This window comes from Mchenga conophoros, linkage group LG22 (assembly GCF_057382185.1).
Source record: "Mchenga conophoros isolate Kocher_MC1m ecotype Shallow Benthic linkage group LG22, M_conophoros_male_GT1.1, whole genome shotgun sequence".
Classification (NCBI taxonomy): Eukaryota; Metazoa; Chordata; class Actinopteri; order Cichliformes; family Cichlidae; genus Mchenga; species Mchenga conophoros.
The window spans coordinates 31,856,826-31,928,914 of NC_140546.1; the positions used below are offsets into that span (position 1 = coordinate 31,856,826).

At 40.6% G+C, this 72,089-nt stretch overlaps 1 long non-coding RNA gene across 2 annotated transcripts; it reads left to right on the forward strand.

Annotated features, from left to right (window-relative positions):
- The first annotated feature begins 7,541 nt into the window (after positions 1-7,541).
- On the forward strand, positions 7,542-25,075 carry LOC146549746 (uncharacterized). 2 transcript variants are annotated; one of them, XR_014890533.1, is made up of 3 exons: positions 7,542-9,974; positions 10,064-10,142; positions 24,267-25,075. It is a non-coding gene; the product is annotated as an uncharacterized LOC146549746 (long non-coding RNA). The 2 variants fall into 2 exon arrangements; XR_014890534.1 differs by having other exon boundaries at positions 24,272-25,075.
- The last annotated feature ends 47,014 nt before the right edge of the window (positions 25,076-72,089 follow it).

Sequence of the window (72,089 nt, forward strand, 5' to 3'; positions counted from 1 at the left end):
AAAAAAAATGATGGGCATTGTAACATAGCAACCTGTGGAATGTTACACACTTTTTCAAGTGGCTAATCCAGAAACTGCATTTGTGCGTTAGCTTCATGTTCAAATTAAGGGTTGCTACTTCAATCTATACACAATGTTTTATGATCAGTATATCTGAATGTTATGCAGCACTGCCTGAGACAAATTAAATTTTTGGATGGATAATTTAGAAAACATTGTGTTTTCTGTTTATTTTTATTTTTTTGCTAAACTGTGCTGATGTTTTCAGGGACACGTGCCTGCACTCTCTGTATTTGAAAACTCAGAAAGATGACATTGAGAAACAGGTAAGCACATCTCAGAAGAACAATTTTTTTTCAGCAGAGTGATGCTAGTGTGTGTCGGGTGTATTGCTGCCTACATGAGACAGAAGCAATATTTTGACATTTTGGAAAGCACTGGCTAAGAATTTGCTAAAGTCTTTACTATCTTTATAACTGATACACAGGTAAATGCTCTCACAGAAAGGTTTTGTTGTCATCAGCTACATTTGCACGCTGTCACAGAGCAGAAGGCTGTCAACACAGATCAGACCTTGTTAGAGCGCATTTGCAGACTGTCAAATGACAACAGATTGTACACAATCTATCACGGCCTACTGTCTAACATCTATAAACTGTTTTGGATTGATATTTGATCCTTTGCATGTAGAAATATTTTGCTGACCAAAAACAGAAACCTAGAATTGCAACTCACAGTTTAAGCCACATGGACAAAAGCATGATTGCTGCTGTGTTGCATCACCTCTTCTTTTAATAACATTATGCAGGTACTTGGAAAAGAGAAAACCAATTGGTGTAATTGGAAGGGAAGGGTTTTTTTCATTCTTCCCCAACGGTGGATTTCAGCTGTTACGATATTGTCTGTCTTAGAATGAACCAAATGCAGGAGACTGATTTATATGTTGCTTCAAAACTTGTAATTATCATTTAACATTAATGGTGCCTTTGCAGATGTGCAAGTGAAACCTCAGTCACACAGGCCTAGAGACTTCCGCTTGTTAGAGAAAAATGTGTTTCCCCGACCATTTGGCAGGTGGTTGCTACTTGTTGCTAGGTGAAATTGGTCACAAAGGGGGTACTGCACTAAAAACCTCCTTGTGATTGCTTTGTTTCCTAGCTGATTGCTGCAGTTGCCCGTTGATTGGTTGGACAATGGTTATCTGCAGACACTTGATACCTAACCACTGAGCAGCAGAGATGGGCAGTACTGTAATCTGATTACTTTTTTCAGGTAATGAGTAAAGTAAGGGATTACTATTGCAAAAACGGTAATTAGATTACCGTTACTTTCCCTTAGGAATGCTGCGTTACTGCGTTACTAAAACCGTGATTTTTTTGCGAGAATGTCTCATGACAGTGACGTAAGCGAGTCCGACGTGTGTGACAACAGCTGTGTGCAGATCAACAATGGATCATATATCGATTGTGGGCGAGAGTATGAGCGTGCAGCGTTTAAAGCGTGGAAGTACTGACCTTACTTTAAGTTTGATTCCATAAAAAGTCACAAAAACATTAGTGTCCGTTGTGCGTGGGAAGAAAACTTCTTTTTACAGCGAAAAAAAACCCCTAAACAAGCACTGAGTGCGCAACGACGTAATGGGAAATTCACAGAGAAACTTGCGGATTCTTCAACTGACCGTGGCACACCTGCACCAGGGTAAACCTCCGTCTACCGCAGTCCTGCTTTACAGGTGAAAATAGAGCAACAGGACCGCTAGTCTTTGACTTTATTTATTTTCTGCTGTGTTTTATTTGCATCTATTTGAAAGACTGAGTGTAAACACACAAAAATAAATGTTGGAATGTGCAGAAAACAAGTTTAAATGTTAAAAAAAATTCTTCCAGTCGGAGAATGTTGCATATAATTAAATTTAAATTTTAAAGTTAAAAGATTAAAACTGATAAAACAAGTTTAAAAAAGAGACTTTTCCATTTGATTACATTTTATATGATGGATTATGCAGAAAAAGTAGAATTGGGTTGAAAGGTCTATCGCTTTATTCAGGTTGTAAATTGTGTTTTTAAAAAGTAACTAAGTAACTAAGTAATTAATTACTTTTGAAAATAAGTAATCAGTAAAGTAACGGGATTACTTTTTTGGGGAAGTAATCGGTAATTAGTTACTGATTACTTTTTTCAAGTAACTTGACCAACACTGCTGAGCAGTAGTTAAGCATGAAAAGGTGTGACTCAAATATATATGCAGGTGGCTGTGGCTATGAAGGTAGAGCAGCTTATCTATTAATCAGAATCTTGGTGTTATCATCAAGAGATGAAGGCCACTCATGATCTCACAATAATGTTATACATCATACAACCAAGACAAATGCACAACTTCTGGAAAACTGCCGCAATTTTTGTAATTTTCAGTTTGTGAAAAAAGAAACATCAAAGTTTAAGTGATATTATGAATATTGTCTTAGATTACAGAATTTAAACTGGAATTGGAGTGGCCAAACGAAATTATTGGATTAACAGTACCTAACCGTAACCTTAGTTTCAAGACTTCAAATGTATTTTGAACGTACACTCAAAAGCTGTTTCATGGACCAGTGTGGGGTTTTGTTACTTCCTCATAGTTCAGGTTGATACAGTATTTTAACAAGTGGGGCATTAAAAATGTTAAAGGCATTGAAAACGGTCTTTCTTAGGCTGCAATTATTTTTTTTAAATAAATCCACCAGAGAGACTGGAGGGACATTAGAAGTAACAGAACAAACAGTTTGGTACAGTTTGGAAAAAAAATGCAATCACCAGCTGGACATCCACAGAAGAAAAAAGGGGTGGAATAATCACAGGATCCTTTACAAACAAAACCAAAGTCTATAATCAGCCTCAAAAACAGAAAGGCCAGATTTGTAGTTGAATGACTTTAAATGTAATCTTTACAATAGTTAATTTTATTATTTGCAGAATGAGAAGCCACCCCTCTCAGAACATCTAGATATACCTCAGATGTATATGAATGAAAGATGTGCAAGGGCCATCTTAATTACAAAAGCTGGTCAGGGTGTAAAAGATTGCTTTCATCACGACAGAGCTTGGATCAATAGTACTCTTGTGAAGTGAGGGGTTAGCCAGCAGACCTCAGTATGATAAACTGTAGAAATATATGAAATCACAGAAACTCTTATTGGAAAAAAAGATTAATATTGAAGGGGTGTAATTTAACTGGTTTTGTTATATTCAAAGGTGTTATTTTTAAAAGTTATTGATAGCCTGAGAACATTTCATTCTGGGTACATCCTCGAAATTTGCACTTAACGTTTAAATTTGAGTGTTATTTCAGCAGTAGTGTTATTTCAGGAAGTTTTAACGGTAGATCCCAGTGCATGTGTGTCAGGGACAAATCTTTTGACAGAGCAAGAGCTGAAGATGATGACAGGGAGGGGGGTCTCAGCACTTAGGGTAAATTTAGGATGCTTAACAAGAAGCTGCCTTCCTGCTTTCTCTTATTCTCTGCTTCTATTTCTGTCTTTTTTCTCCCTCTTCTTTCTTCTTCTCTTTCACGCACTTCATATCTCCATCACACCAGGTCCCCTTCTGTCTCCTTCAGAGTCGGTTGCTTCTCAGCGGGGTGGGAGTAAAGTGTTGATTGGTACCATGCTGGCAAATGGCGGGAGATTGGAGGTAGCCCGCTGATGCGAGCTCATGTTGAGCCCACACCCCCTTTCGGCCTGGTCTGGCAGGAAAAAAAAAAGAGATGAAGCGATGGCAGGGGGCTGGCGGACCAAAATAAAAACAAAATGAAATAGCACTGAGTGAGAGAGGCACTTTCAGGGCTTCTTTACTGATGCTACAGCTACAAATAGGCATGACTTTACATGTCAGTGCTTTCCCAAGACTATAGGCTGTTATTTTGTTGCCAGTTGTTATTTTGTTACTTTTGACTAATGCACTGGATTGCATTTAGAGTTTTTTTTTTTTTTTTTACCTTAGTCTTGTATTTGGGGATGCTTCAGCAGTGATGAATTATGACCAGTGTTGGGTAAGTTACTTTAAATTAGTAACTTAGTTACATTACTAGTTACTTCTATCAAAAGTAACTCAGTTACTTCAAGTTACTTGTTACTTTCAGAGTAACTAGTTATTAGGGAAAGTAACTTTGGTTTTACTCAGAATTCTCTTGTTAATGTGTTGCTTCCGTAACTGGATACCCAGCAAGATTGCCAGTCTTCTAGCTTGCTTACTTGCCACAAGTGCACTGTGCCACCTACCAATAGAAAGGAAAAAATAATGTATTTCCACGAGAGAAATCCCACACCTGAATCTATCCTAGCCTGCTTTTTACATCCAACACAAAAACTGCAGTCGTGGTGCTTTCGATTGTACTCAGAACTCGGAAATTCTGCCTTCTGAATAGGAAGATGTAGGTAACACCAGACTGAAGATGAGCTGCATACAGAGCTGGACTGGGACAAAAAAATCGTCCTGGGCATTTTGACTAGAGACCGGCCCACCATTATAGGAAAAATCATAAAGCCTTTGAATGAAAATAAACACTGTTGTGACAGTGATGTACACTGTTTTGATGGTATATATGTATCAATCTATCAATTGTTTGTTGCAAGACTCAGATAATTATTTTTTTAAAAGTGAGACATTTTAAATTAGAATAAGAAAGTATTTCCTTGTGCCCCCCTTTCCCTTTTAATGCCCTACGTGGACCCCTGGCAACACTTTGCTAGACCCGCTCCTGCACAGTTACCAGCTGTCAGCTACTTAGAAAAGGATCCTGGTGTTATTTGTCTCTCAGAAACAGTTCATAACTTCCCTTCAACTCATTCATGTTAACTAAAAGTTAAACCTGTTTCTCCATCACAGCTCTGATGATTCAGTAAGGACATCTCCTGGTTTTATCTTCATGTTTCCCTCTCACCAGATAACCAAACCGATATCATGACCAGCAGGTTTACAGCTGTGGCTCCGGCAAACATCAGCTGATACTAGAGATTAATATTAAATAAATTCTAACAACAGCTGATCAAGCTTAAACGTGCTGCTGTTGTTTACCGTGACATCCGCTGGTTTCCTCTTTCTGGCGCAAAGTGGACGATAAAAAAACAAGAGAGAAAAGCCGATCAGCTGATCATTGATCAGTTTCATGATTGAAGTAGAAACAGGAGAGGGAGGGTGAGAGGATGAGAGAAGAAGAGGCAGCTGTGCAGCGTAAACACAGAATAACTCCAGCTTTGTGTCTTTTTCATTCTAGCTGATGTCCGGGACAAACTGTGTTCCTTTTCACCTCAATACGAAACGCATGATATTTTCTCTGAATACGAGACGATTCCGTTTTTTACAGGATGGTTGGCAACTCTAATAATTAACCTTATGAACAAAATAAAGTTCAACATCAGTAACATAGCACCCACCCAGCTGTATGGAAACTCCGTCATGCTAGCTAGCACGCAGTACGAAAAAGTCAGCATAACGAAAATAAACTCCACCTAAACTTGGTTCATATCTGACCCAGATGGACTGCAGGTTATAACTTCTTACCTGAAGTTCAGTTCACCTGACACTCTCGGACCAGCGGCTGCTTCGGGTCTCTCCTCTTGCCTCCCTTTTCCTTCATCCACCTGCTGGCCTCCACCACTTGCTAATGTTATAAGATAAGATAAGATAAGATAAGATAACCTTTATTAGTCCCACACGTGGGAAATTTGTTTTGTCACAGCAGGAAGTGGACAGTGCAAAAGTTATGAGGCAAAAATTAGAATACAATAAGAATAAATACAGTACACAACTGTACAGAATAGAATAAAATAAAATACTATATACAGTAGAATAAAATAAAATAAATATACAATAAGATAAAAATAGAATACAAATACAAATACTATATACAACTGAGTAAAAATACAACGATGACAGAAAGGATTATTGCACTTAGTATTATTGTATGGATGTGTGTGCTTGATCAGTTAAAGTCTTTATTATGGAGTCTGACAGCAGTGGGGAGGAAAGACCTGCGAAATCTCTCCGTCCCACACCGTGGGATATTGAATCTGTGGAAGCTCCGCGATAGCCACCACACGAAGTAACGAATAACAAGCCTATCGAAAATCCCAGTAACGAGTAACGCGTTCCCGGTTTTGGCATAATAACTAGTTACCGTGCTCGTTACCACAATAATAACGTAGTTACTGTAACGCGTTATTTAATAACGCGCTAGTCCCAACCAGTGTTGGTCAAGTTACTTGAAAAAAGTAATCAGTAACTAATTACTGATTACTTCCCCAAAAAAGTAATCCCGTTACTTTACTGATTACTTATTTTCAAAAGTAATTAATTACTTAGTTACTTAGTTACTTTTTAAAAACACGATTTACAACCTGAATAGGTGGTAAAGCGATAGATCTTTCAGCCCAATTCTACTTTTTCTGCATAATCCATCATACAAAATGTAATCAAATGGAAAAGTCTCTTTTTAAAACTTGTTTTATTAGTTTTAATCTTTTAACTTTATGCATCAAGCAAAAATGTAATTATATGCAACATTCACTGACTGGAAGAAATTTGTTTAATATTTAAAACTATTTTCTGCACATTCCAGCACATAAATTTTTTTTTTTTTGTGTTTACACTCAGTCTTTCAAATAGATGCAAATAAATCACAGCAGAAAATAAATAAAGTCAAAGACTAGCGGTCCTGTTGCTCTATTTTCACCTGTAAAGCAGGAGCAGGGTAGGCGGAGGTTTACCCTGGTGCAGGTGTGCCGCAGTGGTCAGTGGAAGGATATGGCAGTTTCTCTGTGAATTTCCCATTACGTGGTAGCGCACTCGGTGCTTGCTTGGAAGTTTAGGGGTTTTTTTTCGCTGTAAAAAGAAGTTTTCTTCCCATGCACAACGGACACTAATGTTTTTGTCACTTTTTATGGAATCAAACTTAAAGTAAGGTCAATACTTAAACGCTGCACGCTCATACTCTCTCCAGTACTCGATATATGATCCACTGTTGATCTGCACACAGCTGTTGTCACAAACGTCGCACTTGCTTACGTCACTGTCATGAGACATTCTCGCAAAAAAATCACGGTTTTAGTAACGCAGTAACGCAGCGTTCCTACGGGAAAGTAACGGTAATCTAATTACTGTTTTTGCAATAGTAATACCTTACTTTACTCGTTACTCGAAAAAAGTAATCGGATTACAGTTACTGCCCATCTCTGGTCCCAACACTGATTATGACTGACTAGTTTGAGTCCCACAGTGCTTCAAAAACATGCAAAAACACATACACCAGAAAGCATCCAATGGGTGAACATCTTGTGGAGACATCTTTTTATCGGACCAACAGAGTTCGAGAGTTCAGACATGGTTAGAGAGTTGGTTTGGCCAGTAAGTAATCTTATCATTTGCAAACGTTTGCACATTTAAAACAGCTGAGTTAAAGAAGAATTAGCTGAGATTAGTAGCCAATGGTGTTTGAAAGAGGCATAAACAGCAACTGGTTATACCTAGTTTCTGAAGTCCTATTTTGAAGGCCAAAAATCAGGGGTTTCTGCTGTCGCCATCTTGGTTGGAAAATCCAAGATGTGACGAGGAATGGTGAGTCCTCTACAGAGTTGTGGTTGAGAAGTTGTTAGCCAATATTCAAACCACTCATAACCCTCAATTTTGAAACCGTGTGCTATTTTTGACCGTTTTCATAGTAATAATGATAATAATCAATCATTTCATTTCATAATCTGTTTCACGAGGCTTCACTGTAGAGTCACTGATTACCTGAGGTTCACGTTACATCCAATGATTAACTAGCTCATCTGAATTTTTAACATCACATTTATGAATACAAGTTAAATTAATTTATATAGCCCAGAGTCCCAAGTCAAATTTGTTTCAAATTTTATAACTGGCCATTGGTTCGAGATAATTTAAATGGCCTGTATTTATATAGCGCTTTACTAGTCCCTAAGGACCCCAAAGCGCTTTACATATCCAGTCATCCACCCATTCACGCACACATCCACACACTGGTGATGGCAGCTACATTGTAGCCACAGCCACCCTGGGGCACACTGACAGAGGCGAGGCTGCCGGACACTGGCGCCACCGGGCCCTCTGACCACCACCAGTAGGCAACAGGTGAAGTGTCTTTCCCAAGGACACAACGACCGAGACTGTCCAAGCCGGGGCTCGAACTGGCAACCTTCCGATTACAAGGCGAACTCCCAACTCTTGAGCCACGATCGCCCAATTTACTGCAATAACAGGTAAGGAGGGAGGAAAGATGAAAGAACTAGAGCACAAGGGGGGATGAAAGAGAAGGTCAAACACAGACTGAAGGTGGGCAGATGACAGAAAGGGTTACATCATGGAAATCAGGAACTGAGATCTAGCAGCATTTACTGTATTTACTGCATAAAAGCAGTCTGTTTGTACATGTACATCGACTTGAGTGCCTCATTAAAACACCACAATGTAGAAACTAATGTGTTTCAGTTGGAAGTACACTGTCTAAAAGTCAGTCTACACAGTTGGAAAAATAGGACTGATGTTCTTCGCGAAACACACCAGAACTTTTAAAAATGTTACAAATTAATTCATCAAAATTTAACACACTCACATTTACTCCTCCCCACTTCCTTTAAGTAGATAAAGGAATTTATATTATGAATGTGGGACAGAAAAGGAAAAGAAAATTAGTGGATACCAATTCACCAAAGTGCGGGAAATATGCGTGATGCTCAAAAAATCCACGGGGAAGTAATCCCAGAAACCTCATTGCTCGTACAGCAATACTGATCAGAGGGACATATTGATTTTGTTCTTGATATGATTTATAAGAACTTTATTTAACATTTACTTCTGTTTTCGACCTTTTTTTGAACAAACTCCATGCATCTGTTTCGGTATATCGTGCCAGAAATCATCTTCTCACGGGATTTTGCTTTGAATGAAGTTTCTAATCATAGTCTACATCCGGGGTGTTTTGCTCCAGGTGGATTGCAGAAGAAGTGCAAATCCTACCTCCCAGCAACTTCTCTGTTTGATTCTTGACTTCTCATTTCGCCCGAGATGCCACATTAGCAGCAAAACCGGAGAGCTATGCGCTTTGAACCAACTAGGAGTGAAAAACCTTTAACCGACGAGTCTGTTTGTAAATGTGCCAGGTGGTGGTGGGAATGAGAACACAGCGCACACCACCTCTGCCCCACGCCAGAGGCAGAAACATGAGGCTTCGCTAAATGTCAACCATGACTTTTTTCCTTCATTTTTTAAAAAACAAAACACCAACTGACTAGGCAGCGTATGTTGTGGGGGACGTTTTTCTTGTGAGGAAAAAAAAATTCAGACTATAGGATGGAGGAGACAGCGCTAAGGAGGACAAGTAAGCTTGTTGAACTCATTGCCAGCTTCCCTCCCTTTTTCACTTTCTCCCCCGTGCTCGTTGAAGAAAGATTAGCTGGTGCGCTGTAAAGGTCACAATAGTGAAGTCCGTTTTGGCAATGTCAGCCATGGGATTGGATTGGCCGGCCTTCAAAGGGAGGGATTACCATAGAGCCACGAGCTGAAAGTAACCCAGCGCTGACGGGCCAGATCGCAGCCAAATGACAAATTACAGCTGGTCTGGTTAGGTCTGTGGGCCAAGAGAAATAGTGCGTGCGTGCGTGTCTTGGTGCTGCAGCAGACAGATGAAAGCTCCTAGAAGCTGGCTGAGCTCTCGCTCCATTATACAGACGAGTGCCTCTATTCTCTCCCTGTCTCCACACGCACACACTCCCAGAGTTGAAGTCCGCATGACTCCGCTGCCCTCTGTCTCCTCACGCCTCCAGGACAAAGACATCAACGCACACACACACTTCTAATCTCTCACACGCAAGCAGGCGTGCCCTTCAAAGCCAAAGGAACTGGAGCAGACGAGACAAAGATGGACACGGTGGCTGTAAAGACACGAGCGGGCGTGCGAGTGTCTCCTGTGGCTGCAAGGTAACCCAACCTGTCCCTGTTTATTCCTATTCATCGCACTCCTGTCAGCAACACAGCTTGACCTTGGCTTTGTATTATGTACCTCGCAGAGAAAGTCATTAGGAGCTTTGAAGATGAATGTACAGCATCATCGGCGAGGGACTTGTGTGGCTCCGCGAGGACACAAAGGTGAGCTGAGGTAGCTTCTGCTAATTGTCACAGCTAATTTACACTAATTGTATTTATTTGCCGGCTGCCTGACCGTGGCTCATTGACTGCCGGCTTTACGGTTCAGCAGCGTTGCGATCGGGTTCAGTTGTTGGTCAGAGCTGGCTTCCACTTCCAGGTCTTTGGGGTCTCCCTTGTCAGTGTCTATCTAAGGGACACCAGAGTGAGTAGCACTGTTAAAAAGTACTAAAAAGGGATCATACAGTTAGAAGCACTCACTACTGTTGCTTGACAGGACGGTCTATGTAATCGTTAGTTACTGTTACTGTCCTTTGCTCAATCCACAACCAGTCGCAGCAGATGGCCCCGCCCCTCCCTAAGCCTTTTCTGCAGGAGGTTTCTTCCTGTTAAAAGGGAGTTTTTCCTTCCCACTGTCGCCAACTGCTTGCTCACGGGGCTCGTCTGTGCTATTGCCGGGTCTTTATGCCTTAAAAAAGGCAATAAATAATTCAATTGTATTTTTCATTGTCCTAAATATACTAACAGGGTTCACTGTGGAGAAAATGGATAAATCGCAAAAAAATGCACTCATTGTTAGCTAAGAACAAAGTGCTTACATGCTTTTTTGCATGCAAAAAAAAAAGAGATAATGGGCAAAAAAAAAGTGCGACAATTAGGAAGAATGGCAGTCAAGATGCTACACTTTGTCTTCTAAATGCACAAACTGTCTGGCTTAATTAGGATACGTAGGACAATCTCAAAGTAACACTCCCAGTAAAACACCCCCAACGGGAAAGCATACAAGGTAATCCACAATAATACTCAAATTATCTCATTACAGTTCATTCATGTGGGATGTGCAGAATGCATTAGCTTACAAATAAAATGATTTGAACATTATTCTGGCTTTCCTGCTTCCCTGTAGGGAGTGTTTATTCTATAAAAATAAATTGTGCTTACACTTGTCAGCAGATATGCATGCTGAGTGGAGACTTACGCACGACTATGCAGAAAGGGAGAGGTCTGGATAAAGGTCTTGCTAAGCATGAGATTCGTGTCTGTTGCATGCAGTGCACATCAATCTACACACATTAGACAAAAGATAAACTAAAGAAAAATCTACCTGCCTCTGAGAAGTCTGAGCCTTGCAAAAAACACTGGATATTCTAATAGCCTAGGGTTTAAGCTGAAGGTTAAAGAGCAGTAACCCTAACCCTAACTCTAACTTTACAGGGTTAAAGACAAGTATCTATGTTAAAATCTTAATTATTTCAGTCCAGTCAGCCAGCTCCCTAATTAGTTCAGTGTTGATATGTGGTTCTAGGCTGTGAGCTTGTCACTCCTAACAAAGAGACACCAAGCTCAGCAAAACAGGGATGACAGGGAATGGTGGTGGTGGTGGGTGGTGGGCACACTAATGAACTTCAGTCAGAGAACTCAAGTTAGAAAACATTCATTATACCAGCAGAGTATAGTTAGAGTTTGCAATCTAGGCTCTGAGCTCATCATACTCTACAAAATATGTTCTTTATAAACTGGGGAGTGATTTGTCAAGGCGGATGCTGAGGAGCAGTGATGCAGGGTTGGTACGGACATGTCATAGGTTTGGGTGGGACGTCATGAAGCTCACATGGGCGAATTTGTAGGATGTGTTGTGTATAATATATGAGAATAAAGCAGTAGGCAGATCGATCCAATTATAGCGCAATAGGATCAATACTTAGATTTGTTTCTAGCCACTTAAGTTAAGTACAAAAATAGGTCAAAAATATACACTATGAAAATGTCTGAAGCTTTTTGTGTTGACTGTCACCTTGTTTTATTTACAGTGCTCCCTCACTATATTGCAGTTCACCTTTTGCGGCCTTGCTGTTTCGTGGATTTTTTTTGTGCAGTTTTGCATGCTTTTTTTCCCCCACAGCGCATTGTGTTCTGCATCCTGATTGGCTATAGACCATTGTCAATCAATCTTCTGTTGCGTCGAGCTTGTCAAATTTACTTAAATCTTCGATCGCTACCAGTGTGACTCTGAAGTGCTGTACTGGATGATGTAGAAGTCTCAAAAACTGTCTGAAATATTATTATATTACATTTGGCCTTGCCCTGTTTTTAGGAAAAAAAATGCTTCTGATGTGTTTCAGTTCATAAGAGGTGATTTTGTGGTTTTTCCTTGTGCAGTGCTTCAAGTGCACATCCACTTGTTTCTTTAAAGCCCTGCTCTGGTCACTTGTATATCCACGTTGGATTCTTTCCACTGTCTGAAAATGATAACCGTCTATCATGACTTTGATTTCTCGGGACAAGGATGAAGTTAAGTGCAAGTGATAGAGTGCATCAAGTAAGTTTGAACTCAGAGGCTGTTTTCATCCTCGGGTCTGATGCTGAGGAGGGATTCAAGCACTATAACCAGAGAATAAAGTGGAAAGTGGAACAATCTGGAATGGTATTCTGGCATTTTCATTTAATGAGCACTTTAATCTGATAGGCAGGTTAATGCATAACACTGAATGAGTGAACATGTCAGGTGCCGCAGCCTGGTGTTGCTTCCAGTGGGGGCATGGAGACACTTTCTCAGTAATAAGAAAATAATGATGTCCCGCGGTACGTTTACACCTTTAACACATCCCTTTCTCCTCATCCCTTCGGGGCGTTCATGGTGCAGATGTAAATAAAGTTGCAGTCCCACTAGCACTGCAGAAGGGGATTTAACATGACCAGAGTAAGTTTTTTGTTTTTATTTTTAAGTGGCATGTAATTTGAAATGCAGCTTGATAAATATCAAACACACAAGCTGTCTCTGCACAGTTTGTATATCCAGTTAATGTGAAATGTAAAGAAAACTCTTAATGTGTAATGAGAGATTAGGAAATGACTGCTACAAAAAGCTAAGTACGTTAGCCAAATGAAATTTTATAAAATGGAAACTTAAATCTGACATGTAGTGGGAGAGTTTTAAAATCAGATATTGGATCATTACCTGATGGAATCCAACGTTTTTGTGACTTAAACTCCGTCATCTGAATCTACAGATTGCAGTGAATACTAGAGTAAAAGCACAGGTCAGCTGATCACAGCCTGTGCACAAAGAAAGATCTCTTGGAGCTCACAAAATACATTATTGTGTGACTCGAGTCTAAGACATTCTTTTCCCCAAGCTGCACTGCTGCACCCAATCTTAGGGTTTCCCCACCTCCTGAATCCTACTTTAACCCCTGACCGCAACCCTTTTGGATGTAGAGAGAAGCAACAAGCAGGCTTCTCCTTTTGCTCCTGACCTGAGCTCCACCTTTGTGATGAAACTGCTGTTTCATCACTGCGCTGCAGCCTGAGAATATCAGCGAGCCTCAGTGTGAAGGCTGGGTCAGTTTAAAGATGAAGTTGGTGTTTGCCAAAGCAGAACCTGAATGCATCTCACACATCAGCATATTCAACTTTTCTACTGATACTATATGTTTTGCACTCAGGAAAATATTAGCAGTGGAACAAGAAGACATCTACAGATATCGTGACCAGAATATCTGTATTTTCAATCACAAAAATAAAGTGGTAAATGTAAGAGAGTGGGATGGCGATGCAGTGGATTGCACTGTTGCAAGGTTTTGGATTTGAACATTCCAATTATGCATACAATTTCCCTTTTTGACAAAGTTTCTATTTAGGGCTGCTAATAGTTTCTTCCTGTTAGATGGGGAGTTTTTCCTTCCCACTGTCACCAAGTGCTTGCTCATAGGGGTCGTCTGATTGCTGGAGTTTTCTCTCTATTGGGGTCCTTTCCTTAGAGCATAGGTGTCGAACTCCAGGCCTCGAGTGCTGGTGTCCTGCAGGTTTTAGATGAATCCTTGATTCAGCACAGCTGAATGACTCAACATGTCTTGAAGTTCTCCAGAAGCCTCGTAATGAACTAATCATTTCATTCAGGTGTGTTGACCCACGGTGAGATCTAAAACCGAGCACTGGGATTGGGCACCCCTGCCTTAGAGAATAAAGCTCAAGGTGTTGTGATTTGGCGCTTTATAAATAAAATTGAATTGAATTGATGGAGCCCATGGACTGATGACCGGTGGTCAGTGTCAACTGGAATAGGCTTCAACCTCCCTACAGCCCTCGACGGATGAGACGTTAAAAACATGAATGGATGGGTATAATCAACGAACAACACAACAATATTCAGGCCTGTTTTTTTGCTGTACAAATTGGACAGAGCAGAGGAAGAATGATGGATTATTGTAGGTTTTACCATAGCAGTCAAATCTAGCCTTGAGCTCAGTGCACCAGAGTTTGCATAAAGCAACGCTATAGTTTGCCTGCTTACTTTTTCTAAAGCTTGGCATTTGTCTGGGCAACGCTGCACACAACTTTCCACTCTTTCTGAGCGGATGTTATGTTTATAAATGAGACCTCAGGAGGCTGCTGGATGGGGCAGGTGGTTTAGTTTCTGCAGAGGCATACAGGTGGGATGCTGCGGGCCACAGGTTATAGTCACTCTAGTTATTGCTGGTTGCTTGGCACGGCAACTCGCTGGAGAGCAGCAAAGCCAACAGAAATCAGTGACTCACCCTTCCTATCTCCCTCACACTCTCTCACTTTTTTTCCCATTCCATTTCATCCACAAAGGGGGCAGAAGGCCCTCTCTCTGAGCACGGTGATGCACAGAGACATGTATGCCCAAGCATTTACATTTAGTTTCTTGCTTTTGAAGATATAGTTCTACCCCTGCCACTCATTCCAGGTGGAAAAAAAGTGAAAAGAAGTAAGTTTGGTTGCCTTCTCAGCCTCGCTCTTTGTGGATCTACATTAGCCTCTGGAGAGCAAACAGTCTGGAACAATCTCTCCCCACCAGACCTCTTTCAGTCTTTCTTTCTTTGTTATGTTTTCGCCATCCGCTCATCTTCCCCTCTTGTCCTCGCCCCGTAATCCTCCAAGATATACTTTGCTCCCATTACACGTGTGTTCCCAGTCAAAACCGATGAATTATAAATGAACGTCCATGAAGCAGAATGCCAGAGGTCTCCTGTTGCTGTTACACACAAAAATACTGCCCAGAGGAGTGGAGGCATTATGATACGGTCATTTAACAGATGCTTTTATCTTAAGTGAACAGTAATACATGCTGTATTTTTAGCTTAGACCTCAAGGGCTTTAGCTGATTGCTGGGATTTAAGAAGCAACATACAGTTTGCTCTGCTGATGGCCAAGTCGCTGCCTTCACACTGTATTGTCTGTCCATATGTAGGGCACACGAACTGAACCTTTGGGAAAGACGTCCCATTCCATGTTATCATCTGCCAGAAAGTAAAGAACTGAGCTTGTCCGAAGCCTCGGAAGAATCTAGCGTATTTGCATAAGGCTTGTGTGAAAGAGAACAGTAAACCTGTCGTTGCGGCTCCCTCATTGCTTAGCCTCCTTTTTCTTTGTGGAGCTTCACCTTCTTCTTCTCTTTCTGTTTCTTTTATTAAACTGAATCAGTTTTTCTTGTCAGAGTCCTCCCTCGCTCCATCACTTTTTAATAACCCTCCTCGCTTTAATGAGTTCTGTTATGTACACAGGGGGCAGCGGCTAGGGGCCAATTTGTGATTTCACATCAGATCAGATCAGAGAAAGCTAAGGAAATAAAAGGGGGGGGAAACACACACACACACATACATCTTCCTGTGTGTCTCTTCTTCTTCTTCTTCTTTTTGTGCCCACAAGAGAGAACCTTGCATCTCATCTGGGCAGCCTGGGGAATTGCAGCACTCCCCGAGCCGCCATTTTGGAAGCATCCTGTGGAACAGCGAGTCACCGGAGAGAACTCCTTAGGGGGCGAAGGGGAGAGAGCAGCAGGAAGGGAGAGGGAAAAAAAGGCGAATGCTGGTGTGTACCCGCATGAGGTTAGTTAACTTTTTACATCTGGAAAAGCCTAATGAAGCTCTCCTGTTTGCTCTCGCCGGGTTCTGTAACTGGAGGAGTTGCAGAGAGGTGAGGGATTTAGTAATGGAATGCAAGCTGCAGAAATCCTCAACTTTCACATCGGGGCTTTGTTTATCTCTACTAGGCGAGGGAGCAGCAGCCGACAAAGCAGCTCCACCACACACGACTCAGACAGTGTCATAACCTCGCCCATTTTAGCTTGCCTGAGAGGTACTGCGTTGCCGAGCTGAGCTGGGTTTTATATGAGACCAAAGACTGTTGCAGAATCCCAAAAACGAGGATGATGATACGCTTCCTTGAGCTATTTTTCATGAGCTCTTTGTTTCCTTTAGCATTTATAATATGTGGTTGATGAAATAAACATGATATTTTCAAAAGAAAAATGCAGTAAGCTATATACACATATATATACAGTCCCCTCTCACCCTGCGGGCGGTCTCTCTTTCAAGCTTGGGTCCTCCACCAGTGGCTGGGGAGCTTAAGGATCCTGCACAGTACCTTAGCTCAGTGGTTCCCAAATTTTTTTCGCTGGGCCCCCCTTTGTTTTACAGGAAAAATGTTCACGCCGCCCTCACGCACGCGCACACGCACGCACTAACACATCCTCCAACCACACACACCCATATTTTGCTCAATTGTGGTTTATTTCACACCTCAAACATTTAGTAAACAATTAAGCAAATACAGGTAGTAAGAAAATAAACTACTAACTCTTTTACGCTACATCCGCACCTACACAGGTATTTTTGAAAACGCAGCTGTGTCATCCACACGTAAACAGCGTTTCGAATCACCGAAAATGGAGATTTTTTTAAAACTCCTTTTTTGCTTTTACGTGTGGACGAGGAATACAGAGTTCGTCACGCAACGTCAAAGGTATGTGCCTTTTTTCACGTCACGCTGTGCGCCACGTTATTGTTTACATGAGATGAATTGCAGAATGGCAGATAGTCAGATTAACAGTATTTTGTGTCTATCTTCAGGTTTTACACACTTACATATAAACACGCAGTTACTGTCCCTCTATTTAGAAAGGCAGAGGCGTCACGGTGTAATTATTTTACGTGTAGTTGTTTTTTTCTTGTGTAATAATATTCAACATTGCTATCAATACATTTTTCAAAAACTGCCTCTCTGTGCAAAATGGGTTTAAAAACATAAACAACTGTGGGATACTGTTTGTCTGTGATTTGGACGGGGGAACAAATCGTGGCAGGATCAGCCTGATGTTATTTGTATCCCGCTGTAACTTTACTGTATAAAGAGCTAACATCTCCAAAATGTCAGGAGTAGTTAGTCATTACAACAAGTGTTTGTGAACTAAAAATCAAGAATGTGTGATACTGTTTGTCCGTGATTTGAAGAGCCCAGCGCTGCTCCTGACGAAGGAAATACCAATTCTGCAGGGGAGACCTACCTTGGCACTTGTGCAGGTGAAACCAAAGGGAAGATATGCTTCACCATATTTTCTAGTCTTTGGCTTAGAATGAAGTTGGTTTGGAAACATATTCAGCTATGCTTCATCTCCTGCTTTGCGTTTGTGCGGGCGCCCCGTGCTAGCAGTGTCCAAGCGTCATTTATTTATTTTTTTTCCCTTTTCATACCGCGCCCCACTTGCAATGGCTCTGCCCCCCCCCACCCCACTAGGGGGCGGGCCCCACACTTTGGGAAGGTCTGCCTTAGCTGTTCCTAGCACTGCCCTCTTCTGGACAGAGATCTCAAGTGTTGTTCCTGGGATCTGCTGGAGCCACTTGCCAAGTTTGGGAGTCACTGCACCGAGGGCTCCAAGCTGGGTACAGCTGGATAGCATAATGGTAAGCCCACATCCATTTGGAACAGGAGTCATAGGTTTGACTCCCGGGGTGTCTGTATCCAGTACGGGTCTTAGGCTAGACACCTGATGCCAACCAACCTGACTCAGCTGGATTGAAGACACTTGCAGGAGAACCTGCAAATTCCACACTTCTCAAAATATTTTGACTTTGATAAACAGACAAAACATTTTGGCTCTTGTAATGCCAAAAGAAATCCAGTTAGTAACATATAAACACAAACAAAATTCTCCTCCATGCTGTATCCCCTGGAACAGTCTGTTATCCATGCCGGGATCCAGTGCCAGGTGAGTGGAGTCGTGGGTCAAGTCTGGACCACTGAGGGCCCTCGGCTGTGCTAGTAGGGCAGAGCTCTCCATCTGTTCCCACTCACTTTACCACGACTTCATCACAATCACACAGAGGTAGAGAACAGAAGATTGAATGAACCAATGCAATGCCAATATTTTATTCTGGAGGATACCCTCCTTTGGACAATCACTTTATGTATAACAGATCAGTGCTAAAAAACTGAAGCTCTTTAAAATGATATATAAACACACCTTATTTTCACCAGAAGCACCATCACATACAGGCAAAAGAGCAATAAGTACACTGCTATAACATCCTTCAAATTCTTGGAATTTGGCCTCCAGCTTCTTCCTGTATGCATCTGTACACCATCTCAATCATGCATTCAGTTCATGGTGTATCCTCTTCTTTTCATTCAGTACTGCTTTCAGGTAACTGGTGATCCAGGGTTTGTTGTTAGAAAAACTGCTGGAGTGTTGCCAAGTCTAGGATAGATTAAAAATCTTATAATTCTGCACTGGTTTTGCATGTGTGACAGCAAAAATTGGGATAGGAGAATTATTTTCTCTCATCATTAAGGTAATCTTTTAACTAACTTTGGCTTAACGTTTCTACAAACAGGAAAACTTTAATGAATTCACAAATTTGCCAGCTACCCATGGTGTCACTTGCTGGAGCCATTTTAAGCCATTTTTGAGCAGGAAAAAACAAACAAATCTGTATGGAAAGCACATTTGAGGCTTATGATGAAGCTGCCACAGGGTGGCTATAGCTCAGGAGTTACAGCAGGTCATCTACTAATCGGAGGGATGGTGGTTTTATGTGTGGATGCCTAAGTGTCCTCGGGTAAGATACTGATCTCCAAAATGCAATTATTAAAATTATATAACTAAAAAAAAGTTTACTTTAAATTTTAGTTTACTAAAATTAGTTTAATTTATTACCAGTGCAACAAAATAATTGAGAAATGGATGAAAAATGTATTGGTATGTGTAGGCCTAGTTGAAAACAGAGTCGCTATAAAGCTATGCCGGCCAGTGCTGATACTGAGGGTGAAGTTGGCTACGCTACGTGTCCAACAGACAATGCCGACAGTGGATTCTGGTGTTCCTAAAAGGCAATCAGTGTTACTCATTATTGAATGAACGCAAACAAATACAAACTGCCAAAAGAGAAGTTAGCTAACAGTAACTGCAAAGTATGAGAGCAACAAACTCACACATAACTGACAAATGAACAACAGAAAGACTGTGGTTTAGTCGTGACCTCTGTAGCTGCTGTCATATCAGAGGAGGGAGTAAATGCCCCTAAAGTCTCACTTAGCAGCGGTCATGTCAGCTGACGAGACAGATGGCCTAGTCCAAAATATTCTAGTAATGCCCCTGAGAAGATAACACTTTAGATTATTAATATTTTTACATAAAAGCTGGGATGATATTACAAAACTAGGATCGAGGTCTCTTCAAGGCCTATTTATTAATGAAACAGCAATGCAGCTGTAGCAAAATACAGATTTGATTAAATCAATCAAATACGTCCAGAATGTTCCAGTATTATTGGGAAAAGTACAATGTAAAATAGCAAAAAGCAAATAATTTGCATTAAATTACAGAATTGCCACTTATACCTTTATCTTTTGCATCCAAGGACACAGACATTGTAAAATTTTAAAAGTGATTTTGAGCAATATTTTTCCAGGCCTACTTTAGATTTTTCAAAGATTTTTGGGGGTTTGTTGAGCCTGATCTATGGATGAGTCAAGCATAAAAAAGACACCTAACTCAAAGGATGAACCAGTGTTTTATATACAAATAACAGACAATTTAGCAAACAACCAGTTTTAAAATGTGTCTTTAGGCACTTATGAACGGAGAAAAGTACCAGATTTTGATCCATCATTGAGTGTCATCTCAAAAGCATCTAATTAGCAACAACTACATTTTTCACCATGACAATGATCCTAAACACACTGCCGATGCAGTGAAAGCAAACCTGAATCGAAAAACACAATATGGAACACTATCGGTCATGGACCAGAGTATTATTATTCCCAATACATAGCATACAGACTATTTGTCATGCCTCTAGGCGTTGCATAGTAGTGCAAAAGGTACTCTTCCACATCCTAATAAGACACTCGCAGCCACTCGCAGCAGTAGGACACTCTTAGAGCAGAGGCTCCAGCTGTCCATTCCAGCCCTAATTCTAACCTTAACCATAACCTTAACCCTATGACGTAGTGTTTTCCAAAGTGATTCAGGATCCAAAAGTGAAGAGATTTAACATACATAATGCTTTGTTAGGTTGATTTTCATGTCACACATGAAAACACATTTATAGATTCATTCCAACCCGCTCTCATGCCTCCGAATGTGTAACATACCGATGGTTTGTCACAGTCGTCAGTATGTTACGCGTTGGGATGAGAACGTGTTGCATGGATTGGCCTCCCCAGAGCCAGAACTCAAGACTATTGAAGCAGTGTGTGATTATCTTGACAAGAACGTAGTGTTTTCCAAAGTGATCTTGACAAGAACAGAACAAAAGGCAGAAACATCCAAAGAAGAACTTTGAATGTCTTTCAAGAAGCCTGGAGAACTATTCCTGAAGACTGCTTAAAGGAATAGGACCTTAGAGAGCTCGGGCTTGTATAGAAGAATTATTATTGATCATTATAATTGTACAAACTCTTTTTTTGGCCATATATGTGTGTGTGTATATATATATATATATATATATATATATATATATATATAGAGAGAGAGAGAGAGAGAGAGAGAGAGAGAGAGAGACTGTATTTCAATCTGTGTTTGTATGAGTTATGTATGTTTTATTAAACCACTGCATCCATTTCTCATTTTCAGACTTTGCCACAGTACTCTATGGTTGAGTCAGTTTAAACGAGTCATGTTATGTCACAATAAATGAATCAGAAGACATTATGTTGCAACCTTTTTCAGGAAAAAGTCAGATTCATCCAGTCAGGTTTAACAAACACAACCTTATCCTGTGTTCTTTTTCCATCTTAAATTTTCTTTTCTTTTAGCCATCAATCCTATATTTGTTTACTGGGTTCAAACAAATAAGTTGGACATGGAAATTTATTGGAGCTGCCAACACTGGCAAGCAACAACTGCATCATTTTTATGCCTGGAGATGAATCTAAATATAGAATTATTCTCTTAAATTAGACTAAAATACCAGTTCTTCCCACTTTGGGTGATACAGTTACATAAAGTTTCTATCTCAGGAAAAGTTTTATAGTAGCAGCATACAGAGTGGGTTTGTGGTGTAAGATCCAAATTGCAATAGCAGAATGGGTGATTAATTGTCTTTTGTCGCAGTAGCTCCATTGCAAATGCAACAAAAGCAAAAGCAAAGGTATGCAGACATGAGCTAAACAAGCAGAAATTAATGCACTGAAGAGCTGCGCCAAAGATTCTGTCCAAAAAGCAGAGAGCTGCAGAAATACTGTGGACAATCAATGCGGTGTAATAACTACCAGCAAAAGTGAGTTGATTTAAGCACTTCGGCTTCTCAGAGGTACTTTGTCACTAGATTTACCGATTTAGCTATTTTATGGCTTTTGTACTTTGGGTAGACAATTTATGCTACTACTAACCAGAGTCTTTAAGGAGCCATAGAGCTCATAAGCAGTCTGTGTCTTGTCAAAGACTCTCGAGTGAGGCTGTTGTTTGCTGTCACATTAGGTCTGAACTTGTGCAGTCTGATTAAAGCACAATGTCAGTTGGCTACTTCTTAAGTTATGAGAGACTTGAGCTTTGGTTTCTGCCCTTCATGTGTGCAACATGAGGGATTGTTATCTCACTCTGAATGAAAAAAAAGAATATTACATTTAAATAAAGATTCTCAAAATTAATACAAGGATCTACATTTCATGGAAGGGGAGTAAACATACTAAATGTATGCTTAGTATCTGTACTTCCACTCACTGGTCCCTTCTGTCTGAAGCAAAATCTGTGTCAAACTAGCCAGCAGAGACAGAGCTATACAACGCCTAAGAATGAAATAACCAGCAGCAGATTATAATAAATTCCTTCATTTATCATTCTTTCCCAGGGCTCAGTTGAAAAGAGTTTTAAAACCTTAACATCTTAGTGTGGCGCCTTTGGCAATGTAAGCACTTTATCTATGGCTAAAGGTAAACAGGGAGATTTGCTAAATCTCTTTTGATCTAAAATTCCATCAACCAAATTGTTTCATTTCTTTTTCTTTTTTTTCGGCCCAGATTAATAATGATTAAGTAATACTTTGTTGATCCCGGGGGAAATTCCCTTTCCTCTCACCTCTTGGAGATTAGAGGTCAGGGGCTGTAATGGAAGATCATCCCTGGGGCGCACAGGGATTCTTTGAATTGAGGAGTAAAATTATGTGGTTTGGAAACATTTTCCAGCTCAAGGGTGTTCTCCGGTGTTATTACAGGAAGAAGCAAAAAGGATTAGATTTTCCCACAATTTACTCACATGATATATATTTTTCGCTTGACATGAAAATAGTACAGTTGTCACCACGTGTCGAGCTCTTAAATTTTGTCATGTTATATTAATTACAAGAGATCCACTCACTTTAATGTGGAATGGTGGAAACAACAAAACACGTTCAAATCCGAAGACGCTTCCAACAACTTTCTGTTTATCTCGTGCATAAGTTTAATTGTTATACTCTGATATTACCTGAACTATTTTTCCTGCAGTTTTCTGCTTCCCCCCCTTTTTTATATGGGCTTGACTGAACCCCAAAATATGTCGAAACAACGAACACGTAATTTTATATTCGTCACAAGCTGTTCGAGTTCTGTGGCCGGCTTTGGTGTTTGAGCTTTCCTCCATGATGCTTGCATGTCACAAACTAAAAAGAGCAAAGTCACGTGACCACAAACTGGCTAGTTTCTTTTAAAGAGGACAGTGCACACTGGGGTAACACGAAAATAACCAAAATGGGCATGATTATGTCAATTAGAGAGTCTGAATGTCAGTTTTGATTCATTTTTGATTAATTGCTCAGTCCTAATGGGGACATTGTGGTCATAAAGGGATGGACATGCTCAGCAACAATACTTGTGTAAGCTTTAGCATTTAAATGATGTTCAGCTGGTGCTAATGGGCTCAAAGAGTGCCAAGAAAATAACTCCCACACCAATTACTCCTCCAACAGCAGCCTGAGCTGTTGATAGAAGGATGGATCCATGCTTTCTTGCTATTTACGTCAGATTCTTATCCCACCATCCACATGTTGAGGTGAAAATCAGGACTCATCAAACCAGGAAATGTTTCTTTAAATTTGTTATTTCCCACAGCCCCACCAGGTTTACCGCATTTCAGTATTGGCTTCAGTTTCCCACCTGAAGACTGCACTGTTTAAAATTATTAATGTTATTATTATTTTATTTCCATGCTTTCTATATGGATCTGTGCCTCCTCTGCTCTTGACTTAAATTATTATGGGTTCATTTATTCTACCATGTTAGTCATTTATGAGTTCTGGGTGTGCACATCGTGCTCTGTTTTTTCTTTTTGTGGGTCATATTTTTATAAATATTGTAGCTCTCTTCTCTCAGTTAGCAGTGATCCTTCCAAGATGACCGAGTATTTACAGTGGTGACAGATTGCTCACTGGCCAAGCTCTCTCCTGAACTAAGGTGCTAAGTGAGGCACTGAGGGACCCAGCACGAATGTCTAACAGCCTGGTGTAAAACTGACTGAACTGAGAGGAATGGAGGAGTGATGGAAAGAGAATCTGCTCTGACCTAATGGTATCATCTGTTGTGAAAGAGAGTGTGGTGCAGTCCAGGGCTGCTTTGGCCTGGTTGCATTTATCTGATTTGGACTCTGCAGGGATTCCAGACTGTCTGATATCTAAGGGATCTGTGACATTCTTTTTGCGGTAGTAGTTTACATTCATTATTTGGCAGCTTGGCCAAGCTGTCGAGGTTTCTTGTCTCCAAATCGAAGCTTGAAAAACGTTTTTAATGGCTATGATTACAGAGTGTGGAAACCATGTAGTGGGCAAACACATGCCTCTAGGATCTACAAGATGCAGCTTTTCATTCCATAGGCTGGAATTATCTGATTAATTCTCCTTCTCTGTCTAGGACAGCTGCTGAAATCACTGAGTGGAAAAAAAAGAACAACAAAATCTGTGGACCATCCATGATCCCAGTTATTAGACAATGGAGTGACTCTGGGATCAGAGGAGGAGATGTGATGCTCTGGCTGGAGCTCCACAGGCCACAGAGATGACACATGGATAAACACCATGCCAGCGACATGATGACATGATGGGGCCTTAATGATAGTTCTTAGCACCTCATTCTCATCAGGGCTGTCAAGTCACAAAGGTTGACTTTGACTCCCTGTTGGAGCTCAGTCTGGGGGGAGTTATTTTTTTCTCCTTATCTTTCCTCGTGTGGTGCATTTTTCCATTGTTATACCTCTCTGACCTGTCTTCCCCATGTGATGTTTTTGTGTAATGTATGTATGGTCAGAGGGTAAGATGGCGCCGCCATTGCGTGCAATAGGTCGGCAGCCTAATGAAATTTCCCCTTGTGGGACTAATACAGGTATATCAAATCAAATCAATTCAAAATCAAAAGTTCATTTTTTGTTTTTCCATAATGCTTCTTCTTCTACAATAATTATAGGATTTGGAGGTGGTAGTTGTTGTGTTAGTTTTTTTTGCAGCTTTTGTTTATTAAATTATAATATATGAAATTCTAATGTATAGTGTACCTTTGCGATCTGCAGTGAAATAAACAAAATCTTTCCTAAAACTTAATCTTAAATGCATATTGTGATTTTTTTTAAGATAAATTTTGCAGTTCTTGACACTGTATTCGGAAGATTTTCTGCATGTCTTCTTCTGTAACTTTCACTCCTCTGTCCAGTGAACCACAACCCTCTCACTCTTGACAATAAAGGTGTATTTTGCCTCTTTTCTATGTGTGCGCAGAGGATGCTTTCCAGCATCTCCAGCCATTAAAAAAAAAAAACTGTCTGGGCTGCAACCCAACACTTGCAAACAGGGCCAGTTGGGTAGCTCACTCTGCCAGATCCTCACGCCGGTTCTCTCCATAACGACCTCCCCTCCCTCCTCCATCTTTGGTATTGGGGTCACGTTTCCCTTCATTGACAGGAAAGACTTCTTTAGAGGGCGGATTAAAAGGCCTCCAAAGCGATTCTGATAGGAGGTGTCTGGCAGCCGATGTTGCTGGCTGATATGTCACAGCACTCAGGAGTGGAGAGGAGACGTGGGGGGAGACAGAACAGGAAACTGCTGATTGGCTTTGACCGGGTGCACAGGTGTGTGCGTGCGTGTAGCCTTCTGTGCGCACGTGTGTTGCAAAAGGGCATTTTGCGCTGACCGAAGATGAAAGGATAACTGTCGTTAGTCTTCTCCTGTGATGGCTGATTAGAGTGATGCAATTGTCTGCAAGAAAGGGCCACAACAACATATGATCAAACCTGCATCGATATACAGATGTGAAGATCAGAGGACACGAGCACACACGCACAGGCATAGCAACTGTCCGCATCTCAAATCATGAAACATATCCTTTGACGTCATCCAATTTTGGAAAAGAACACTCCACCTTACTGTCAATTGCCAGATCACCAGCTGGCTCATCTCAAGTATTCTTCGTTAGATCTGAGAGAGTAATGAGGGTGTGTGTGTGTCTTTGTGTGTGCACATTGCGGTGGTTGGGGTGGTACTCTAATGGCAGATGAGTGACCCAGTCAGAAAAGGTCAGCAACACTACAGGGCTGATGTGGCGAGGCACCCTCCACTCACTGACTAATTAAATGTCAGTGCTTCAGACTGGATAGAGAAGAGAAGCTGGAGGGGGGAGGAGGATGGGGGCAGAGTGGGGTTTGGGAGGAAAACACAGGAGAGAGTGGCAGATAGGTAGACAGGGAACGGACCTCGTTGTAAATGTCACATGTTACATAAGGCTGGGCTCTTTGGCAGTGGAGAGTTTAGGACTTAAAAAAGAAAAAGAGAAACACTTTTGGACAGATGGTTTCTGAATGTTGGAGATTTTTCGAGCGGCGTGCTGCAAAATGACTAGTTTTATTTTTATCTCTGTCACCATGTTAGCTCTGTGTACTCATTATATACAGACTTTATCTAAAAGATGGCTGCACCTTCTGGCTCAGGAAAGTGAGCTTCTTTCCTCCTATGTTCTTTGTAATGGCAGGGGATTGTTGTAGAGTGGTATAGAAGTCTGTGATAATTCTTATCTTAGAAGATCATTTGGTCTGAATTGTAAGTTTTCAGTATTATTCATTGTAACATGATGTTCCTTTTGTAAATGACGGTTAATACTGGAGTCAAAAAAGACAAAACAGACTCTGATTTTAGGGTTGATGTCTGAGTTAGATCCATCGCTTTTCATGTCCAACTTTAGATCACCGAGATGACGATGGTGAAAATGCTGAGTTTGAGGTGTCATAACAGAGCATCTTTAAAATAATGAGAGACATTATGACCATCTGCCTAATATTGCATTTTGCTGCCAAAACAGCACTGACCCATGGAGGCATGGACTCCTACAGACCCCTGAAGGTGTGCTGTGGTATATGGACCAAGATGTTAACAGCAGATCTGTCACAGCCGGGATGGCCGGTGTGTTTATGAAACGCTCCCAAAAGTAGACATGGGAGAAATGAACTTACTGTTTAAAGAAAAGGCGAGCTTTTATTAAAGCTGATAACATGAATCCAAACACAAGACAAAACGAACACTGGTGAAAACTAAAACCTAAACTGGAAAAATACTAGATGATAATAAATATGACCAAGAGAGACATGAACACGATTCTGAGCAGAAGCTACGAGACAAAACCTGAACATGTCCTGAACAGAATCATGAAACACTTGAAACCTGACTTGACAGACAACCTGACACTGAACAAAGGAAGACTTAAATACACAGAGGGGTAATGAGGTAATGGAAACACCTGGTGAGACACAGCTAACCCAAATGAACAAGACGCCACAGGGGAAGCAAAACCAAATGCACTGAACATGGAAACTCAATACTTGCAAATAAAACAGGAAATATGGAGAGACATGAACTGGGACACACAAGCTTGACAAAGAGAGAGGGAGCGAGAGAGGGGGAGACAGAGGAGAGAAACACAAGGAAAACAAGGATAGACAAGGAGATAACACAACTAGACTAAATTTGAACTAAACCCTAACTAAGAATAACACCACAAGAACTGAACATATTTCAATATAATCTGAGAAACCAAAATTACAAATAAAAAATAAAAGCTGGGTCACAGACCCAGCCCCCTGACAAGATCCTTTAAGTTGTGAGGTGTCGGCTCTATGGATAGACTTGCTTGGCCAGCACATCACACAGATCCTCCATTAACTAGATCGAGATTTGGAAGCCGAGTCAACACTTCAAACTCTTTGTTGTGCTCACAAAAGCATTCCTGAACCATTTTTCTCTGTGGCAGGACGCATTATCCTGCTGAAAGAGACCACAGTCATCAGGGAGTACCGTTTCCATGAACGGTGTAAAGGGTCTGCAGCAATGCTTAGGCAGGTGGTATGTGCCAAAGTAACATCCACATGAGTTCTGTTGGGAAACCTAGGGTCCTGTATCCAACTCAAGAAGGCAATGCCCAAACACTGTCTTCTTCCAATAATGCATCCTTGTGCCAGGTGTTCCTCAGGTAAGCAACGCGGACACTCCACCGTCTACGTTACTTAGCACGTCAGCATGGACACCCTGACTGATCTATGGCTGTTGTCAAACTTGCTCAAATCCATTTGCTTGCCAAATCAGGTTAGCACATTTCAACACAGCAGTTTTTTAACAAACTGGACTCGTGCTGCACGAGTAAAATCATCAAAAAACAATACACTTGATTGAAGGAAAGAAAAAAGGATAAAAATAATAATTTTATAGATAAAATTAGAGTAAAAAATGTAATATAAATAGTGATCAAAACAATATTAATGAAAGAGATGCAATATGGAGAATGACTCAGTTAGCTAAAGCTATTCTGAAGATGACAAAGCTAATGAAAAGCAGCATGTTTTAAGTTTAAGGGATTTGAAGACTGTTAGTCTGCACAATCCAGCCTGTACTAGAAGGTTCTGATCAGCAGACCTAAGTGAGTGTATGAGGCATGGGAACATAAACGATCTGCTTGATAACGTAGAGCGAGCCCATGTAAGTATTTATAGCTGAGCAACAATATTTTAAAATTGATGCTATAGTTCACAGGAGGTCAGTACAACAATTTACTACTGGGTGAAATATAATTAAGTATTATCAGGAATTAATAAACATTATCAATAAAAACCTTAGTGGGTCTTAAAATTACATCAATACAACCTTATTTAACAAAAATGAAACTAAAGTGCAGAAGCAGGGTGTGAAAACCAACCTTACTGCTTCCATAGGAATTAAGTGGCTGATGCACTTGATTAAGCACTTGATTAAGTGCATTTGTTTAGCAGCTTTGATCTGATCAAAGTTTGTTACTCTCAAGTCTTAAATGGTGGTGCAGTAGTTGTACTATCACACCACAGCACAAATGTTTAGTACCAGGTCTCACCTGTTTGGCTGGAACACTCTGTGTGGAGTTTCCCAGCTTCTTCTCACAGTCTGGCTAATGGTTATTTGAAATTGTTTGCAGGTGTGCACATGAAAAGCTGCTTGTTTGTCTGTTTCTATGTGGCAGCCGTGATGCTCTGATGGATTTTTGGGTTGTCCATGTCATGGCTCTGGATCTTGAACCCAGGACATTAAATTTTGGTGGTATTTCAGTCTGCACACAAAAGTATCTTTTGGCAAAACAGTGAACCCTGAGTTTCTCCCAGCGTGTTCACTGGCATGTTAATGCTGGAAAGAAAGCACTTAGACAAAGAAACGAGTGCTTGTGTGAATGAGGCTTGTAGTGTAAAGTGTTGTGGGTGCTCAAGCAGAGTGTAAGAAGTGGTATAGTAGAACCTGTCCATAAGTCTGTTTGAGTTATGACTTTCTCTAGTCTACCCTCGTGTGTCAAGTTCTTCTATGTCTGGTGTTCTAGTTAAAAATGTCCTCTTTTATTCTGGTAATCTTGTATTTTATGTCTCACTTTACTTCCTCCTTTGTCATCTCGATTGGTTTTAGCTCTCCCTTGTGTACTCTTTTGTGTAAAAATGGTGCTGTCTTCCCTACTGTGGATTTGGTTTGAGTCTTCCTTTCATGGACATTATTCTGAACACCGTAATCGTCCTGAATGAAGGTTCACTTTTCCTCTAATCTCGCCTGCCTGCGACTGTCCGTTTAGGTCCCTTTGCCTGTAATTCATGAGATCCCAGGGTGTTGCCTCCCTTCGCCTTGTGACGACAGGGATTGGCGTCCCTGCAACCCTAAGTTGGACAAGTGGTTAAGAAAATGGATGGATTGATTTCTTAGTGGGAATATACACCCAGCAATCTTACAACATCAAACATTTCCTTAAGAACAATTCTGAGAGAATTCATTTCCATAACAGGCGAGCTCGCACAACATTACAACATACCGATTTTGGCCATTTCCGAAGACAACTTTCCTGTGAATCGCAGCAGTTGGGAAAAGCATCAGTGAAAAGCAAAAGGTTTGCAAACGGTTTTTCAATTTTGTTGATTTTTATGCAGAAATGTTTGTGAGCAAATCCACTGCTGAGATCAAAAATTTTCTCCCACAGACAGTTTAAGGGGATTAAGCACTACATAACTCCCAGCTTTGTATAAATTTGTGTGTTTTATTCCAAATGTTTTGTGTGTAGAGTTGCCAATGCTTGTTCTCTGACAGCCTTGGCACGCCTGTCTGTAACATTATTTAAAAAGCTATCCACTTTTAAATGACTCAGCAAGCTGCCTCGAGCACTAGTAGTCGTGCAGTAGCTACAGTTGGTTGTGCGGTTAGATGCATATGAAGAGAAAAGCAGCAAATGTGCCATCTTTGCTTCTCTTTTCGTTTTGAAGTTGGTTATGCTGTGCTCTCGCAGTCTGTGGCATCACGAAGCCACCAACAGCCGTTCAAGAAATCCATCCACGTATCCGTTTTCGTCCACTTGTTCTCTTGTTGTTTTTTAAGATGTCTCCATGTAAATGCACTTTAACTCCATGTGGGGTTGTAGTTGTTTGTTACACGGCTTTACTTTTACTCCTGACAACTGTGGATGGTGGTTGATGCAATGCTGCGTCTCCCAAGGCACACAACAGTGATTCTGATACTTCTGTAAGCGAGTTGACCAACAGACAATTTCTCCACAGTTTTGCTCATTTCCTTTAAGTAACACGCAGAGTCTCAGTGGGTTTAAGCTAGCCGCTTAGATACATAGTTTAGCACAACCTGTTGGCAGAGACTGAATTGATGGCATACTCGTCTTGCTCACATACCGTGTTGTGTGTGTGTGTGTGACTGTATTATGAGACCAGGGTCCTTCCGTTTCTCCTAAGGGAAGATATTGGAAGCGTCTCCTCTCCCCCTAAAAAGCTGCTGAATTATTCACTATGCCCCAGTTTCTGCCCATTAAGTTGACACACTGCTGGAACTCTCTCGTCTGGAGTAGTTGACAGCTTTCTTACACACACACAGCTACATGTGCAGACGAGGTCTCTCACACACACAGTCACGCATGTATAAATATATATATTTAACCACCTCAGCTCTTTAAAAAAAAAAAGAGAGACTTTTCTTTTCAAAGTCTGTGAGAATACTCATTGCTTCTGTCATTACCTCTGCTCCCTCCTTTCTTCCATTATTTAAAAAAAAATACTTATTTTGTATTTCAGGCTCATATTTCCATTCACAGTCTGTTTTTTGTCCAAATTTTCTCCCATTGCTTTTCTACTATGTATTCACTGCACACACTGAGATGAGCGTGTTTTGGGAGAACTCTTAAGTTAATTTTAAACGTGTAACATCTGACATCTTACTGAAAGACAGCTTAACAAGTGGTGATAAACTTCAGTTTATACATAAGCTAGTATGGCGCACAGTGGCATTTCTTCTTTAGGGAAACAGCTAAGTGCTAAAATCTTTGTGCACAAAGGTGCACAAAGATTTTAGCACCTTGTGCACCTTTGTGCACAAAGATCATGTGGTATCTTTAATCAGGTGATTAAAGATACCACATGATGAGTTTTCAGAAGCCCCCTGACCAAGACCTAGAACTGGGTTGTGTGGTATTTTTGCCACAAAATCGACACATTCTCATAACCTCTCCTACGATCAGCCTGTGGGGAAGAACAGAAACCAACAAAACTCCTCATATGGAGGCAGGTGGGAAAGTTAAAGACATAATAAATTAAATAATTAAACATTGTGACAGCGCTGCAGCAGTAGGTAACTCCTCTCTAGTGAGATACTGCACTCCGCTGTACTGCTTCTCAGGTACAGCTAGAAGAACGCAATCTAAGATGCTGACCCAGCCTCCAAACTCATCGGGTTCCAATCAGATCATGTATCCAAAGCATCAGCTAAAATAAGCCTGTTCCTTGGAGGCTCAAAGAGCCACAGAATCTACTTTGACAAATTACAATGAATGTAATTTTCAGTAACCAATCATTTTCAGTTCATACTGAAATATATTCATCTGGTCTTTCTTCCTCTTTTGGCAGCCCCCCTTCGGGGTCACCACAGCATATCATCTGCCTCCATCTCACCCTATCCCAGAATTCTCTTCATGTCATCCATCAATCCATCCTCCTGGCTGGCAGCTCCATTTTTAACATTCTCAGTCCAGTATATCCACTAGCCCTCCTCTCCAAACCATTTAAGCTTTGACTCTCTAATGTTGTCTTCCAACTGCTCAATTTCACCATTTACTTAGAAAAAAAAATCAGGATAACAGCTTGCATGGCTAACAATGATCAGCAGTAAATTTACCTGTTAGTGATTGTGCCAGCTCCCGGACTCCCGGGTCATAGAAGGCTCATAAGAACTGAGAATGTCTCATATGGGTCACTGTTACTGCAAGACATGTACTACAGAAATGTAACGGGACAGTCTTGTCCACTGTGAATTAAAGGACTAAGATCAAATGTTCCTTCTGTGCAGCTTTGTCATCCCCTCATCCCTCTCATCAATCTCTCCCTAAGCCAATATTTTTAGCCTCGTCTATTTTTCATACACCAATTTTGTACCTTGGAGACTGGCTGATGTTTCGATAAACTCGAGAGCTAAAGTGAAACACAAGTGATAGAAGTCAATACAACTTCCATGCGGTTTCCTGGAATGCACTGTTGAAATATTGAGCCCTGCTTAAAATTTCAAGTCCATGATACAGGCTTTTTCTGGCGATGCTAGCTCTTGTAGGGTATTCAAACCCAATAATTCATGTGCGGATATGAATATTTCAGTCATGGCAGAGGAAATTAAAATAAATTAATGATAATCAAACTCCAGGCACTTTTGCTATTTCAGGTCCGGCAGAATAAGCTAAGATAAATGGGTACTGCTACATCTTTAAAATCTAAGAGTTCCTCTTACAAAGTAGTATCACTTTTCCATGATCCACATTTTGGTGAGCATTGACTCATTAAAGCAGACAAATTCCAATCTATCTTGTTAATCTTGTTAAAATGTCACTCACAATCATACAAAAAGGCATATTAAATGTTATAGCTAATCAAATGTTTTTAATCTACCCATTCATCCATCCCCACCATTTATCTTGTGCCAGGTGCAGCAGCGAAGCAGCGAAGCCCAAACCGCCCTCTCCCCAGGCACATCCTCCAGCTTATCCGTGAGAACACCTTAGTGTTCCCAGGCCAGCTGAGAGATATAATCTCTTCAGCGTTCCCCGAGCTTTTTCCCAGTAGGACATGTCTGGGTCCTCACTCAGGAGGTACCCCAGTCAGATGCCCAAACCATTTTCAGCAAGCTGCTTTTGATGCAGACGAGTGGCGACTGTAAGCGAAACCCCTGTGGCCACCCTTTGGAGAAAGCTAATTTCTGCTGCTTGTGCTCATTCTTTTGCTCACCACTCAGAGCTCAGGACCATAGGGGAATGTAGGAATGTAGATCGACTGGAAATCAATGCAGGCAGCACATTCCAAAACAAAAATGATCAAGTTTACCAGTGTGTTGGACCTCTTCTTTTAAGACTCTTTAAACATTTAGTAAGTGGAGGGAAAAATGGGTAATGCTTATTCAGGGTCTGGTAATAGATAATAAAACACTTATAGGTCCTTGTAAGTAAGGGGCCTCCTTGAGCTGTGTTTTCTTTAAAAACAGCATACTTTACTCCAATATTGCTTTCAGCATTAATGGGACCTTCGGGGATTCACAAGTTACCTGTGGTATGTGTAAGAGTGCACATGGCATCACGGATGCCGGGGTTTAATTAAAATTCAGTTTTATTTACATATAGCATCAAGTCACAGAAACAGTCATCTCAAGACCCTTCATATTGAAAGGCAGAGACCAACCCGCTGTGAGCAAACGCTTGACGACAGTGTGAAGAAAAAACTCCCTTTTAAGATGAAGAAACCTCCAGTAGGAAAATGTGTTATTGGCACTGCAAAAAAAACCCGTACTGACTAAAACAAACAAAACAACAACAACAACAATACACGTAATCATTTTTGACATGCTTTCTTTGTTTTCATTTAGTACAGTGTTGAATTATTTGTTGATTCCTCCATTTTTTTAGTTTTACAGAACCTCACAACTTTTCTGAAACCTACTTGTAAATAAAACATCTACGTGGGAGTTTTTGAATAATCTGGAGAGCCTGTCTAGCGAATTGTCTCTGCTTATTATAATTAACTCGTGTTTGGATTTTTGTTCATCTCTGTGTCTGTTCTGAGAAAAAAAATGACCTGAAATGTGAGCAGAAAGGATCTGCAACACGTTCACAAAATATTACGACATTTATTTTTAATCACAATATAAAACTTCTGATTAATTAGTTTGGCCCAAATGTATGTTGCCCTTTGTATGACAATTTCAAGCAAACGATAATTAGGCCAGATCTGGGAGCATACTGCTTTGTGCAGGCATGACAGGGTGCGCACAGTTAATATCCTTGTCTCATTACCGTGTTTTTGCATATTTTTGTACATTTAAAATCTCAAATGAACTGTCTTATCTCCATTATATTTCCCTATTCCTGGATCTCTCCATCTCCTGTGCTAATGATGCACCCGAATGTCCTCCCTCCTGAATCCATCTTCTTTTTTCCCCTCTTTCTTTTTCTGTCTATCCATCTCCACTCCACCCCCCTCTCATGTCTGTGTCTGTTCTCCAGACTCTAATGATGGGGCAATCTATGTGTGGTTGCATGCAGTGTGTGTGTGTGTGTGTGTGTGTGTGTGTGTGTGTGTGTGTGTGTGTGTGTGTGCGTGCGAGGGATATGTTGAGGCTGAAGAGCTGACAATGAGCTATCCACCTACAGTGCAGCCAAGCACCCAGGAAGATGTTATTATAAAACGCAAAAATTCACACGCGGTCCACAGCGTGCGGAAAAGCGTCTGCACACACTGGGTTGCTAAGAAGGAGCACAAGGCTTCATTAGCATGATTGATCCTCTGATTAACACGAGCGACCTACACACCCGACCACAAGAGAAGGCTGGGTGGTAAATGCTTCTAATCACAGTGGCAGTTTCTCTCGGTGGGAGCGGTGGTTACCTTCAGGTTAACGCATTTCTTTTAGAACCAGGATTCAGGTGTCAGTGTTTAAACGTGGGTCAAGGCCAGAAAAAGGTACAAACATTTTTTTTTTCGAAATATGAAACAAAACTCTCAAAGTGGTTTTTACAACTAAAGGCTCAGCCGCAGCTGACCTTCAGTTAAAGTCCAAATGACCCTCATTTATCACACCTGCACTGACACTAAGGGAAAACTGCACCGGAAAAATCTGAGTCACCGAATGCAACACGACGGGCATAATAATGCGTTCTCATGGCTGTGTGCATAAATCCCCTTTGTTGCTCATCCTCATCAAGATGACACAAATCTCTTACTGATTACAACGGAAAACAATAATACAGTTCCCTACAGGATATATATGGTGACTATCATGTATCTAAGAAGCAGTAGCATCAGTCTTTAGAATGACCATCATCTTACGTCACACTGTGCTTTCTTCTTCTTTTTAAAATATAAAAGCACAAAGTAACTTTCTTCAAAGTGGAAATCCTCCCATGGACTGAAGGATGAAGAACCTAGAAATCTATTTCTTATAAAGGTTCAATGATGTTTACACTACAAAGCTTCATCTGTGTTTACACTGGGTGATTGGGGAGTGTGTGGAGTGGGTCATCCCTGTTGAAGAATTCTGTGTATGAATGTCGAAACACAGGAGGAAAAAATGTGAAGGAGAAATGTTTTCAGTGGATGATGAAGTTCTGTGAAATGCCCTCACTCACTATAAAGATTATAGTGAGCAATCCTTTGAATCCTGGAAAAAGCCGCTGCCATTGTGAGCCTCAGGCAAGAACCACCTGTAAGACAGAGCGTAAAATGCTGCCGTTTTGTCAAAGCTGCTGGTGTCTCACACCTCTGGGTCAAGGCTATAGTGTCACTCCGAAATGATCACATGTGGATGCTTGTAAAAGACTTATTCATGTCCAATTTAAACAGAATGTGCAGCGTTAAGTGCAAAACTGGTAAGGTGCATGTTTAATTTAAACCACAATCCTTTTCCTAAACTTCCTAACGTACCAAAGATGTCTGACTAAATGTAACCATGCAGCAACTAAAGTGACAGTAAAAAGGAATCAAATCAGTGCTCTTCAGTCTGCTCTTTTACACTGATCAAAAAATGTAAAGAAACTCTTTTTTTCTTAGAGTAAATCTGTCATGGTCCTGGGTTGGTGACCCAGTGTTTTTGGTTATGTACTTTTACTTTTGATAGTTTTGTATTATGACTGTTGTTTTGGGTTTCCTAGGGTTTAGTTGTGTTCCCTCTGTTTGGTGTCTTCCCTGCTTGTGTCTGTGAAGGTTCTCAGTCATCCAGGTCATTGTAGTCAAAGGAGCTTGCAAAGAAAAGCGTCTGGACTTATTTAAGTTGCTTGAAGACGTTTCACCTCTAATCCGAGAAGCTTCTTCAGTTCTAAAGTCAAATGGTGGGGAGTCCCAGATTTAAACCTAGTGGGAGTATCCCCCCACAGAGGACCACCTGATGATCCTCTAATCGCCTGAGCCAAGGTGTGAAACTGGGCGTGGGTCACAATCAGCCAGAGTTTCGGGTGTGTTCATTGTGAAACCTGGCCCCACCTTATCATGCGAGTTCCTGAGGTCAGATGGCCCAGGATGTGAGTGGGCGTTCAGGCATCTGGGGAGGGAACTCAAAACTGGATTATAGATGGCAGAGAGTTGGTGTTGTAAACCCCCGCCTCTGTTCAAAGATGGTCGCTCACAGTGGACATAGATGGCTTCTTTCACTCCTCTTTCAAACCATCTGTCCTCTCTGTCCAAAATGTGAACATTGGCATTCTCGAAAGAGTGTCCTTTATCCTTAAGATGCAGATGGACTGCTGAGTCTTGTCCTGTGGAGGTGGCTCTTCTGTGTTGTGCCATGCGCTTGTGAAGTGGCTGTTTAGTCTCTCCAATGTAGAGGTCTGGGCATTCCTTGCTGCACTGTACAGCATACACCACATTGTTAAGTCTGTGTTTTGGCGTTTTGTCTTTCGGGTGAACCAGTTTTTGTCTGAGCGTGTTGCTGGGTCTGAAATGCAACGGGATGTCATGCTTGGAGAAAACTCTCCTGAGTTTTTCTGATACACCGGCTACATAGGGGATGACAATGTTGTTGAATCTGTCCTTTTTATCCTCCCTCGCTGGTGTCTGGTCTTCAAGAAGCGGTGGGGCCAGGTTTCACAATGAGCTCACCCGAAACTCTGGCTGATTGGGACCCACACCCAGTTTCACACCTTGGCTCAGGCGATTAGAGGATCATCAGGGGGTCCTTTTGTCCCTCTGTGGGGGGATACTCCCACTAGGTTTAAATCTGGGACTCCCCACCATTTGACCTTAGAACTGAAGAAGCTTCTCGGATTAGAGGTGAAACGCCTTCAAGTAACTTAAAGAAGTCCAGACGCTTTTCTCTGCAAGCTTCTTTGACTTCCCTGTTTGTGTATCCCCTTAGTGTAGTAGGTCTCTGTGTTTAGTCCGCGTCTCTGAGTCTGTGTCATTACGTGTATGTGTTTCCTGTTTTACTTTGAAGGTCTCTGTCTTATGTCAGTGTGTTCTGTTTATGTTTCCCCTGCCTCATCAGCTGTTATGTCTCCCAGGTGTGTTTCCCTCCTGTTCCCCATCCCCTGATTACTGGTGTGTGTATTTATAGTGTGTGTTCACCCATCCTCGTTGCTGGTTCGTCTGTGTTCTTCCCCTCCGTCTTTCTGTCTATGTTCCTCCGTCTTCCTGGACTTTCTCCCTGCAAGGTACTCTCATTCGTGTTCTGGTTTTGTTGTTTAAGTTTTAGTTTTCCCAGTTTAGAGTATTTTCAGTTCTGTTCCTCGCCACCCTTTCGTTTGTGTTGTACTTCACCCTTGTGTTAATAAAGCTCGCTCACTACTACGCAGTCTGCATCTTGGGTCCGTTTAATCATCAAGTCAGTTACATTTCTGGGATATCGATGTGGTCATTTAAGTAGTCGAGGGGGTTAATAAGTTTTAGTTGCTTTGGTGTGATTGGTGTGCTACTGGTAGCACGAGGTGATACCTGGACTCTACAGAGGTTACACACGTAGTTCAAATCTTCCATGATGGCTTATCAGTACGTGCCATTGGCAGAAGGTTAGCTATGTTTTGATATACCGGCACCACCAGCTGCACCTAAGACTGTTTCAAATCAAATCAAATCAAATCACTTTTATTGTCACATCACATGTGCAGGTACATTGGTACAGCACATGTGAGTGAAATTCTTGTGTGCGAGCTTCACAAGCAACAGAGTTGTGCAAAATACAATAATGTAAACAAGCAAAATACAAGAATGGCTACATCTGAAACTAATAAATATATGTACAGTATATAATAGTATATGCATTTCTGGATGTGTATACTAAATATGTGTGTGTGTGTGTGTGTGTGTGTACACATATTTTACAAATTAAATAGAGTAAACAATAAATAAAATATATAAAATAAATAAAATAAAATATACAGAGCTCATGCAGTTTAGGAGCTCATGCAGGACCTCCTGCATGTGTATCTTCACTTGCATTGATTTCATATTACAAATCAATATGAATACTGATTGGCTGGGAGAAATCAGTGCAACTGTGTAATCTTAAAGGTAGAGTAGTAGGTAGAGTAGCCAATTTGGATGTCCACTGAAGTTATGGTTTCTTGCTCTGGGATTAGAGTAAAGCAGAGCTTTCTGTGTAAGTTCATTCTTCCTAAGCTGTAAGCATTGCATCTCAATTCAACCACTGGTGCTCAGAAGCAGACTTTTCCTTAGAAAGAGTTACTGGGTCAGGGCTAGCAAGGGACAAAACACCTTTATCAACCATAGCAGTCTGCACTTCAGATTTGATTGCCTTCTTTTTCAACTGGTTTGGCACAGAAAAATGAGCAGCAACAATTGTTCTTCGTTGCAGTGATTAAACTTATCAAGGCTCAACTGAGACTCAAACTAAAGTCTTAAATTATTGAGAATAAAATGTTTCCTCAACTATCCATCAGCCAACAATAATCGGTGGCTTCAATTAATATCTAATCAGGCAAGAAGTAGAAAACATGAAATTCTGTATAATTGATGTTGCTGTGGCTGAAATGTATCTATGTACGTGTATTTTATTTGACTAATTTCGTGCATGTACGCTTTCATTGGTTTGAAAAGTTGTTTAAAACTGCCTGTGAGAGGGCTTTCTACTTCTTGGGTGACACCATTACCCCTAGAGGCTAGAAAGAAAATGGCACATGCACTTAGGCTACGTTCAAACTGCGGGCGAAAGCGCATGAAATCCGAATTTTTTGACCCTATGCAACCCATATCCGATCATGGTATGACAGTATGAACATCACAAATCTGATATTTTCAAATCTGACCTGGGTTACTTTCGTATGTGGTACTGAATCCGATACATATCTGATGTCTTAGAAAGTGACTGCTGTTTGAATGGTCATGTCGCATTAAATCCGTCTTTTACGTCACTGACACAAGACAGACGGCAGTTATCAGCGCCGGAGAAGCGCCCGATAAGACATCGTGAACACTTCCTGGCCCTACAGTGAAACTGTTTGGAAGACAACGTTGGAGAAACTTGAACATTTTATTTGTACTATATAATCTGCAGATTCTGACAGAACTCTGCAACTATCCTTTGAAGCACCGCTCCTCTCTAAAACAGCAATAAGGATAATTATGAGGCCATATGTAAATAACAAAATAACTTACAGCAAAATTATGAAACGTAAAGTCCCTAAACGTAAACGTAAACCCTGAAGAAGACCTAAACCAATACACGTGTGTTTTTAATGTATTTAACGCTGTAAATCAAAGGCCTTATATTTTCTTGTCCAAACCTACAAACCCTACCATGAGCAAGGATTTTTTATGACCATCTTAGCTATAGTCTTTCCATTTTCTTTTCACTGTTATTCCCTTTCATGAGCACTGGTGATTTGAGGGATTTATTATTTTCTTTATAGCTCTTTAGATCACAGTCTGTCTTTCAGCATCTACCTATATACAGTGATGGGAATAACGGCGTTATAAGTAACGGCGTTACTAACAGCATTACTTTTTTCAGTAACGAGTAATCTAACTAATTACTATTCCTATCGTTACAATGCCGTTACAGTTACTAGCAAGGAAACGTGCCGTTACTATTTTCAACAAACAGGCAGTTGAAGCTGTGTTCAGCTTACCGCATCTTATATCAGTTGCACGGAAGTAGCTGTAAGTAATCTGTAATAAGCAGCTGCTCCCGCGGACGGTAATCATGATCACTATCTAGCACAACACCTGGAGCTAAGGGGGCAAAACAATCGCATGAGTGCTGCTGTTTGACTAAGGAAGAATAAAGTAGTCGTGGTAAGCCAATCACATGACCACTTAAAGACAAAGCAACAAGGGGACATATACCAGTTTTTAAATTGTGTTGATAGGCCACGTAAAACCTGAGTCATGATAAACAATATATATGCGGCGTTTTTTCCTCAATAGTTTCGTCACGTAAGGATGCAAGCACTGTCTGCTTATGACACCCCCCCTCCCAAAAACGAGAGAGAGAGAGAGAGAGAGAGAGAGAGAGAGAGAGAGAGAGAGGCGTTTAGCGTGTTTGGAGTGTGTAGTTAGCGTGGATAGTTTTGTGTTGTTTTATCAGTGAGGCCAGGGTGAGCAGGAGAGGAGGAGGGGTTGCTGTCTTATTTAATGAAGTTTTCAGTCTTTTGAATATGTGGCTTTACAGCTGAAGGCCCCATCCAAAGTTGTGTTTCTTAATGTTTACAGGCCTCCCAAATACTGCACAGACTTTATTAATGATCTCAGTGAATTGCTGTCCGTGATTTGTGTTGATTTCGACTGTGTAATTATTGTTGGGGATTTTAACATCCATGGGGACTACCCTCAGGACAAAGGGACTAAAGACCTGAGTAACACTCTGGGCAACTTTGGGCTGACTCAGCATGTAACAGAGACCACACATAATAGACGACACACTCTTGACCTACTGATCTCCAAGCGCCTGAGCATTTCAAAGGTTACTTTAACCAGGTCTTCCCATTAGCACCTGACCTGTCCAGAGGTTCAGTCAATGAGCTCGTCAATAGCTTCAATGCAAAAATGTTAAATGTAATGGACACTATTGCTCCCATTAAGCTGGTTATCTCTGGAAGGAAGTCTCCATGGAGAAACTCCACACTGGTATAAAACAGAGGTGTGGACTCGAGTCACATGACTTGGACTCGAGTCAGACTCGAGTCATTAATTTTATGACTTTAGACTTGACTTGAAAAAATGTTCTAAGACTTGTGACTTGACTTGGACTTTTACACCAATGACTTGGGACTTGAATTGGACTTGAACCGGTTTACTTGAAAAGACTTGATATTTTACCCCAAATATAAAATTTAACATGCATATTATATAGAGATTGAAAATGTGACGTCATTCAGGGGTAAAACCGCAAAGGATTCTGGGAACTCGTGGCAAGAGGTACTAGCGCACACAGCCTTTCAATTGAAATCAGTCACACAGCGATAAAAAGAAACACAAAAATGTCAAGAAGCTGTTGTATTATTAACTGCAATAGCCGGTCGCATGACAGCCACGGGAAGCCGACGGGTAAAGAGATCGGTTGTTATCGGATTACGTCGTTGAAGAGAAATTGTTCGAGCCATGTTTCCGAAGTAACAAAGAGGCGACGGATGGCCTGGATTGCAGCCATTCAAAGACCAAATATAACGTCCCAGAACACTCCAGCTCACAGGTTAGTCTGCTCCAAGCATTTCCACAAAGGCAAGTCTTCTGTTGTAGTTAATGCGTCATTTTCATAACATAATTGGTGATATAGGTTACAAGCAAGTCTGGCGCTGAACAGAAATTGTCGCGCTATGCTCCTTTGTTTATTGTGCATAAATAGTGAATTGTCCTGACACAATATTGCGTTTCGCCTCTGTTATTATGGTACATTGACAAAAACATATACTTTTATTCACAGGATAAAACAGGTTTTTTGTATCACTAATTGCCCAGTACGATTACAACATACAATATTATTGTCACTGCTGCATTTCTGTGATGCTACCAGAAATTATTTCCACTGCTAATTAATTACCGTTGAGCTCAAAGGTCCTATTAATAAACGGTTAAGGAATGTGTATTTATGACGACGATTTGTGAGACTGGTAAACTTATGATACGTACGATGGTCTTTCGTTCTACACGGTGCATTTCAAGGTCCTGCACCCATCCGTCGGTAAACTGTACCTGGGCTTGTTGCAGTGACCTGAAGTTACTAAACTTCACGAGTGTATGCACTCACTCCAAGAAGCGTATAATTATAAATATGCATATAAATATGCTACGATGAGATAGCTGACTTCATCTAACTAGCAAATGTTGTCCAGGCTACGTTGGTGATGCAGTTTTTTTTAATATGTATGATATTTTTGTCATGCGATTTTAAAGCCGGTCCTACAACCGCATCCAAGAATAACATGCAGCTTATCTCAGAACTGTCGGTGAAAATTATTCTTGGAGCTAGGTTTAATTGAGCTGCATTTTAAAGAGGTGCAATTTCACAATTTGTGTATATTTTCTAAGTTCACTATTTTGTCATGTGTTGAGAAAAACACAGATTTAAAAATTACATGGTCTAATATTTACATTTGGCATATAACTGCAACATGCTTTTTTTTCGTTTTTTTTTTAAAGACTCGAAAGGACTTGAAATTCAAAATTTCAGACTTGTGACTTGACTTACACCAGTGACTTGAGACTCGACTCTGACTTGCCTGACATTACTTGAGACTTGACTTGAGACTTGAGGATAAAGACTTGAGACTTACTTGAGACTTGCAAAACAATGACTTGGTCCCACCTCTGGTATAAAATGAAAAAAGAGAGTGTAGGAAAGCTGAGCGCAGATGGAGAAAAACAAACCTCCAGGTTCACTATGACATCTATAAAGAGAAAACTCACAATTATAATTTACAACTGAGGAGTGCAAGGAGGTCCTACTTCTCTGACATCATAACCAAAAACAGTCATAATGCTCGGGTCTTATTTTCTAAAGTTGACAGGCTAACAAACCCTCCTGTGCCAGTGGCAGCTGAACTTCATTCAACCATGGCCTGCAATGACTTTGCCAAATTCTTCACAGAAAAAATCCAAAAGTTTAGACAAACAATTGGTACATCAACAGCAGATTCAGGATATGTACTGTGTCCACCGAAAAACTGTTTAAACACCATAAAACAGTTTCACCCTATTAACAGCAAATACCTGGAGGACATCTTAGGTCAACTGAACTCCTCCTCTTGCTGTTTAGCTGTCCTGCCAACAAGTTTTTTCAAAAAGGTGTCAAAGACTTTGGAGTCAGACCTGTTACAGATTGTCAACTTTTCTTTGATGTCAGGTGTGTTTCCAGAACCACTAAAAACAGCTGTAATTAAACCTATACTGAAAAAGGACAAGACACAAATGAACAACAGGCCGATTTCAAATCTCCCATTTTAAAGTAAGATCATTGAAAAAGCAGTTTCTCAACAGCTCAATTCCTTCTTAAAACATAATAACTGCTATGATGCCTTCCAGTCAGGTTTTAGGCAGAACCACAGCACTGAAACCGCTCTGACCAAAGTGTTTAATGATATATGTCTGGATACAGACAGTGGAAAAATGTCAGTCTTAGTTTTACTGGATCTCAGTGCAGCATTTGATACAGTTGACCACAACATATTACTCAAACAACTGGAGAACTGGGCAGGTCTTTCAGGAACTGTACTAAACTGGTACAAAACATGCTTAGAAAACAGGAAATAATTGTATCAATAGGTAAGTTCACATCTGAGCAGACAAGTATCACATGTGGAGTTCCCCAAGGTTCCATCTTGGGACCCCATCTGTTTAACATTTACATGCTCCCACTGGCACATATTATAAAGAACATCCAAATAAACTACCACAGCTATGCAGATGACACACAAATATATATCACAATGTCACCAGGAGACCGAGGCCCTGTACAGGCTCTTGGTAAATGCATTGAGGAAATCAATGACTGGTTGTGCCACAATTTTCTCCAGCTAAACAAAAACAAAACTGAGGTAATAGTCTTTGGTGCCAAAGAAAGGTCACCAGAGAACTTCAATCTATACATCTAAAAACCACAAACCAGGCGAGAAATTTGAGTGTAGTGATGGATGCAGACCTAAACTTAGAAAAACACATTAAGACAATAACAAAATCAGCTTACTATCACCTCAAGAATATTCAAGGATAAAAGATCTGATGTCTCAACAGGACCTGGAAAAACTAGTCCATGCATTCATCTTTAGTAGGCTCGATTACTGTAACAGCATCTTTACAGGTCTACCTAAAAAAATCAGTCAGACAACTACAGCTCATTCAGAACTCTGCTGCTCGAGTCCTCACTAAGACCAAAAAAGTGGACCACATCAGTCCAGCTCTGAGGTCTTTACACTGGCTGCCTGTCCGTCAGAGGATAGACTTTAAAGTCCTGATGCTGGTCTATAAAGCTCAGAATGGTTTAGGACCAAAATACATCAGTGACCTTCTGACCCAGTATGAACCTTTCAGATCCCTCAGGTCGATCCGGTTTTTTATCAGTTCCCAGAGTCAGAACCAGACACGGAGAAGCTGCATTTAGCTTTTATGCTCCATATATGTGGAACAAACTCCCAGAAAGCCTCAGATCAGCTGAAACACTCAGTTTATTTAAATCCAGGTTGAAGACTCACCTATTCTCAGCTGAATTTGAATAAAACACCAAATCCACACTTTTAAGCTTAAATTTCAAAACTTACATTTTAACTAATGATTTTATCTACTGTTCTGATTTTATCTACTGGGGTTTTTTTTAATCAATTTTAAATCATGCTTTTTATTTGTTCTTGTCTTTTAATGTCTCTGTAAAGCACTTTGAATCACCTTGTTGTTGAATTGTGCTATATAAATAAACTTGCCTTGCCTTGTGTGTCAGAACAATGAGGTGACTGCTGTCTCCAGGTAGAAACAGGAGTGATACACCTGCTGCTGTCAGACCTGCAGGTATCAGGCTGTGATGTTCTGCTTTATAGTGGACAGAAAAAATTTTTTTTGGAGTGGCACAAATAATTTGTGTGGCATCTTATTGAATGCAGAACAGCTGATTGTTCTGTAAATAGTTTTAAATGGTTATTTAAAAAAATCAAGGTAAATGGATGCAAATAACTTTGTTGTTTGCAAAACTTGTGCATAGGATTTTAAAATTGACAATTTATATTTGCATTTAAAGTTATGAAATATGATTCATTAAAGATGTTTGTGGTTGTTACAGTAAAAATATATAACTTTTTCTACTCTGATTTTATGTTTTTTGTCTGATTTTAGATCAATATGTCAAAAATAAAACATAACTGTAAGTTCAGATATGTGAGGTTGTGCTGAAAAGAATGATACCAAACAAGGCAAAGTAAATAGTTTTTAAAGGTAAAATGTGGAGGGAAAATCAAAAGTAGTTAAAAATGGCCAATTATACCCTGGACCCCAGAGGGTTAAACATTTTTTTTAAAGTAACGCAATAGTTACTTTTCAAGTAATTAATTAGTTTTAGAATATTGTAACTCAGTTACTAACTACTAACTAACTTTTTTTGAAGAAGTAACTACTAGTAACTATAATTAATTACTTTTTCAAAGTAACTTGCCCAACACTGCCCATATACCAAAAGATAGTATCAGTGCCAAAAGACATCTTGTGCATGTGTGATGACAGCTACAGCTAGAAAAAATGGCAATATTTGATGCCCAACATCTTCACATGCATACACTTACGAAGTTTCATACAAAGAAATTTGTTTTTAAAATGATTTGTCACACTGACTAATTTACTAGGAATTTCATGTTAGGCATGAGCATATCTTTAAGTTGTCCTGGCCCTGCAATAAACATGCAGCTGATCTTAGAACTATAATTTCTTTCTTATCATTCCCCATTAGGGTTGCCAACTCCCTGAAAAATAAATAAGGGACACCTCGTGGCCAGTGTTGCCAACTTAGCGACTTTGTCGCTATATTTAGCGAGTTTTCAGACCCCTTAGCGACTTTTTTTCTAAAAAAAGTCGATAAAAAGACGTGAAAGCGCGTATCGCTTTTACTCTCAACAAGCAGCGGGTGCTGTAACGCAGTCAGTTCTTCTTTTACTCTTATGCTGTTTTGTGGATCACAAGGTTTAAAACTACTTATAAACACACACACACACACAAAGTAACTCCACCAGAGTGCCTATTTCGGGTCACTTTTGCCGGTCCACGCCCAGGTAAAGGAGCTGGGTTGGAATTGTGATATTAAAAAAAAACAATAATTGCTAGAAGAAATTTAATTTGTAGTTCTAAATAAACTCCCCTATGACAGCTGGGATAGGCTCCAGCGCCCCCCGCGACCCTGAAAAGGATAAGGGGAAGCGAATGGATGGATGGATGGGTTCTAAATAAACTCTAAATGCATTTAGGACGTTTTTTACTCACTTTCTGTCTCTTCCACGATGTTATTTCTCTCTCCAACAACATAGGTTACAATTAGATTAGCATGACCAATTATAATTATGCAAATTAGGCGATGACGTCATTTAGCGACTTCTAGCGACTTTTAGGACAACCAATAGCGATTTTCCTTACTGAGGAGTTGGCAACACTGCTCGTGGCCAGGGCCGGGCAACCCAGTTGTCTTCACCCTTCCCAGTGTGGTGAATTTTGTAGCTCATTTTTTTTGTGTGTAAAATTATTTTTTAACCATTTTACTTGAATTTGATTTAAGCAGATGCATATTCTTTGTGATATGACCATATGGGAAACAAATGATCATTTAGTCATTTATTTTTAGCTCAAAATGACAACATTAACACAGTAAAACAGGTCTCTTTCTTAAACAGAAGCCTGTCATGTTTAACTTTTGAGAATATAAGTAAATCTTTCTTTAAAAGAACTCTGTCCTGCTTAACTTAAAATTATATAAATTAATAGAAAGCAATATAACAAAAATATTCTTGTAACAGTGCACATATAGTGCATTTAGTACAATTGGCTTCAGTTGAGGTATTATTTCAGATTTTCTAATGCTAATCAGCTGCTCCTGTTTGTAAACCCGCTTGTTCCCATGATTACGCATCTTAACTCATCATCATTATTAATCTATGTATTACTTTTATGTATTAGTCATCTATTTGTTGTATTCATCTATCCTTGCAGTTGTTTATTACACAAAATAAATTATATTATCACACTTCTGGCCACATAGCGCTGATATTCACTGCACATGCCCATATTAACCTTAACCAGTGTTTACATACCATATCTGCTTCTGCCGTGGCCTGGTGGACAAGAAATTGGTTAAGGGTTCCCCGAGCTTTCACGCCCCTCATGTTCTTCATGTGCCCACCATTAGAAGCATGCCTATGGAAAAAGTGCGCTGGCACACAGTGCAGTGCGCTTTAAAGGTGTTATCGTGCATTTTCCCAGCCAGGTGTTTTCCTTTTCCCATTCCTCCCTGTACTTTTGCAGCCTTTTTTTCTTTCTCTGAGCGAACAAACATTGCTGCTCTAATGCTGGGCTTACACTGTGCGATTTTTGGCCCATTTTGAGATGATTTTTGAGTCGTGCGACCGATTTGGTGATCGGCCCGATTTTGGCCTTCATCGTGCATCGTGTAGCATACAGGTAACGAGAAGCAATTAACACCTCACGACCAGCTCCCAATCATCAATCGCTCGTGAGGGTGTCACCGCAGCCGCTCACACTGCTCACGCGCGAACACGTAAATGTCGGTGAAAAAGATGGAGCAGCACAGCTGTGCAGCGTGTGATCTGGACAGAAGCGATGGAGGCACAACTTGTAGAACTTTGGAAAGCTCATCCGAGCCTTTTCGATGTGGCCTCACAAAATTATCACGACCACAACAACCGTGAAAATAGTTGGATTTACATTGCTGCTCAATCACAGCTGCCTGATCAATGTTTTTCATTAGCAATTTAGAAAAGTTGATGGTAGTGGTGTGTCTGTGTGAGTGAAAGACAGAGAGAGAGAGCGACAGAATTTCTGTTATAACCTTCATTTTATGGAGACACAGTGTGAGCACTCAGGTCGCATCAGAGCATTGGGCGGTATAGTGTGAGACTGCATCGTGACCTACCAACTTCTAACCCCTGCAAGTCAATTGTACAGTTTGAGCAGCAGCTGAATAACGTGACTGAAAAAATCGCACAGTGTCTGCCCAGCTTTAGGTGTACTGTCGTCCGAGACTTGCACCGCAGTGTCGGCGTTTGTTTCCCTGTTGGTCATGCTTCTTGTTGTGGTCATCTGTTGTCTTCTGGTATTTTCTCCGTAAGCGACCTTTCCTCGACCAATGAGATGAGCGGTAATCTGAATTGTCATACTCGAATTGTCATAAGTGTGCTGTCAGCTCATTGGTCACAAAGCAGGAGAGGGGCTGGGAATTATGTTTTCAAACAAAGCATTAATTCCATAAACATTTATAGACTACTTTTGATTCTCACTGTATTATGGGACAAAGTGCGTCCCTTATTAGCTCAATACGGGACGTGTACTTTTGTTTCTAAATACGGGACGATTCCGTTTTTTAAGGGACGGTTGGCAACCCTATTCCCCATGGAGCACCCTTCAACTGTGTGAAGCTTGCACATGATTGATTAGTAGACTTCATCACTGTCAATCTTCATGCCACTGAGCCTTATGAGTGAAATAAACTGTCACATTGTTAGTGTCCCAGCAGCATGCTTGTATCAAGTTTTGGCTGTTGCCTGTTTTTCTTTTACGTAATTGGCAGCAGTAAAATAATCAGCCTTTGAATAAATGGCTGCCTAGTTAAGAAAATCTCATTTAGTGCTATTGCTAATTCGACACCAAACAGAATTCCATAAAGACCTAAGGTTAGCTTTATTATTGACAGATTTTAAGCTTAGAACAAGAAACACAAACTGATTTTTTTTCAACAAAATAAAAACAAAACAAAAAACTAACCTATGTGGATTTTGTCAAAACTTGTTCATAAATGTGCTAGCACTAGCAGCTTTAGCTAGCAGCTACATGCACGGTTTCTCTTCTTCCTATTGAAAGCATGGTAATGGATTTTTCTGCCAAATGATATGCCTTTTAGTGTGGAACAGACTGTCCAACAACTCTTTGCTAATATTTTGGTGAGTAAAATTGTACTTTTTTATTAGTCTGTTACTAAGCATTTGAACAGTTGATGGATGTAGCTCGCAAATCAAGTTTGCTAGTGTTAGCTGCATCTTCATTTTTGACTTAAAAACAGACAACACAAAACAAACAAACAAACCAATGGTGGTTGCCCAAAAGTAAAATGTTAAGGTTAAATCCAAAGATAAGTGCTTAGTTCATGTTACATGTCTACCAGTCTGTGCTTACACATCAAGTAGAAGGACTGGGGTTGTTACAAGCTACTAAGTCTTCAACTCTGTTTTGCTAAATAAGATAGAAATAAGAATCAGCAGTGTTTCCAGTTCAATCTGCCAATCAGATTACTGCCCTTCAGTCAGGACTCTCGCATCGTGGTTTTACTGCAACGATAACAAAAATTTGAATTTGGTGGCTTGGTTCTGCACCAATGCCCCAGAAACAAATCTCTGTGAGATAAGGTGACACAGACAGTCTCAAAGCTCACAACCCTCCACCCCCCAGCAGAGCCCTAGGTACACAACACCTGACTGAGCAAGAACACATACAGGAAAAACATTCTGATTTCACTTAAATCTAAATGCTAATGCAGGAGGAGGCTGGGGAAGTGAGTTATGTTTACTGTGTAGCCGATGGTGTTAGCACAGAGGGTTCACTGCTGAGAATTAAAATGACACCATGACTTTTTTATTACTCACACTATTATATTTAGGTGTATATATACATATGATTGGATGTTGACTGGAACATGTGTTCAGTATAGTAAACTATATCTGGTCCGGGCTGATCCGGTGACAGTCAATGACATCTGGGCAGTGTTGCCAACTTAGCGACTTTGTCGAGTTTTCAGACCCCCTTAGTGACTTTTTTTCTAAAAAGCGACTAGCGACAAATATGGCGACTTTTTCTGGTGTTATTGGAGACTTATTTATGACGACTTTTTGACGTGAAAGCGCGTATCGCTTTTACTCTCAACAAGCAGCGGTGCTGCCGTGGGCACCTCGCCCGTTCCAAAGCGCTCACGGGTGGAGGATAGTCCTCCCCCAGCTGCTATCAGGGCAGGAGATGTGCACACCTATGCGTCCAAACTGCAAATGAATCGCGCATTAGTGAAGCCACCGCTCCCGCACTGACTGTAATGCAGTCAGTTCTTCTTTTACTCTTATGCTGTTTTGTGGATCACAAGGTTTAAAACTACTTATAAACACACACACACACACAAAGTAACTCCACCAGAGTGCCATTTTCGGGTTACTTTTGCCGGTCCAAGCCTGGGTAAAGGAGCAGGGTTGGAATTGTGACATTAAAAAAAAACAATAATTGCTAAAAGAAATGTAATTTGTAGTTCTAAATAAACTCTAAATGCATTTAGGACATTTTTTTACTCACTTTATGTCTCTTCCATGATGTTATTTCTCTCTCCAACAACGTAGGTTACAATTACGTTAGCATGACCAATTATGCAAATTATAGGCAGTGACGTCATTTAGCGACTTCTAGCGACTTTTAGGACAACCAATAGCGATTTTCCTTACTGAGGAGTTGGCAACACTGCATCTGGGCCTACTTACTTTGACTGCTCAGATTGTCATAACATAAGCTGCACATTTCAGTGGACAAAAACAGGCGTGTCCCATGGGTCTATTAAGGCTTGTTTACCTCGATACATTTATGTATCAGTGTAGAAAAATGTATCTAATTTGTGTGCAAATCCTGTTGAGTTGTATTCACAATTTAATGCGTGCTCAACAAAGACAAAAACTGCTTTGCAAAAAACTGTGTTGTTGCCGGAGCTGTATTAAACAGCACCTCCATGGATTCTGCTAAAAATAACTTGATGGCAGACAATCAAAAACATTTCTGACAAGCTGCTGGGAATTGGGAAATAAAATGGCACTGTGACCCCTTATGAAAAATTAACATGAAACAATGACACAATAACTTAAATATCTGGGGTTGCTATCAAGCAACGATTAGGATAATCTTTAAATGCTGTTAAATTCCCGCATACCTGCTACTCACTTTCAAACTAGTTTATTGCTGAGTGTGCCCTCAGCCTTATCTGGTCATGGGAGATGGCCTCACCTCCCTGAGGCTGGTTTTGCCTGAAGTTTCTTCCTGTTAAAAAGGGAGTTTTTCCTTCGAGCTGTCACCAAATGCTTGCTCATAGTTTGATGTCTGATTGTTGGGCTTTTCTTTGTATTACTGTGGGGTCTTTACCTTACCATATTAAAGCACCTTGAGGCAACTGTAGTTGTGATTCGGTGCTATATAAATAGAACTCAGTTGAATTGAGTTGGGTGTAAGAGGTGTCTACATAAATTTAAAGGATATTTAAATTGATTACAGTAACAAATGTGGCAACATATATTCAGAAAACAAGGACAAATACAGCGTCATGGTTAAGTAAATGGCTCATCATAATGTTACAAGCTACAAGCTGATTACTGATCATAGTTACATCAGTAATGCATTGCTACAGTTAGCAGCTTTTACTCAGTATGGTCTATGCTTGTCACTCATTTTTATTCTTGTAGCAGCTTGCACATAGTTAGTTTGCTCATCAGCTCTTCAGCCAGTACATCTATTGGACACTTTGGTAACAACTAGCAAACAACACACGTAAGAGCTAATTTGTGAGGCTAAATCCAGTTTGATTCCATCTACCTGAAGTCTGAATCCATGACCAGCTCCAGACTGGCTCCTGAACATTTTCTCTGAGATAATATAAGAGCTCAACAATTTTCTACTCTGTCATCAGTACCTGTTAGGTCCTATTTGTCACCTGAATTTAACAAAGAAAAAGAGAGGAAAAATGAGGATCTTCAGGGTGGGCCATTTATATGGATACACCGTAATAACATGGGAATGGTTGGTGATATTAAAGTCCTGTTTGTGGCACATTAGTATATGTGCGTCCACATTTTGGCAAATCCAACACTGAACCAGTTTCACGAGACTTAGCAAGCAGTTTGCTAACTGTAGCATGGGAGATGTGTGGTCTCGTAAGGTGTCTTGCATTGAAATCTGCTGCAATGACCCGGTTACTGCGTTCACCAGATATCAACACAATTTCGATCTGCTCCTCACGTGTTAACCTCTTCGACATGTCAATGGCTGTGAACAAAGAGAAACTTGTAAATAACTCATGAAAGAATAAAGTTACGTTGAAACCAAGCACACCATTGTTTTTCTTGTGACATTACCAATAAGTTTGATGTGTCACATGGCCCTCTTCCTATTGAAAAAACAAAAGTTGTATCCAAGATGGCCGACTTCTAAATGGCCACCATGGTCACCACCCATCTTGAGGAGTTTGCCCCCTCACATATACTAATGTGCCACAAACAGGACTTTAATATCACCAACCATTCCCATTTTATTACGGTGTATCCATATAAATGGCCCACCCTGTACATCAGTAGTGGTGGACGTAAGAGGATTTAAACATTATTTTTCATTAGTAAGTAAGAAAAAAATACAAAATTCTTTTACACACAGTTGTGATTTTCTGACCTTACTCAAACTTGTTTTGTGTTTCTCTTTTGAACAGTCGTTGTACATCTTTCACTGGAACAATTTCTCTTTGTACTGCTCAGAGATGTGCATCCTGGATTAAAAAGTCACAAACAAAAAGTGGATGAATATTTAGGATGATTAGGTCAGCTGTTGACTGTAGCTGAACGGAGGTCTGTAATGCAGATAGCAAACAGGTTTTTTTTCCAGGTGGCTAATTTCTATGCTGACTTTGTGTCAAGCATGAACATATTTCAAATGATTCATGCCAAAATGTGTGCTCTTTTTTATCGGAATGGTTCAGAGAGCTTGTTATTTTATGGGCCCACTGTTTTATGCTTATTTCCCCAACCAAAGATACAACAAAAGTGGAAGAGGTAGCATGGCCTATGGAGCCATAATAGCCACATGAATGGGAAACACATCAAGCTTGTTCATGCAGCAAATGAAAGGCAGGCCTAAATTAACCCTAATGTTTTATATCATTGAGGAAGCTAAAGAACTCTAGGTCTGCACCTTTACGTGAAATAAAACCTATCTTCATGTAGCTTTTTAATAGCTACATCATATTGCTTTGGAAATGACCTTGCTTTTTTTATGTAGACATCATAATCATATTATAAGCCTGATCGCTTTTCAACATATTCAACACAATCCCGGTAAAACTTCCACAAAGCAGATATGAACAAAGTCACATGATTTTTGTTCATATTCATTACTGAGTCCAGGAATTGGCCTTTAATATCTGTTTCCAGGAGCATGTGCCAGGATGTATCATTTCGGACTGTATCAAATTCCACTCTGTAATCAATAAGAGAAAAGGCAAAACAATACAGATCAATATGTTTCAGTAAAAGACGAAATAACCTTTTTTTCCCCCTTTTTCCCAGCCTGACTTCTCTTAAGGATTGGATCATAGTTTAACCAAACAAAACGACAGCAGTGTGACTAATAAATGATTTTTGGAGCATTCATTATATACAGAACAGGCTCATTAAATGCAACAATCATCACACTGGTCCGTGTATATTTGTGGCAGATTTGTAACATGCTTGCATTTAGTTTGATGAGTAATGCCAAAGTTTTGGTGACATTGTGGATCACGGTGGCACGGTGGTTAGCACTGTTGCCGCACAGCAAGAAGGTGGGAGGACCGTCATGTCTTTGGACTGTTCTCCCACCGTCCAAAGACATGCATATGATTGTTGGGTTTTTCTCTGTATCTATGAAGCGCCTTGAGGCGACTTATGTTGTGATTTGGCGCTATATAAATAAAATTGAATTGAATTGAATTGAATGCAGCTTGTGGGGATAGGTTAATTGGATAATCCAAATTGCCACTAGGTGTAAATGTGCGAGTGAATGTGAGTGCAAATGGTTGTCTGTCCCTGTGTGTTAGCCCTGCGACAGACTGGTGACCTGTCCAGGGTGTACCCCGCCTCTCGCCATGTGACAGCTGGGATAGGCTCCAGCGCCCCCCGCGACCCTGAAAAGGATAAGCGGAAGCGAATGGATGGATGGATGGATGGATAGTCTTTCACCTCACACATTTGTACAATAGCAGAATGGTTGTGTGCCTCTCTGTGTTAGCCCTCTGACAGTCTGCTGACCTGTACAGGGTGTTTCCCACCTCTTGATCCAGGATAGCTATAATAGCCTCCAACCCCACCATGGCCCTAAATTGGATAGGTGTTCAAAAATGAATTGATAATAATAAATTATAATTAAACTATTACTTAGAGAATAGAAGTTCTTGAATCAGTATCTGCTCAGACAATCTGTTCTCACAATATAACATGAACTCTTTTATCATCCAGTATAAATGAGTCTTATGCTGCCTGAGAGATGTTGGTGATGCTGAGGACAAAAGGACCCGAAGAACTGAGCATATGCTTTGCTTTCCTTTGTTTTTCAACCAACATGGGTTGGTTTGACATGTGATACCTTTGTGATTGTGTACAATCTTCATTGACTTCCTTTCATCACACCTCCAAATCCACTAAAAGAAAAATTACACAGGTGCCAATTAATACTTGTCCATCACTCATTCATATCCTCAGACAGGGCCATAAAAATATTGTAAAAACAGCTCTCAGGGTTCACCATATGTTTTCCAGCAACAGCTACAGGATTTCTGCTGGGATATTTTGGCTCTCAGCTTCCTGTCTAAACAGGAAGTGTTGGGATATGTAGGAGGATGTCTGCTTCTTGTGACCATCTGCGCTGTGTTTTGGCACACATTTGACCAATTTTAGAATTGCACGTGCAACTCTGAGAAGACGCAATACAATGAGAGTAAGGAGGCATTTCAAAGGCGTAATTAAATGAGTTTTCATGGACAGCACTGGGATCAGTTACTTGAGGTAGTAAACCAATAGTCACTACTTTCCAGTAAAATTCCAATTACACATGAACTGCTTGGTTAATTATATATAGAAGTCTCTCAACAAAAACACTTTGCAAGGTTAGGAAAAAAACAAACAAACAGAGCCTAAAGTCAGGGTAAACAATCCTGTAGGAAACTAGACCAAACGTTATATGCCAGTTCCATCTTGGAGCTTCTTTAGGATTTGCTATATTGTGGTATTGTTTTACTTAATTGCTTTATTTTTAAAAAGAAGCACGGAGAGGAGCGCACACATCTGCCAAGGCAGCTTGCTCTCTAGGCAGTACTTATTTTTAAAGGAACAGCATTGTATCCTGTATATATCTATTTTGTTTCTTTGTTCTTAAACTTATTTTAAGAAGTTTTTAGTGCAGTGGAAACAAGTACAAAGTCCAGGATTTTGTTATTTAACCTGTTGAACCCAATGGTTGAAACCCATTTTAATATACATAATAGACATAATGTTGAGTTCAATTAGTTTTTATTTACGCGGCTGTAGCATACGAGTAGAATTCATTTAACAAAATTTGTTGAAATGTTTAGTAAATAAATATTTTCCAACTTTTAAAATAATGTGAAATTTATAATGGCCATAAGAAACAGTTTTAAAGAGTCTATATAGTATTATTGTTATCATTTTGACCTTCAGATCAGGTCAGAGGTCAGTGTGACATTCTAAATCATGGGTAGGAAATTCCAGGTCCCAGTGCCGGTGTCCTGCAGGTTTTAGATGTTACGACCCGTCTAGGGCCAGACAATAACATGAGTGAAGCACTCGCTCCCCCTAGGACCCAGGAAACAGAATCGTTTGTTATAATGAGATTTATTTACAGTGTTTAAGTGATAACGGCCAAGGCCAAAATAATAAACAAAATGATTCTAAACTGATTCCCACACACCTGACCTTACCAAAACAAAAGCCAAAAATAAAGACAGAGTCTGACCTCCTTGACTTACTAAAAAACAGAAGGACACTGATGATGAAAAGAAACGGCAGCTCACCTCTACCTACCTACTCCACTTCCTCAACTTTCACAAATGAGACTGCAGCCAGTGGCTGTCACAGGCACACTGCTTGGTCGCGGGGAGAAACAGGAGAACCTCCCTCGTCGTGGCTTTCCAGCCTCCATTTAATAGGCGGGTCCTCCACCTAGAACCAGTCACTCCGGAGCTGTATATCCACGCACCAATCGCAGCAGGGCCCTGGCACAGCTGAATTAACATAAACAGATGCGTTGATTGCACAAAACAAACACATTCAATACAGAGTCATAACACCTTGATCCAACACAGCTAAATGGCTAAATTTCCTCCTCAACATCTCTTGAAGTTCTCCAGAGGCCTGGTAATGAAGTAATCATTTCATTCAGGTGTGTTGACGCAGGGTGAGATCTAAAACCTGCAGGACACCGGCCCTTGAGGCCTGGAGTTGACTACCCCTGTTCTAAATGTTTTTGACAATAAACACTAAACTTGTAAGACTCATATTTAGACGGCTTTTTGTCAATTTCTGAACAAATTAACTATTATGTTGACCTTGAAGACCTTGGTGGATGAAAGGCAAAATAGGTTGAGAATAGGTCGTTCACATGACCCCACTCCACACCCCTACAAAATTTTATCAGAGTTCATTCAAAATTTTTTTAGCTATCGCGGTTACAGACAGAATGACACGTGCAAGCGCAAACACTACCAAAAACACAAGCTCCCTGGTGACAGTAGCTAGCATAATGTGAGGAAGTGCTGAAAAGCTTTTAAGCAGTTCGTAGTTTTCGAACAGCTTCTCCAGGAAGATCTGACATGTGTTAACCAAACCTCTTGTAATCATGCAGTGAGTGCATCACTCACGGCGAAAACAATACGAAACTTTGTTCAGCTCTTTGCCCCCAACTCCACGGCTCTGAACTCTGCTGCTACTTGTCATTCGGCTGGATGCGCCTCACCTCTGTTGCTGGCTCTGTGATGTAGTTGCTTCAAAGTCAGCCCTTTTTTCTTGTGGTGTTTCCATTATTTTTTTCCATCCCTTCGAGCAGCAGATCAGTTCCAAGGGAACTGCAACGTGTTTGTGGAGCTTAGCCATGGCCGCGCCTAATTTTGCCCTTAATGATGTTGATATGTTCGCTCCTGTCCTGCATTTGAAAAACAAAAGGGATTACTCCAGATATTTAGCTGAAGGGAGGAAAAAATGTTTCTTTTCATGTCTCAGGTTTCCTGTAAGACCTGGTGGATTTTATGAAATTGCCAAATCTAATTGGCAGGTTTCATCATGTAGCGCGAAAAAAACATTGGAGATTGTGTTCGTGTCATGTGTGGATAGAGACCACGGGTGTCAAATTCCGTTTCACTGAAGACACGCTGGGAAATGAGAATCACATCAAGGCCCAGACATTTGCAGTCCTTTCAGTCTAATCCACAGGAAAAAAAGCTTTAATCAAACAAAATGATATCTTCTGATTACAGTTCTACAAGAAGGCAACCATATGGCCACCTCCCCGTTCACAAGCCTGAATCTGAAAGCTACTTGTAATAAAACCGAATCATGTGAAAGCAAAACAAATGAATTTATTTTATTTTATTGCACTTTTTCATTCATGACAACACAAGACTTCGATGCTTTCTTGAAAGTTTAATTTTAAAAAAGAAAATGAAATAAATCTCTGATCATGTGACACACAGCCTAGCCTTCTATCCTGAAACCGGCTGCAGACACAAACAGCGCTTTGCAGGTCCATCGCTTTCAGATCGGCCTCAAAGAAACACATTGTGCTGCAGGTGCGTCTCTCTCCTCAGCTCAGCTGCTTTGTGAAGCCTCTGTTTCCTGTCTGTGACTTTGTATATTTGCTGGAATGTGGATGAACATCGACATGACAAAATGACGCTGTAGCCGGTTAGCCGATGCGTGATACAGACCATATAGAGTCCCGTGTTTCTCTATGAGTATTTCAGTCCAGATGAGAGATTGATTGTAGTCGTACGACCGGGCTCAAACTGATAAATGTTTTTTATTCCAGGGAAATTAGTACAGATTCATTTTGTGATCCAATTGGGTCATGCACTTGCTTGATAAATGAGATTTTGCTTGATAAATGTGTTTGCTTGTTCCGTGTAATACGAGACATTAGTGCACGTGTTACTACTTGTTCCCATTCTTTTTATAGAAACGTTAAGACGTATGACTCTCGTCTACACGTGCACGTGCGTGTGTGTATGTGGCATGACACCAATTTGTGAGAGCTTCACACCCTTTCATTTGTATAAACAGGCCCTATCTTTTTCAACAGGACCCCCTTGCAGCTCGTGTGGCCTCAGACAGAACCACAGCGAGTGCCTTTTAACATTCATGTATTCACTCAGAACTCAGTCAAAGCGGCAAAAGCTGTGAACTCCGCCAACTGGGGATCTCTGGGAAACAGGTCTTGTCCCATTTCATCCTTTATAAATCAAAGCGCCCTCCAGGACTTGGATGCAAAACAATGCCACTGGAGCGGGACGCCATCCATCTCCTCGATGCAAATGCGATCCGCGTGTTCGCGAGGGTCGCACGCTTACGCGCGCAGGCCGCGGCGCATTTCGCGGCTAAGCTGCAGAAACGGTGCGTCGGTTGTGACTGCGAGGTGATGACCTATGAGCTTATTTGAGCGAACGGCGAGATCAGAAAGGGAGAAGTGCAGAGAGTGCCGGAGGATGGAGATTTGTCCTTCCTCCCACACTCAGCAAACCCTCTCCTGGATTCCCTGCTATTGTTCTCTAATAAGCCCTGCTTCTCGCTGCTGCTCACATGCCTGTTTGTGTGTGTAACATCCATCCATAACAACATCATTATCAGGTTTTGTTTGAAGCCTCTCTCTATACACTCACTCGCTCTTTCTCCCGCTCTTCCCTTCCCCTCCTCTGCCTCATCTGCTCATGTTGGCAGGCTCGGGTAAGTCGGCGCTGAGGAGAGGAAGCAGAGGGAAGCGAAAAAAGGAGGGGAAGATGTGGAGTGAAGAAACTGTGTTGGCTGCATTAGCATATCAGACACATGGTGAGGGCTGGAGATTGGGTACTGGAGCAGATGTCGATTTACATATTCAACATTGGGCCAGCGGTGCATGTGTACATAGGTGTGTGTACAAGTGTGTGTGTGTGTGTGTGTGTGTGTGTGTGTTAGGAAGGGGGGGAAAGTAATGGATGTCATGAGTGGAAAAGAGGCATGGGTGGAGTAGAAGTGGATGGAGGGGAATGGAATGAGGGTGGAATCCAAATCAGAGGAAGTGCTCCCATCCGTGCATCCATCCATGAATCCATCCATCCGTCTGTCCGACTTGACTTGCGACACCCATTTCTCTGAGAGAAAGTGAATTAATTTGTCCTTTGTTTTTTTTGCAATAAGATTAGCATAAAAAGAGGATGACTGTGATTGACGGGTGTGTTTTTTGCGCAGACTTTTGGCAGGCTCGGGGAGCTGATCAAAGCTGCCTGACAGTATTGATGTAGTTAATTAGAGTAAACACAGAGCACTCACATGCCGACTCGTTATCTCCTACTCACACATACAAACTTGCGCTAATATGTGTTGTCTTTATATCTCTATTCACTTGCCTGAAATGTGAAACCTCTCTTATCTACCGCTCTCTCTGTTTGTGTTTCTGTCTTTTGAGCATTTTTTTTAGTATTTGTTCTCTTGTTTCATCTTTATCTCTTTCAAAAGTTTCCAACTCTCGCTAACCTCTGTCTTTAATTTTCTCCCTGTAGCCTTCTAACTTTATATCGTACACAGCTTCTTTCCATCTCTCTGCCTTTCCATTTCCTCGTAGATGGAAAACAGGTGGTTGCAGAGAGCAGCTGTAGTCGTATTCCAGTGGCGAGGAAGCGAAACTCACATGAATCACACTCGAGCACCGCTGGGCCAGCATGGAGTGTACTCTTCGGGAGAAGAAGTGGGGCGCCGTGAGTGTGTGTGTGCATGTCTGAGTGTCCCGTTTTTATTTATTTTTTTAAGATAGAATTCAAACAGACTGCAGTGTTTGTTCAGGAGTAATGGTGGAATTTATTATTCTGCACATGCTGAACATGCAATCTTGTATCTGGTGTAGGGCAAGGTGAAAAAGACAAATGAGAAACAGACATGACTGCATGCTCATGACACACAGGCAGACAGAACCAGAAATGCTGAGCATAATGTATGCACACAGATTCATGCACAGGCTTTCAGCCCAGAGATAAAGTATACCATTTAATATCGCTCAAGGACAATCGAAATTGTTAGTTTTATTATTTTGGCTTAATTACCTTTATTTCTTGGTAGAAATACTCGCTACATCTAAAGAGATGGTGAATATTTGTTTACCCAAGGAAAACAATTAATTGCTCCTTCGTGAGTTTGTATTGCTTGAAGGTGCCTTCTTGTGAAGCCCAACTGCTGGCAAAAGTCGGCAAAAAGAGTAAAAGCGTCCATGTCGTGGGATACACAACCAACACATGAAAGAACCCACAACCAATTTTTTATGTTTGACCCAAAAAATAAATTGGGTGGTTAGCGCATTAAGATATTATACAAAGAATGGGGTACTGTGGTCTCCCGATGCTTTGCATGTATGTGACGGGCATTTTAAGTCAAAGATCCAAGGGTCAGGACTTCTATAATACTCCTTACTTTTCTTAAACGTAATGCAGTACGTTACTTAATTAGCAGGATCTGGCTCCTGGGCTGGGGTCGGCATGCACTCAGCTTTATCATTACTCTGGGTTGTTGGCTAGCTGTTGGCTAGCTCTGGTTCTTTTGTGCAATAAAAATAAAATGAATATCCACCATTTTCTGAAATCGGCAGATTGTAGCGTGAGTGCACAGGAAGAAAAAAAGCATGTTTTTGTCTTTCTATTTGGAGATAACCGAAGAACCTTTGTAACATAGATAATGTCATGATTGTGTAACTGTAATAAAATGATTAATTTTAGTACAGTATCACATTTTATATCTGGAAAATATGATTACACTGAATGCTGCATGCCTGCACCGCTATGCACTTTTGTGAATTATAAAACGTTCCTATGACATAGCTAACATTAACTATTAGTCTCTATAAGCTTTAAATCACTTAATAAAATCTATATAATAATAAAATGATCATAAGTTTTGTCCCAAACAAACTTTCCATTTCCTTTGTAACACTCATCAACCTCATGGTTGCCTTGACAACCTCAGTGTTTCGTGTGTGGGGTTTGAAGTCCTTTGTGTTAATCATGTGGCCTTCTTGATTTTATTTGCATGCGCTGAAACGCTCCTACACAAAGCCATCTGGGCTTTCGAAAGAGAAGTTAGAACTATTACTGTGGTGTTTTACAGTGTTTTAAATGTCTGCATAAATTAAAACCACAATGTAACATTGTGGATGAAGCACAAGTGACCAGAAAACAGTAGAAAAATATATTCTGTAGCAGGTCGCTGTATTTGTTACAGGTTTAAAATGTAGAATGATCTGAACACAAACCTCATTCTTGTTACTGTTTAAGGTAATTTTTTACTTTTTCCACTTCTTACAGTAATTTTCGAAGGAAAATGGCCACCATTAGGTTTTCCAGACTGATATCAGATGCATGAGGGACTCACAGGAATCGAGGCGTGCATGTAATACAGTGCAAATTTATGCCGCTGACACCAGTGCCATCACTTACACTGTATCAGAGTTGAATAAATTACTGCTAAGTCATACCAGACATTTCTCACTGATGCTGCTTTACATTAAAAAGACGTTAAAACGCGGCGTATTTTCAAACGCGCTAAATTACGAAATGTGCAATGGTAAAAACTAACAATATGTACGTGTGCATAAAGAAATAGTAGTGCAAAGTCATGTGCAGTATGTAGAAATTGATTAATGTAAATATATGTACATGGATACAGATGTTTTTTTGAATCCCTGCACCATATACAAGTGGATAGTAAACCGGATACAGCTATAGCTAATCACCCAGAATTCATTACAGCACACTTTGTGTACCGGTATACCATGAGCCACTTACACATATATACATGTACACACACATCTACACACTGACACACCCATCATGCAGTATACAGTGTATAGTTTGCTGTATGCAGTGTTATCAGACACCTCCCCGGGGCAAATATGTGTTTGTGTCTGTAGCTGGAAAATATTCTCCCCAAGTTGACCATGTCTTGGACTCCACATTCATCCACAGGTGTCCGTTTGTGTGTTTGTGCCTGTGGCACCGCTGCAGACTGATATTGCTGCCACCCACGAGATTGCGAGCCACCTTCAGGGCCGTCCTCACTATCCTCCATTTCCACCGTTTTCAATCCTTCATCCATGTCCCACAATCTCTGGCTGAGTGTATCTCCGTGCTTTTCCATCCCTTTGCCTCCCCGGTCATTCCTCTTATTCGATTCTGTCTTTTTGTAATCAGTTTTTCTCTCTCCTTTGCCGTCACAGCTTCACTTTCTCTCTCTCCCCCTTTTCTGTGCCCAAGTCCTCTTTCTTGGTTTCCCTCCTTTCATCACCCCAGATCAGACTCCGTCCACTCTTGCACTCAATATGGTATTGATTGGTTTCCCTCTGCGTTCTCTGACCTTGTTGTAATAGTGCCAGAGAGGTCACGGCAGATAGATTTCTCTGAAAAAGACACTGTCATGTTCAGTAATCTATGGTTGCAGCGTGCCAATTAATGACAAATAGATCTGCAGGCCTTCCTCGTTTACCTTTTTCACAGGCTAAATGCGTCTTGGTATGAGAGCTCCCATGGCAAGAAAAAAAAACAAAACAGGACTCTTTGTAACGGCAGATGAGTGAAAATGGACACAAGTGAGATCACAAGCCTGCTGTGAAGGATGCTGAATAGCCGTGTGAAATTAAAAAAGGGTTTTTTAGGCGAGCACAACTGGAATGTATTGTAGAGCTTGAAGGCCACGAATTACACAGAGCGAGAGCGGGAGTACATGGATATTTCTCTCTCTTTTCTCTCTGTTTTGCTTATATTTGTGTGCCTCCTCTTCCCTGCTGAATTCGCTGTTGATATGTGAATAATGGAAAACACATTCTCCGGCCAGACAATCCCCCAAACACACAATGCGGCACATGAATACACACCGTTGTGCACACAAGCTCTGCATCGGCTGCCCCGGAGGAATGCTTCTTTCACAGATGGTGTGAGGAAAATTTGGTGCTTTCATAGTGACACCCTCATGAAACTTTTACCCCCTCCTCCTCCTCCTCCTCCCAGTTTCCTCTCTGCACTTTACTCCTGCCGTCACTCTGTCTTCCCTGTCTCGCTTTTTATCACCCATTCATTCTTGGCTTTTTACCACATTGACAGGCACAGTTGCCACTTCACCCAACCACCACCCCAGCCAGCTCCACTACAGTTTCCGAATGTGTCTTACTTCATTCGACCAACCTTATGTCACACCAACAGCTTTTCCTGTGAGCTTTCTTCTTCACTTTAAGGTTAGACATCTCAGTCTATTCTGCCCCTCCCTCTTTTTCCCAGTTCCCCTTTGAGCACACTACTGTCATTCAAGCATGAATCTCTGGGGCTACTGAGGTAGGGAACCGTTAGCAGACATGCCACTACAACTTATTCTTTCTAATGGGACCAGGGCCTCCTTCCTTTTTCCACATGAGCCCTCCCCTAGCTTTGCATTATACATTGCAGACAGCACCAGACGCACACAGCAGATGAATCAGAATGTGCAAAGGAGAGCATCGGGGTGCCACTGCAATTTATGTGCATCGGCACACAGTTCTTGTGTGGATAAAGGGTCTCATCTGGCTAGGGTCATGCCACGGGTCTCGCTGGGATGAGACCTTTAAAGTGTTGCCCAGTTTTGTTCAAAGTCTGGCACTTTGAGACACACTAACAGCTGTTTCCTTGGTTATAAAGACAGCTGAGCCAATCATAGGGCTAAGAATGGAGCTGGGGGTACAGCCACACTAGGGAAAACACTGGTTGGAGAAAAAAAATGATTACAGCCGTGTGCAGTGAACTTGCAGGTGCGCTGCTTTTAAAATTACTGCCTCAAAGATGGGGATCAGGTACACACCCATTCAGCCAATCGCCCGCCTTCAGCAAATTGTTGGTCATTTGTGTTTGCCAATCTGTGACTGCAGTCGGTCCACAGTTGTTCGGAGACAGGTCGCCTAACACCAGGCAACACCAGGCATCATTAACCTCTGTAAGACCAACAATTGCTGATTTTTACTAGTTGTGGTCCTATTTTCACTGAGTGAGTGATGAAATGTTTTTCTTCATGAATACAGTTGAATGCTGTTATGGTGATGCCTTTAAGGAAGGCATTAGTTGCACACTGCTGTGCCTTTTTGTAGTCCAATACAGCTGTCAAAATGTTTAATAAAGATGTAATCATTGCCATCTTAAACCTACATCCTCAACACGACGTTATCGTGTTTTTAAACCAACGGCCACAGAACAGTTTTCCACTGCCTTTGAAAGACTGTCGAATTCTTCCCTTGGTGATGGTATTGAGCAGATGGATTCGAATTTTAATAATAAATGCAAGACTATTCTTGATGTGATCGCCCCATTTAAATCAGTGCGATCGACAGCTTACTCAGACCCGTGGATAAACGACTCAACTCGATCAGCTAGGCGACAGTGCAGGAAAGCTGAACGAAAATGGAAAAAAGACAAATTACAAGTCTCTTTCCTGCTGCTGAGAGAGAGCCTATCTAGATATCAAGTCATTGTAAAAGCCGAAAAATCTAAGTTCCTTGCAAGCATTATTGAGAACAACTCTAATAACCCCTGAACTCTTTTCTCAGTTATTGATTCGGTCTTGAATACCTCCCCCGCTTTCCATATAGATAGCTCCATTGAAACTTGTGATAGGTTCTTGCAGGTTTTATTAATAAGATAGAAAGGCTTCGATCTACATCTACCCTATCTCTGTATAATGTTTCATTAACATATACCTCCTCAACTGCTTTTGACCAGTTTGAGGCTTTATGTCTTAAACAGGTGGAAGATCTTTGCAATAGCATAAAGACATCATCCTGCCCTTCAGATGGAGTTCCAACCCATTTTCTAAAAAAGATTATTAAGGTAGTCGGTCCTGACATTTGAACTATTTTTAATAGTAGTCTCAGCTCTGGAGTAGTACCAACTGGATACAAGCACGCTGTAGTGCAGCCAGTGCTTAAAAAACCGAACCTTGATTCTTCTGTTCTTGCTAATTTTAGACCTGTTTCCGAGCTTCCGTTTCTGTCAAAAATTTTAGAAAGGATTGTATTTGAGCAGCTACAAACCTTTCTAAATAGTCATAATATTTTTGAGAAGTTCCAGTCGGGCTTCAAATCCCACCACAGCACAGAAACTGCCCTCCTAAAAATACTTAATATTTTATTAATCACTGACTCAGGAGACCCAGCTGTGCTTAACTGCAGCCTTTGATACTGTTGACCACAGCATTCTGATCTTGTGTTTGGAGCAATGTGGTGTCAAAGGTATCCCCTTGGAATGGTTTAGGTCGTACCTCTCGAGAGGACTTTTTCCGCGAGCCTCGATGATTTTATTTCTTCTCCAGCTCCCTTTACTTGTGGTGTCCCGCAGGGTTCCGTATTAGGCCCAATTCTTTTTTCAATCTACATGTTGCCCCTAGGCCTAATCTTTAGGAAGCATAACATCTGCTTTCACTCATATGCCGACGACACCCAGATTTATCTTCGGTTTAATAGAAACACCTCCACGCCGATGGAATCGCTAGTCAAATGTCTTGACGAAGTTAAAACCTGGATGGCCTCAAATTTTCTTACCTTCAACGAGGATAAAACTGAGGTAATTATTTTTGGACCGAGCTGTAATTTCAATGCCCCAGATTTGGACTTATGCAACCTAACATGTGCTGTTAAAACGCATGTAAAAAACCTGGGGGTTTTCTTGGATGGCAAACATACATTCGAGAAACAAATTAATTCAGTTGTCCAGCGGTCCTTTTTTAAATTAAGGCTCCTATCCAAAGTGAGATCTTTTTTATCTTTTAGAAATTTGGAACGAGCAATTCATGCATTTGTTTTATCTCAACTGGATTACTGCAATTCACTATATGTGGGTGTCAGTCAGTCCAGCTTGGCCCGGCTCCAACTTGTACAGAATGCTGCAGCTCGCATTTGACTCGTGTGAAGAAACACCAACATATTACTCCGGTGCTTGCTTCCCTTCATTGGCTTCCAGTGCGTTTTAGAATTACATTCAAAATCTTACTTTTGCCTTTTAAAGTGCTAATTGACCAGGCACCGGACTATTTGTCTGACCTATTGAAGCTTTATATGCCCTCTAGAGCCCTTCGATCAAGCGATCACCTGTTCCTTACCTTACATAAGTCTAGGATGGTTCATAGAGGAGATCGGGCATTTGCGGTTGTGGCACCGAAAATGTGGAATGATCTACCTCTCCACATTAGAAAGGCCCCAACTGTTACTCTTTTTAAATTGCATCTTAAAACATATTTTTTTACTCTGGCTTTCGAAACTGTATGAGAGTTACCAATTCTTTTATCCTAATTTTCTTTTCATTTTCTTACCTGTCGTTGTTGTCAATGTCATTGTTTAACTGTTACTTTGTACAGCACTTTGGTCAGCTCCCTGTTGTTATTAAACGTGCTTTATAAATAAATAAATGAAATGAAATCTTGCAATAGTTCAAAACAGACAACAAATGTACATGAGTGAGGTCCTTTCATTAGATTTTACATTAATAAACTGTTATACTAGATTTCAATAGGAACACTTAAAGAGCATTGTAGTGGCAACTAAACAGAAGTAATGTGCTGACAAACTTACATTTCATACAGTGTGATGAAATATTTTTATTTTTATGATAAATTCTTTTTAAAACTACTGCAGGTGCACTGCATAATATCACCTTACTGTGCTTTACTGTCTATATTGAGGTTATAGTCATTGACTCCCTTTAGGCATGCATTGTTAAAGCTCTCTAAAATATGCATCCAGTTATTTGTAAAGTATGCGGTGACACCTAAGGGTTCACGTAAGAATTCACCAATTAACCGTTCCATATAAGTGCACCACACGCATTATATTACATTTCTTGTAACCATGGCAACAGTCCCACTTCCACTGGTAAAACTATCATGACCGTAACACGAGCAGACTGCAATGCATTGACCGTAGTGTAAGTGTGAAAGTGATCTGTGAGTTTTTTGCGTTATAATTTCAGCTCCTGATTTTGCCCTAATAAGGACACATTTGCTTAAAACCACAAACAATTTTATAAGGAGGGAAGAAAACCTGACGCGGTGATCTGTTTTGACAAGCTCGCAATATTTTCCCTGTTGTTCCTCTTTGTTCAGCCCTCCTCTTGCCTCTCGGGGCAAAATGCACTAAGAGTGCATCTCTAGGTTCCATCTCCTAACCCTGCAGGCCAAAGATAGAAGCGAGGGAGGAGCTGCATGAAGAGAAAGAACATGAGAGTTAGCGCCTTCTTTTATTCATACAGGCTCTCTGTCCAAATGGAGTTATGTGAAGGAGTTACATTAGGACAGCTGGTAAGGGGGAGGGGGTAACGCACTCAACAGCCCAATGAATGTGCCACATTAACCTGGCTGTGAGAGACTGTTTATGTCTGCTTGAATGCAACTAGCAAGGCTAGTCGGAGATGTGGGCATATTAGGTCAGGGCTTAGACAAATCTTTCAGATCCAAGACAATATACAGAGAGGAGAGATGGATAGGATTATACTATATGCTCAGCAGGGATTACAACACGGTTATTAAAGGGTTTGCTGCCATGTAGCTGTCAACCTCCTAATACCATTTACCATCTCAGCTTTTACTCATGAGCCATATTCAGGGGATCGGAAAAGACATTCTCCTGTTAATGTGCCACTATCAATAAGCTAGACCGGTGTATGGATGAATGCAGTATGTCTGAGACGACTGGCTATGAGTTGGCTGAGCCTGTCCGGCTGAGTGGGAGGCTAATTTTACACTGAAATAGATGGGATGGCGTGACTATCTTAATCTAAGCTCTTAATGGAAAGCCTGCTTGTTTTGTATGTGCGTGCATGTGTGCGTAAGCGCACGCTCGCGCACATCCACGCTCAAGAATGTGCGCACGTGTATCTTGATCTATTTAGTTTTTGTCCCATCTTAATTTTGGTGGAAGGCTGTTAATTAACCCTGCTGTCAAGCCGGCAGACGTCTAAACCAAGCAGCCGTCACTTCTCCTGGGTCTTGTTACCGCTGTAATCAGCGGCCGATAAGAAATTACAAATGCCCCCTCTCCCTCCTGTTAAGAATACGACACCTTGCCGTTCCTCATACTGATGCATGAGTCTATCAGGGATGTATGTTTGTGTGTATCAGTGTGTGTGTAGAAGTAGTGGTAGACTAGGGATGGGCGTATAAAGCGTAAGCCCAACATAGCATGCACAGTATGCAACTGTAGTGTTAAACTGAAACACTGAGTATAGAGCAGGTGTGCTTAATAGTCACACTGAGGAAAACAGTGGTTGGTAAATTAAATCTGTTCATGATAATACAGAAATTAAGTGTTTTAAAATAAAAGAAATACATAAAAAAGAAACTCACATTAACCACTTGCACTAATACCTGGTAGATGTTGGTAAACCATACCAACTAACCATAGTAGAGGTGGGCAGATTAATCCAAATAATATCGTATTGATACCAACTCTGGTATTGGTATGATTGATACTTTGTTTCTATCCTCTAAGTTCAGTATATAGCCCACTTAATTATGCAAAATACATATGCACTATGAACTTTTTTGTTGACTTTTGTATCGATTTTATTTTTACCCTACAGCACATTTAAACAACACAAGATGACCCAGGCACATTTACATTTCAGGTCTCCCAAAAAATAATTATTGTGCAAAGTAAAAAATCACATTGATTTAGTGGTCATGAAAAATTGTTCAGAAATGCAAATTAATGATGATTCATCTCATAAATCATGAGCCACTCGACACTCACCTACAAAGCTGGATTTATAGGTTCAAAGTATTGATATCGTCAATACTGACCTATATTGACTTGGTATCAGATCTATTTCAATTTTGTTAACAGTCTCATAACAATAATCAGAATCCCTCCAAAAACACTGGCGTACACTATATTGCCAAAAGTACGGCTCGTCTGCCTTCACATCCTGGTCTACAGACAATTCCTTGGACTTCATGGCTTGGTTTGTTTCCTGTCATCCACTGTCAGCTATGGGACTTGATATAAACAGGTGCCTTTCCAAATAATTCCAATTAACTAAATTTACTACAAGTGGACTCAAATCAAGTGTTGGAAACAGATGATCAGTGGATCAGTGTGGAAACTGATCAGTGAAAAACAATAATATGGCAAAGGCAACATCTGTGCTTACATGTCCAAACAGCTTTCTGTCCTACAAAGGACTTGATATTGTCTCTTTGACCTTATCCTGTAAATTTCTGCACAGTTGTCTCTGTAGTTGATTATTGTAGCTGTAACTAGTTACATATATACGAGGCTGTCAGTGCCTTTTCTTCCAGCTTTCCTAATGTGCCTTCTCTTCTCTAAGGTCCCTCTGTGAGAGATTTACACTAAATTTGAGAAGTTTAAGAGAACAATGAGACAGAAAAATAGAGGATTCTGTTTTGTTGCAGATTTTACAAGTCAAGTACATTTGGTCAAGTAGTGTACTTAAAGACAAATGAAAAGTGCATACTTGCATTCTCTCTGTGATTATATATAATGCATTTTACCGCACAACGTTTGTGGGACAGCTTTACTCAATAGTGATTTTTCAGATATAAAGTTTTTCCAGTGTAAAATTCTGGTTTTAAACACAGTGATTTTACTTGTAGTGGAGTATGTAATGTTATTAATTACCATTTTTTCTGCTCTTTCTATCCACTGTCAGGTAATAGTAACCATGCAGCATGATCATAGAAGTGACGTTTTAAAAACGTGCTTTTTCCACTCTTCTGCACAATTGATATCTTCAGTGTTGTTTTAATGGAATTAGCCTGTTCAGCCTATTTATTTTGTTTCTGTAACTACTCGGATGGGTGGAGTAACCATGTTAGGAATTAAGATTTTAGAGGTTTTAAGGTACAGTCTCACATTCAAGAATGCCTGTATGTCCACAGTGTCCTTTTACACAGTAAAAAAATGTAATCTTCAGGTCTCGCAGTAGCATATATGTCTCTTAATTAATTATGAGGATGAAGAAATGTAGGGCCATATTAATAATACCATATATAACATAAAAGAAGAACCACAGTGGGGTCACTTTAACCTGCTGGTTATATTAGAGGGCATACAAGGAAATCACCAAAGCCACGTGTTGTCAACATATGTCAAAATCTTTTCAATTTGACAAGTTGAAAGAATGTTTCCCGTTTATAAATTCCATCAACCTGCTACGGCTTGCAAATTCAAATTTGGCTGAGTGGCTAAATCATGTTAATTAATGCACATTGTCCCTTTCTAATAAAATAAACATAAACATATGTCAGTGAATAAAAATATGTCATCCTGCTGCTGGCGACAAGAGAAAAATCAAGGGGTCAAACAGAGTTTTATCATCCGAGAGCAGCGTGCAGCTGTAAAAAATGTCAGACAGGAGACAGAAGAGGCTCGACTACTCAGGACAAGTGAAAATTTGGGACACTTTAGGGTTTCCCAGAATTTCTTATTAAGTAAATTAGAGACATATAAAGATCATTTTTAGATGTGGACTAGGATAGGGCAATATAATTCAATATGATGTATGAATACTGATAAGAAAATCCATTTCTTCTGGGATAAATTCCAATTTAAATTACAGTGGAATTATTAGAAGTCCATCAGTGGTATTCCTCTGCTCTGTATCCAGCAGAAATGCGTGTGTTCTAATGTAGGCTCCTGCAGCCATTGCAGAGTTTAGCAGAGCCTGTGTGAGCGCTCTCCGTGGTGCTGACTCTGATTGCAAAAAAAAGAAGAAGATGATATTGTACTGATGTAGCTTGTTGGCCTCAGACCTGCTGAAATGTAAAGCAGTGAATGATGCATTTCTCTGGCCATCAATAATTGATGTGAAGAAAACACATCAATAAGTCAGCATTTCTAAAATCAGCTCAGCCTCTCTAACAGAAGTTTCTAGTTAGATGAAAATATTCCCTGTGTTCCCCAAGTACAAGAGAACATTCCTAATCACAGACAATAAAATGAAAGAGAAAGAAGAAAAGAGTCGCCATTTTAATTAATCTCTTCTCGGTCTTGTCAGAATTAAATATTTCATTACAAAAAAACTTGATGAGGAGACGCTCTTTAATTCGCTTCAAACGGAATAGAGTTAGTAAGCTCAAGTCCTAACTTGGCATCTGCCTCCATCCCATCTCCTTCCACATGGGGAGATAAACAAAAACTCCTGCTGTCCTATCATGTGCCCCATCCAGCTTGATGGCTCAGCGATGAAATGCACAATAGGGGCTGAAATATGTTCTGCCTCTCGTGCACTTCTTTCTGATTAAAAGTCTTTATTGATAAGCAGGGCGTGTGGAGAGCGTCGATGTTTGATGCTTACTTCATCAAAACATTTCTGAAGGACAAGGCATGCATAGTTTACACAAGTTCTCACTCTGGCACAGCTGATGGGTATTTACTAATCCTTCTTCATTGGGGATTTTTGTTTTATATTATTTCTATTTAACGTTAGAAATGCTAGAAAGTCTGTGAGTGTGTTTTAAAAATAAATTTTAATAATAAATTTTTTGAGTATGAGAATGTAACCTCCTTCTGATTTGTTTCCAGCGTAATTAGTCTTGCTCTGTGAAAGTATTTCAACCACTTTGATTTTTTTATCAGGGGACGGGATGACAAGAACGTCGGACATCAATGCTGTCTGGTTCCCTTGATCATTCACAGGCACGGAAGCTAAATTATCCAGTATTTTCTTTTTTGAAGGTGCAAAAACATGTGACACTTTTACATAAGAAAAAGAAAACATAAGTAGGAGTGGAAGAAATGCTGATCAGAGAGAGTAAAGCATTTTAATAAAGCACATACAAAGCAGGTGTCTGTAGCAACCCCCTATTATACCCTATTCATGAGCTTAGCAATATAATGTGCGACACATGCTAATGAATGATTTTTAAGCACAAACTAAAATAACACACAAACATTTTGACCTTATTAGAGGAATGTTTTCTGTAGCATTTTCCACTCAGGACCTCATC